The sequence below is a fragment of the Pelophylax lessonae genome, assembly GCF_965119305.1.
Source record: "Pelophylax lessonae genome assembly, chromosome: 11".
Lineage (NCBI taxonomy): Eukaryota > Metazoa > Chordata > Amphibia > Anura > Ranidae > Pelophylax > Pelophylax lessonae.
Genome location: NC_138778.1, coordinates 113,799,310 through 113,871,398, shown reverse-complemented (window position 1 = coordinate 113,871,398; position 72,089 = coordinate 113,799,310).

The following is a 72,089-nucleotide window of genomic DNA, read 5'->3' as shown; positions in this document are numbered from 1 at the left end:
ACAAGACGTCTGTAAAGCGTCCTGTCCTTGCCGGCGTGGTTGTGGTGGTAGGAGGAGGATTACTTTCACCTCTTCCCCTGTTGGATTCCCGTTGTGCTGTGACATCACCCTTATATGCTGTGTAAAGCATACTTTTTAACTTATTTTGTAGCTGCTGCATCCTTTGCGACTGCCGGTAATTGGGTAACATATCACAGACTTTCTGCTTATACCGGGGGTCTAGTAGCGTGGCCACCCAGTACAGGTCGTTCTCCTTCAGCTTTTTTATACGAGGGTCCCTCAACAGGCATGACAGCATGAAAGACCCCATTTGCACAAGGTTGGATGCCGAGCTACTCATGTCCAATTCCTCGTCCTCACTGATGTCATTGAAGGTGTGTTCTTCCCCCCAGCCACGTACAACACCACGGGTACCAGATAGGTGACAACGAGCACCCTGGGATGCCTGCTGTGGTTGGTGTTCCTCCTCCTCAAAGCCACATTCCTCCTCTGACTCCTCTTCCTCACACTCCTCTTCCAGTGTTGCCGCAGGTCCAGCAATCGATGGTAAGGCTGTTTCTGGTGGTGGTGATGGTGACCACAACTCTTCCTCTTCCTCTTCACGCTCATCTACGGCCTGATCCAGCACTCTTCGCAGGGCACGCTCCAGGAAAAAAACATATGGGATGATGTCGCTGATGGTGCCTTCGGTGCGACTCACTAGGTTTGTCACCTCCTCAAAAGGACGCATGAGCCTACAGGCATTGCGCATGAGCGTCCAGTAACGTGGCAAAAAAATACCCAGCTCCGCAGAGGCTGTCCTAGCACCCCGGTCATACAAATACTCGTTGACCGCTTTTTCTTGTTGGAGCAGGCGGTCGAACATTAGCAGTGTTGAATTCCAACGTGTCGGGCTGTTGCAAATCAAGCGCCTCACTGGCATGTTGTTTCGCCGCTGAATATCTGCAAAGTGTGCCATGGCCATGTAGGAACGCCTGAAATGGCCACACACCTTCCTGGCCTGCTTGAGGACGTCCTGTAAGCCTGGGTACTTCTGCACAAAACGTTGCACAATCAGATTCAACACATGGGCCATGCACGGCACATGTGTCAACTTGCCCAAATTCAATTCCGCCAACAAATTGCTGCCGTTGTCACACACCACTTTGCCGATCTCCAGTTGGTGCGGGGTCAGCCACTGATCCACCTGTGCGTTCAGGGCGGACAGTAGTGCTGGTCCGGTGTGACTCTCTGCTTTCAGGCAAGTCAACCCCAAGACAGCGTGACACTGTCGTATCCGGCATGTGGAATAGCCCCTGGGGAGCTGGGGGGGTGCAGTTGGTGTGGAGCAAGACGCAACAGCAGAAGAGGACTCAGCCGAGGAGGTTAGCAAAGAGGATGGAGTAGGAGGAGTAGAGGAGGTGGCAGCAGGCCTGCCTGCAAGTCGTGGCGGTGTCACCAACTCCTCTGCAGCAGAGCCACGCATTCCATGCTTGGCAGCCGCCAGCAGGTTTACCCAATGCGCAGTGTAAGTTATATACCTGCCCTGACCGTGCTTTGCAGACCAGCTATCAGTGGTCAGATGGACCCTTGCCCCAACACTGTGTGCCAGACGGGACATGATTTCCTTTTCCACAATAGAGTACAGATTGGGGATTGCCTTTTGTGAAAAATAATTTCGGCCGGGTACCTTCCACTGCGGTGTCCCAATAGCGACAAATTTTTTGAAGGCCTCAGACTCCACCAGCTTGTATGGTAAAAGCTGGCGGGCTAAGAGTTCCGACAAGCCAGCTGTCAGACGCCGGGCAAGGGGGTGACTCTGTGAGATTGGCTTCTTACGCTCAAACATTTCCTTGACAGACACCTGACTGTGGGCAGGTGAGCAGGAACTGCTGAAGGTGAGAGGCGGAGGGGCGGGTTGTTGATAGGGGGCATGGAGGACAGCAGTGGTTGACGTGGCTGAAGATGCTGGACCAGGAGGAGGATGGTGGCTTTCAGTTTGTGTGCTGCTTTTACTCATGTGTTGATCCCATAGGCGTTTGTGATGTGAGATCATGTGCCTTCGCAAAGCAGTTGTACCTAGGTGGGTGTTGGACTTCCCACGACTCAGTTTCTTTTGGCACAGGTTACAAATGGCATCGCTGATATCAGAGGCAGACACACAAAAAAAATGCCACACTGCTGAGCTTTGCAAGGACGGCACTCTGGTGGTGGCAACAGCTTGCGTTGATTGGCGCGCTGTCTGGCTGACCCCGGGTGCCGAATCTACATGCTGTCTGACTGCGCCACTAGCTCCTTGCGATGACCTCCTCCCCCTGCTTCCAACTCGTCTCCTCCTCCTCTCTGTCTCCCCATCTGAACTTTCCCCCTCTTCTTCTGCTCTTCGAGCAGGCACCCAGGTGACATCCACAGACACATCGTCATCATCAGCCGCTTCACTTGACAACTCAGCAAAGGCAGCAGCAGCAGGTACAACATCATCATCATCATCATCACAATGTACGTCCATGTGTATAATGTTGCCTGACTGAGACATATCCCCGTTATCTACATCCTCTGGCACTAATAGTTGCGCATCACTTATTTCTTCCAACTGATGTGAAAATAACTCCTCTGATGGATCAAGTGAAGCGGCTGTGGTGCTAGTGTTGGTGGTGGTGCCGGCGGGCTGGCGAGTGGTAAATTGAGAGGTGCCCGAAGCTGAGCTGGAGGAGGATGGTACATTAAGGTTCCGAGCGGAAGCTGTAGACGATTGGGTGTCCTGTGTAAGCCAGTCAACTATGGCCTCAGAATTTTTTGAGTTCAGGGTCTGTGGTGGCCTCTGAACACTGGGCATTATTCTAGGGCCTAAGGAAATCACAGCACCACGACCACGACGGCCCTTGCGGGGTGGCCTGCCTCTGCCTGTCATTTTTTTTAATGTGTTGTTACTGTTGTATTATGAGTGCAAGCTGCTGTGCCACCTTATATATCAGTGGTGGGTGGGCAGTGGCACAGTACACTCTCTGAGGACCTGACAGCAGTCACTGGCACCCAGGCAACTGCAATTTAAAATATATATATATATTTTTTTTTTACTTTGCAAGCTGCTGTGCCACCTTATATATCAGTGGTGGGTGGGCAGTGGCACAGTACACTCTCTGTGGACCTGACAGCAGTCACTGGCACCCAGGCAACTGCAATTTAAAAAATATATATATTTTTTTTACTTTGCAAGCTGCTGTGCCACCTTATATATCAGTGGTGGGTGGGCAGTGGCACAGTACACTCTCTGTGGACCTGACAGCAGTCACTGGCACCCAGGCAACTGCAATTTAAAAAATATATATTTTTTTTTACTTTGCAAGCTGCTGTGCCACCTTATATATCAGTGGTGGGTGGGCAGTGGCACAGTACACTCTCTGTGGACCTGACAGCAGTCACTGGCACCCAGGCAACTGCAATTTAAAAAAAATATATATATTTTTTTACTTTGCAAGCTGCTGTGCCACCTTATATATCAGTGGTGGGTGGGCACACAGTGGCACTGCAGTGGGCACAGTACACTCTGTGGACCTGACAGTCACTGGCAGCCCAGGCAACTGCAATAATAAAAAATATTTTTTTTTTTCAATTTATTGCAACAAGATGCTGTGCCACCGTATATATATCAGTGGTGGGCAGTGCACTGCAGTGGGTACAGTGCACTCTGTGGACCTGACACAGCACTCACTGCAATTATGACAGAGGAAAAAAAAAAATATTTTTTAAAATGCCAGGTACTGTGCCTGTGCCACCCGAAATGAGTGTGGTGTGCACACAGTACAGTCTGTGGTAGGTCTGTGGCCTCTCACACACAGCGGGCAGGCAACTGCAGTCACAGTGTACTATATATATATATATATATATATATATAGAAAAAACTCTATTACCTTACCAGCCCTTAAAAGGGCTTTTGGGGACGCTAAATATATATATGTATATATATAAATAAAAAAAAAAAACTCAATTACCAGCCCTTAAAAGGGCTTTTGGGGACACTAGATAGATAGATATATATATATATATATATATATATAAGAAGAAACAACTCAATTACCAGCCCTTAAAAGGGCTTTTGGGGACGCTAGGTATATATATATATATAAAAAAAATAAATTACACAAATACCAGCCCTTAGAAGGGCTTTTTGGGGTGCTGTCCTTACAGCAGTAGTGGACCAAGAACACTGCAAGACCAGGAACACTGACTAACTGTCACTAGCTTAACAGCAGCAGCAGCAGCAGCAGCAGCTCTCTCCCTACTCTCACTACACACACTGCTTCAGAATGATCTAAGATGGATGCTGCCCTTGCTTATTTATAGGAGGTGGGAGGGTGTGGGAGGGAGGTATGCCGATTGGCTGGAAATGTGTCTGCTGACTGTGAGGTTCAGGGTCAAAGTTTGCCTCAATGATGTATTATGGGGGGGCGGACCGAACATCGCATATGTTCGCCCGCAGCGGCGAACGCGAACATGCGAAGTTCGCCGGGAACTGTTCGCCGGCGAACAGTTCTATACATCTCTAATTATTAGTGCTGATCCGCCAACAGCAAAAACAACCCCGTCTGGAACAGGAGGAATATCGTCTGAGATGCACAAGGGAGTACAGCAATTGTGCCCATAATATTATTAGTGCTGGTGCGCCAATAACAAAAACACCCATGCCTGGAGCAGAAGGAATAGCGCCTGAGATGCACAAGGGGGTACAGCAATTGTGCCCCTAATATCATTAGTGCTGGTGCGCCAAAAAACAAAAACACCCACGTGTGGAGCAGAAGGAATATGTAAGATTCTGGTACCTCTGGTACCCTTAATAATTTATTTCCTTCCAAATATGCGTCCCACCTTTCTTACTAGGTGGTACGCATACACCTTTAAGACAGATGATGTCATCGCTGAGCGCCGCAGAGCGGCTATTTCAACCGCCGGCGTTCTCACTCACATCGTTCGTTCAACCTGCCTTGTGTATCCACATGCTTTCAAGCCTGTCTGGCTGTCGGAACCTCCAGCTAATTACTTCTACCTGGAGCAGCCCGGAACCTCGCTACTGATCCCTGTATCTCGCTACCCGATCTTTCCCTCTCTACTGGACCCCTCTACTACTAACATTTACTAGTGATAAGTACCCCACAGGGGAATCCTCCATAACCTTACTTACACTATCTATCATCTGCACTGTTGCATAGATTGCTAGCTCTTGAGTCTACTACCATCTACCATCTGCACTGTTACATAGATTGCTAGCTCTTGAGTCTACTACCATCTATCATCTGCACTGTTACATAGATTGCTTGCTCTTAAGTCTACTACCATCTATCATCTGCACTGCTACATAGATTGCTAGCTCTTGAGTCTATTACCATCTATCCTTGCACTGGGTTAGTCTATCCTGTAATTGTCATCTGCTGTCCTTACCACCTGTTACCATACTCGATTACTAACCTATCTGCACTCTACCTAATACCATCTAGTACTCTCCTGAACAAACCTATTAAGTGCTTACCATCTCTATCACTGTTCACACCTGTCCCTTCAGCACATCACCTTCATACTGTCATATACATTCTACCACTCCAGGAACATCTTATTGAGTGTGTATATATCTGTATGTTGAAGCTGACAGGCCCACAGTGATGAGTCTGGAGAGTTGGATCTGGTTATTCAACACATCTCTACATGACTACTGAGTGGAGATTTTGCAGCTGCATATCCAGCCTACTACAAAAACGCAGGAGCGTTACAGAATAGCGCCTGAGATGAAGAAGGGGGTACAGCAATTGTGCCCTTAATATTATTAGTGCTGGTGCGCCAACAACAAAAACACCCATGTCTGGAGCAGAAGGAATAGCGCCTGAGATGCACAAGGGGGTACAGCAATTGTGCCCTTAATATTGTTAGTGCTAGTGCGCCAACAACAAAAACACCCACATGTGGAGCAGAAGGAATAGCACCTGAGATGCACAAGGGTGGTAGCAATTGTGCCCTTAATATTATTGGTGCTGGTGCGCCAACAACAAAAACACCCACGTCTGGAGCAGAAGGAATAGCGTCTGAGATTCACAAGGGGATACAGCAATTGTGCGCTTAATATTATTAGTGCTGGTGCGCCAACAACAAAAACACCCACGTCTGGAGCAGAAGAAATAGTGCCTGAGATGCACAAGGGGGTGCAGCAATTGTGCCCTTAATATTATTAGTGCTGGTGCGGCAACAACAAAAACTCCCACCTCTGGAGGAGAAGGAATAGCACCCGAGATGCACAAGGGGGCAGCAAGTATGCCCTTAATACTATTAGTGCTGTTGCGCAAAACAAACAAACAAAAGAAAATCACTGCTGATGCAATAGGATGCACTAGCACCTGCGACAAAGAAGAGGGAGAACTAAAATGGCAGCAACAGAACCTGAGGCTGAAAAAAAAATAAAAAAAATTAAAATAAATAAATATATATATATATATATATATATATATATATATATATATATATATATATATATATATATATATATCAGTGAAATAAAGTGTATCAGTGGGATGACACAGATGTGTTGTATACAATATACTTCAGTGGCCCCACTACAATTACAGCACCGTACAAAACTGACTGCAGTACATTGTGTAACATATAAAATCAGCCCTACACTACACTGCACTGCTTGATACTGTATGTATCCTGAAATAACTGATAAATATATATACTGAATTATCTGATATATCCTGCATTAGCTGATAAAAAAAAAATATATATATATATATTACACTGGCTGATCTATTAATATATAAAATGCACAATCCACTAACTACCTGCCTAATCTCACTCCTTTCTCATCCTCTAACACACTACAACAGCTGCCGTGTAAGCAGCAGCCTTAAATAGTGTGGAGCGTGGACTTAGCCCCTGAACCATGATTGGCTAAAGGCATCCTGCCTTTGGCCAATCATGGCTCTGACAAAACATTGTGCTGTGATTAGCCAAAGCATACAGGTCAAGGTGCATGCTTTGGTCAATCACAATCATTGCATTATGGTGGGTGAATTTCCTGCGAACCCCACGTTTGTTCGTTGATCTGCGAACGAGCGAACGAACACCCGATGTTCGAGTCGAACCTCCATTTGACTCGAAGCTCATCTCTACACTAGACTCAACAATGCAGATGAGCTGATGGCCACTATCAAAGCAACCTGAGCTTCCATAACAGCTCAGCAGTGCCACAGGCTGATTGCCTCCATGCCACGCCGCATTGATGCAGTAATTCATGTAAAAGGACCCCTAACCAAGTATTGAGTGCATACTATATTATACATGGACAAGCTTTTCAGAAAGCTAACTGTATTGAAAATCCTTTTTTTTTATAGGCCTTATGTAATATTATATCACTCTGTGTGTGTGATGAATCTATATATTTTATGAGTTTAATTTTTTAAATTGAATTACTGAAATAAGTTAACTTTTTGATGATGTTCTAATTTTTGGAGATGCACCTGTATTTGACAGCTTCTTTTATCACTGTAAAAGGCCTCTGCTTTCATTGCTCAAAGGTTTCAACCTCTCTCCCCTGGACACCTCACTGATCATTTATCCATTGGCCAGGAGATTGCCCAGCCAAAAGCTATAGATGATCAATAGGGCGGGTATACAGTGATGTCATTACCCAACTATGGGCAATTCCCATATTTGGGAAATGACTTGCCACTGGCTGGGTGAGCGGGCCCAATGCGGAAACTGAGAGAGTAGTTCCCTATCAGTTCTGCTTCACTTCTGGATAACAGTGCACAGCAGTGGGATGATGTGAAATCCACAATTGGACGGAATAGCTGCTATGGATCCGCCCACTGCCTGTGCTGTCAATGAAAAGTGGAGCAGATCTTTTTTCAACCCAATCACAACTCATTGGCAGTAATTAGGTATTTTCATCCCAAAAGGCTTTCGTTCTATTAATGATTCACCATGACTTTGTTGAATGGGTGTAACATACCATATCAAGGTTTGATATTTTTATACCGACTATATTATTTCACTTACTCTCCTCTGGTACGTGCAAATTTACTCATGCGCTTACTCTTCTTTATTGTGTTAAAAACAAACGACGACTATGTTAGGTATCTATATTTTGCTTTGTTATGACCCTCTAATTTTATGTGCAATTTTACAGGTTTCAAAACAATAAAAAAAAAAAATGCTTAAAAAAGTAGAGCGGACCTAATGGGGAACTAGTCCCTCATTTCCCCATTAGGCTCCGCCCACTCCCACTATAACAATCCTCGGTCTGACGCTTGTTAGTATGACGGGCACTCCTTCCCCAGAACAGACATGAACAAATTCATGTACCTATCAATAAAACTTTCCGTGCTATACCCTGATGGAATTCTAAAGGGTGTCTACTGCTATGCTGTTTCTTTCATCAACTCTAATGCTGGTTTTAGGAACTTTTTACATAGATTCAAATATGAACTCAGTGCGAGCATTTATGTTTAGTGAAACTCTTGCCAGAAAAGACGCCAGTGGGTTGTTAAACTATACATGCATGTCTGGTCTCCCCCAGCTGTCTGCATCCAGTTATATATTTAGAAAATGGTATGCCAAGAAGAAGACGAGTGATGAAATACAAATAGCTCACCTACCACAAAGTGACTTATACATTTGTAAATAAAAAAAAAGCTGCTATTTTTTCAGGCAGCAGCGCAAAGAAAAAAAAATCAATTTAGAAAGCAGTAGGTAGAGAAAAAATGTATCATAATAAATACAATAAAATACAAATATCATGTGCAGCATATGTAATACTTACCCCTAGGAGCCGCTGATGTTTGGTTTCTCTGATTATAGGTGACCAAAACCTTTTTCGGCAATGCCACACAATCCGACATGCTAAGGCTAAATTAGGAGGATTTATTTGGGAAATACTCCAAACATTGTTACCTAAAAATCTCCAAAGGTGACACTTTAAAAATTTCTACAAGTTACCAGTTTAGAGTTACAGAGGAGGTCTAGAGCTAGAATTATTGCTCTTGCTCTAACGTTTACATATGTGGGCAAGACTTGCGTATGTGTTCACTTCTGCGCTTTTATTTTTTATTTTTACACTGTCCCTTTTTTTATCACTTTTATTCCTATTACAAATAATGTAAACATCCCTTTTAATAGACATAAGCAGGACAGGTCCTCTTTAATGTGAGATCTGGGGTCAAAAAGACCTCAGATCTCACACCTACTGTAGACTTAAAAAGCAAAAAAAAAAAGGCAAGAAAAGAAAAAATTTCATTTTTTTATCAGCAAAAAAAAAAAATGGGACCTTTAAGGCCATTGGGCGGAAGCGACGTCTGACGTCTGGTCCTCCAAGGCCATAGAGTCGAGTGGGGCCCATCTTGCCCTCATTCACCTTCCTGTACAGCACCTCAGAGTACTGAATAATTCCCCCCCCCCTACCGACAGCTCAGGTAAGCGGGGAAAATGACCAGGAAGCCAGGGAGCGGTGGGAGGCGGGTGGCAGCTCTCCCGCCGCCCATAAAAGGGATCCTGCGGTCAATCCGCCTCTGGGATAACTTTTATGTGAAAGAGGACCGCCAGCCAAGTAAGAAAGTACCGGGGTTATGGCAGCTATCTGCTGCCATAAAAACAATAAAAGCGGTAACTAACGTCAGAGTACCAACGTAAAACTGTGGTTAAAGGGTAACTCTACTTTCGTAGGAGAAAAAAATAGCATATAAAGAAAAAATAATACAGTGTACACAATTGTGACACATCATATCACAAAAGAATCACAAAAGAATGTTTTTAAAAAAAGACCTTTCCTTTGCAATTCAATATGGCTAATAAAATCAAGGGGGGAATCCTGCGCTAAATAACAAATAGAGATGACAAACTGATCGTATATAATGACATGAACAGGCTAGCAGCTAGAACACTGGACTTATAGAAATCCCACTCAAATATATATCAAAATAGTGCAGCGCTAGGAACATTGAAATAAATCATACATAAAAAGGCTAAAAACTGTAGTATGGTTAATCACTCAACCAAACCCAAGTGTGCATAGAAACATGAGTCCATTATATTAAAAAAGACAATCAACTTGCAAGGATGGTAGAGAGTCCAATGCAGAGTAGAAATCCCAAGGTGCGGAGAGCAGAGTTGGAAAGACACCCAAATGTGTGAATAAGGTGGCTGCTTACCGCAACTAGTGGGCCTCCAAATTAATGGATAAGCCACTTAGGCGTGAAGTGTTAGCCCTAATGGGATGGACTTTCTCCTCCACTTCAGTGGACCAGGATCAATTCCGTGTGTTCCTATACCCCGCTCAGTCACAAGGCAGATATGACTCCAATATGTATGGCAGTATGCAAGGAATGAAGGAAATCATAGCGTAATCCCGTAATACAATTAAATTGGTTTTATTAAAGTTCTACTTACATTATGGCAGACATGTATGTGCAGACAGTATACAATAGCGGCGTCCCGCTAGGATAAAACACGAGCCGGCGTCTTGGGGGCGTGACAGGCGCGATGTCCGGAACCTCCCGACCGGTTTCGTCAGAGTGACGTCGTCAGGGGCGTGGTTACCGGACATCGCGGTCACGCCTGGTAAATACCCCATATGCTCATCACTTCCGGATAATCCTCCAATTAAAGAAGAAGAAGGGCGGAAGTGACGCATCCGCTGTTTGGCCGTTGAGGGCGGAAATGATTAATATGTGAAAACGATCTAGATGTTCACAAGGGACAGGGTTGGAACACTCTGTCCTCTTTCGTTCTAACATTAATATAATAGAATATTAAATGAGCCACTATGTTAATTATACAAACAGCGGCCCAAAAACAAAAACAAGCAGTATAGAAAAAACGGCAATATAGAGAGAATAGCCACCAATTGTGCATAGCGCCATCTTGTGGCCAAAAATTATATTGCGGCCAAAAAAAAAAAAAAAAAAAAAAAAAAAAAAAAAAAAGATCCCTAATTGAAATAAAAAAGAGGAACGAGGGCCAAAAAGTGGATTGCAACACCTTTCCCTTTAACAGATGACCTCTTACTCATAGCCTTACATGTATCAAAATACTCATAACAATAAAAAGTTATTAAAAAACAGTGAAAAAGGCCATTAATTAAAAATACATTTAGCGGATAGTGATATATGGCTAAAAATACATATAAAACCAGAAAATATCAAAATAAAGCTTGAAAAATAGTGCAATTCCTAGAACTGCAAAAATTAAGATAAATGGGACTTGATGACATATCTATCCATTTCCCGCATCAACCTCATTAGCTGTTATTGATGAAACAGTTAATGTCCCATTCGACGTTAAGGCCGAAGGGGACATAGGATTTTAAAATGTAAATCCATCGTGTTTCAGCACGGGATAATTCCCTTTTGGCATTAGCTCCTCGCCAATTTGGAGCAAATTGATCAAATGCCACAAACAGCGTGTTGCGGGGGTCTTTATGTCGACAGGAGTCGAAATGTTTCGACACACTGTGGCCAGGAAAACCTTTGCGGATATTGGCCACATATCCGCAAAGGTTTTCCTGGCCACAGTGTGTCGAAACATTTCGACTCCTGTCGACATAAAGACCCCCGCAACACGCTGTTTGTGGCATTTGATCAATTTGCTCCAAATTGGCGAGGAGCTAATGCCAAAAGGGAATTATCCCGTGCTGAAACACGATGGATTTACATTTTAAAATCCTATGTCCCCTTCGGCCTTAACGTCGAATGGGACATTAACTGTTTCATCAATAACAGCTAATGAGGTTGATGCGGGAAATGGATAGATATGTCATCAAGTCCCATTTATCTTAATTTTTGCAGTTCTAGGAATTGCACTATTTTTCAAGCTTTATTTTGATATTTTCTGGTTTTATATGTATTTTTAGCCATATATCACTATCTGCTAAATGTATTTTTAATTAATGGCCTTTTTCACTGTTTTTTAATAACTTTTTATTGTTATGAGTATTTTGATACATGTAAGGCTATGAGTAAGAGGTCATCTGTTAAAGGGAAAGGTGTTGCAATCCACTTTTTGGCCCTCGTTCCTCTTTTTTATTTCAATTAGGGATCTTTTTTTTTTTTTTTTTTTTTTTTTTTTTTTTTTTTTTTTTGGCCGCAATATAATTTTTGGCCACAAGATGGCGCTATGCACAATTGGTGGCTATTCTCTCTATATTGCCGTTTTTTCTATACTGCTTGTTTTTGTTTTTGGGCCGCTGTTTGTATAATTAACATAGTGGCTCATTTAATATTCTATTATATTAATGTTAGAACGAAAGAGGACAGAGTGTTCCAACCCTGTCCCTTGTGAACATCTAGATCGTTTTCACATATTAATCATTTCCGCCCTCAACGGCCAAACAGCGGATGCGTCACTTCCGCCCTTCTTCTTCTTTAATTGGAGGATTATCCGGAAGTGATGAGCATATGGGGTATTTACCAGGCGTGACCGCGATGTCCGGTAACCACGCCCCTGACGACGTCACTCTGACGAAACCGGTCGGGAGGTTCCGGACATCGCGCCTGTCACGCCCCCAAGACGCCGGCTCGTGTTTTATCCTAGCGGGACGCCGCTATTGTATACTGTCTGCACATACATGTCTGCCATAATGTAAGTAGAACTTTAATAAAACCAATTTAATTGTATTACGGGATTACGCTATGATTTCCTTCATTCCTTGCATACTGCCATACATATTGGAGTCATATCTGCCTTGTGACTGAGCGGGGTATAGGAACACACGGAATTGATCCTGGTCCACTGAAGTGGAGGAGAAAGTCCATCCCATTAGGGCTAACACTTCACGCCTAAGTGGCTTATCCATTAATTTGGAGGCCCACTAGTTGCGGTAAGCAGCCACCTTATTCACACATTTGGGTGTCTTTCCAACTCTGCTCTCCGCACCTTGGGATTTCTACTCTGCATTGGACTCTCTACCATCCTTGCAAGTTGATTGTCTTTTTTAATATAATGGACTCATGTTTCTATGCACACTTGGGTTTGGTTGAGTGATTAACCATACTACAGTTTTTAGCCTTTTTATGTATGATTTATTTCAATGTTCCTAGCGCTGCACTATTTTGATATATAATTCAATATGGCTACCTGGAGCTGTTCTGTACACAGAATGTATACTGACCACACCCCAGAAACATCATTTCCTGTTTGTGTGATTGGCTCACCAATTTTCCCAGAAGTCTGCACTAAGATACAAGTCAGATTTCTGGCATCCCCTGCAACAAAAATGTAATTTTTGGTGAGATGCTCCAAATAGGAACACGCCTAAAGGATGCAGATCCAGCAGCTTTCCTCATTAGAGCCCTGCAGCTGCCACAGCTGAATGATAATTATGAAACCACTCCCATTAGACCCACTCAGCACAGAGGCACAGAGGAACAAACTGTGATTTCTTCAGATTAACAAAAGGTAGGAATCTGTAGGGCTTTTTTTCAGCGGGAGAACGCGGTTCTGGCACCATCAGTAATGAATGGTACTGTATTTAATGGCAAGAGGTGATGGGGTGTGCTGGAGGGTATATTGATACTGGCTGCTGGAGGATCTATTGTTCCTGGGGGGGATCTATTTTTGCATGGTTGTTTGCTGTTTCTGGGGAGGTCAATTGTTGCTGGTTTGCTGGGGGAGGGAACTTATGATGCTGGGGAGTCAATTGTTGCTGGATAGGACCTGCTATTGAGGAAGGGGGTCTATTGATGCTGGCTGCTGGGAGATCTGTGGTTGCAGGGGAGGGTCTATTGCTGGTGACTGGAGGGGATCTATTTTACTACAGTACTTTTCTTGCTATCATTACCAAATTCCGTACAAATTACTTAGCACCACAAAATTATACCTGGCTCTGTATTCTCTAGAGGGGCTGGCACCGAGAGGTGGGGAGGGGGGGTTGAATCAAGAAACAGTGCTCTGAGGTGGGTAGGGGCAGAGACTTGACCCAGAAAGGGGGAGTTCCTACATCTATTCTCTGAGAAAGCCCTGCTTATTGCGGAAGAGGTCCAGGATAGCTATCTCCAGCAGGGAGCCTAGCTAATAAAATGGATGAGTTGGAAATGTTAGTACATGAGGAGGACATTGACCTTGTGGGAATAACGGAGACTTGGTTCGACCCCTCATATGACTGGCTGGCCAATATCCAAGGGTATTCGGTGTACCGGAAGGACAGGGTAGGAAAAAGAGGGGGAGGGGTATGTCTCTATGTCAAGAACAATGTAAGGGTGATAGAGAGGAGTGATATAACGGAAGGAATGAGTATGGAGTTAGAATCGGTGTGGGTAGAACTCCATAGGGAAGAAGTAAAGGGAAAAGTAATTGTGGGGGTTTGCTATAGGCCACCCAACCAAAGGGAGGAGGTACAGCTGGATTTTATATCACTGTTGGGTAAAGCTGGGATCAGTCATCATATTGGGGGACTTCAATTATCCCGACATTGACTGGGAAGAGGGGACTACACACTCACAGAAGGCCCGTCTCTTCATGGAAACCTTACAGGACAACTACATGTCTCAGTTGGTGGATTCTCCTACTAGAGAAAATGCAGTGCTGGATCTATTGATCACTCATCACCCAGACCTAATCTCGGAGGTAGGAGTCCAGGACAACCTGGGCTCTAGCGATCACAGGATGATCACATTTAGTGTAAATAACAATATAACAAGGCAGGGGGGGAACATAAGAACCCTAAACATCAGAAGGGCAAACTTTCCCAAATTGTGCTCAATGATGGAAAGGGTAAACTAGGACCAAACCCTAGGAACACTGACCATGGAGGAAAAATGGGAATGCTTTAGGAACATATTAAACAAATGCATCTCGCAGTGCATTCCTATAGGAAATAAATTTAGAAGAGACAAAGCCAAACCTGGCTGGCTAAACCGTAATGTTAAAAAACTTATTAGAGGTAAAAAAATGGCTTCACCTATATAAATCAGAGGGCACAGTATCGGCTTTCGAGCAATACAAGGAGGCAAATAAGAAAAGTAAATACAAAATCAAAATGCCTAAAATCAACTTTGAGAGACAAATAGTGGAGGATAGTAAAAAGAACCCAACAAAAATTCTTTAAATATATCAACAGCAAAAAAACTAGGGCAGAGCATATTGCACACATAATTAACCATGAGGGGAAGATGGTTACAGAGGACAGTGAAAAAGCAACCGTGCTGAATGCTGTTTTCTCGTCAGTCTTTACGCAGGAAAAGGAGGGGTACACTGACCATGACTGTATGGTTAGTAGTAATACACAGGACTTGCCACTATGGCTAACAGAGGGTGAAATCAGGAAAAGGATGGATAAAATTAACACAAATAAATCACCAGGCCTGGATGGCGTACATCCGAGAGTACTCAAGGAACTTAGTAAGACTATATCTAGACCACTGTTCCTGATCTTTGCTGACAGTATTATGACAGGAAATGTACCGGGGTATTGGAGGAAAGCTAACGAGATACAGATATTCAAAAAAGGGCAGAGGCATGTCCCGGGTAATTATAGGCCTGTCTGTCTGACATCGATATTAGGTAAACTTCTGGAGGGGATGATAAGGGACTATATCGTAGAGTTTGCTAAAGACAACAACATTATCAGCAGTAATCAGCACGGGTTTACAAATGGGCGTTCTTGTCAAACCAATCTCCTAACATTCTACGAGGAGGTGAGCTGTGAGCTAGATAGGGGGAGACCAGTGGATGTGGTGTACCTGGATTTCGCTAAGGCATTTGATACAGTTCCCCACAAGCACTTATAAAATAAGGTCTGCAGGCATCGACCGCAAGGTTGCTCTTGGTTACAGAACTGGCTAAAAGGGCGTGCCCAAAGGGTGGTAATAAATAGCGCATACTCAGACTGGTCTGGGGTGGTAAGTGGGGTCCCCCAAGGCTCAGTCCTGGGACCAACCTTGTTCAATTTATTCATAAACAGCATTGAGGACGGGATCAGTAGTTCTATATCAGTTTTTGCAGATGACACAAAATTGGGCAGGGCAATAACTGCACAGCATGAAGCAGATATCCTACAGAATGACCTGAACAAAATAACAGAGTGGGCAACGACATGGCAAATGAGGTTTAATGTAGAGAAGTGTAAGGTTTTGCACTTGGGGACTGAAAACATAAAAGCACAATACACTTTAGGGGGGGAACCCTTGGTGGAATCAAAAATGGAGAAAGATCTGGGAGTCTTGGTAGAGGATAGACTAAGCAATCGCATGCAACGTCAAGCGGCAGCTGCCAAAGCAGGCAGAATATTGGCATGCATAAAGAAAGGGATATATTCCAGAGATAAAACTATAATCCTACCACTTTATAAAACTCTGGTCCGACCGCATCTGGAGTATTCTGTCCAGTTCTGGTCGCCAGTCCTCAGGAGGGATGTGTTGGAGCTGGAGAAAGTCCAGAGAAGGGCAACTAAACTAATTAGGGGATTGGAGGACCTTAATTATGAAGAGCGGCTGCAATCGCTCGATTTATCCTCCCTGGAGAAGAGACGCCTGAGAGGGGACATGATAGCAATTTATAAATACCTCAATGGTGATCACAGCATAGAAAATAATATTCAGTCGAAAGGATTGCATGAGGACTTGTGCATGAGAAGCGTTTTAACCTCAGGCAACGCAGGGGGTTCTTTACTGTTAGGGCTACACGATTGAGGAATTCTCTGCCACAAGAGGTGGTTTCTGCGGGAGGTGAGAGGCAGATAATGCCTTGGTGGTGGGAATATAGGTGCACCTAAGGAATCATCGCATAAATTTACATCAGCACTTTGGTCTTTTCTCTGTGTACCTACTGAGGAACTCTCCCTATATCTATCCCTGCATTTTACAGACTGGAGCTCTGTTTCATATACTAGAGGATTTGCACTTACTTGTGTAGCACTGCCCCCTAGAGAGCTTGCTGAGTGTGGATTCCCCTGGGTTACCCATAGCAACAGTCTGTAAAACTTATCACTTTAAGACATGGCTCAGACAATGAACAGTACAGGGAATTTGTTTTTTGTGTTTTATTTTAGAACTTGGATGGGAGAAGGGTTGAGTGGGATACTCCAACTTGAACTATGCACAATTTCTGAGGAAAACTGACTGTAGTGTGTGCGGCAAGGCCGCTGCTTCACCTTTCCACTGAAGTGAAGTAGAAGATATTTTCCTGAATTAGCAGATATGTTCCTGAATGAATTCCTCTTTTGGGTCCTAACCTGGCTCCCCCTTTCTCACTTCCAATGCATGCTAGCCCCTTGTCCACTGGAGTGGTCCCCTTCCTGGGCAGATCCCTGGCAAGCTTAACGGTACTCACGGACACTGCTTTTCCCTGGGTTTCTCTGCCTTCAGCTCCACTCGTCAGTATCCTGGACCTCCTGGTTCAGCATCACACACTTGGTCCATTAGGACAACTGCCTGTGACCACCTTCCTTGCTGACAGAAGGAGAGACAGACGTCACCCTCCTCCTGGGACCTGGCTTCCCACCCAAAGACGCCCTGTCACATGTGCCCTTGGCTTTTATAGCCAATCCCAGGATGCACCACTCTCTGTGCCAACCCACTGGGACAGCTACAAAAGCCTTTGTGTCACTGGCTGGGTTTCCTCCACTGTCCAACATGCTCTCCCATTGGATACAGTAGGGACACTCCCTCAGCCCAGATGAATCACACCCTGGACACATGCAACAGGCAAAACTAACAATCAGGCTCCCCTGATAAGCAGGCTGAGCAAACAATGCTTTTACCTAGCACCTACCTAGGAGGGTGCTACACTTGCTTATATTACATTATTTATCTCTGAATCGTATAGACTGGAATTTGTCTTCCTCATACCAGTGGACTCATATTTACCAGCCTAAATATTATCGTTGTTTAGACACATTTAACTTCTTCCCGCCCGCGCTATAGCCGAAAGACGGCTACAGCGCGGGCTCTAATTTCCGGGAGGCCGTCTTTATATGGCCTCCCAGTAACAGGCTCCCGCGAGCGCGCATCGGCGAAAATCTGTGTCCGCCGTGTCCCTTGGACAAGCCAATCACAGATCATGGTGAATGGCCAATTACAGCGGCCATTTACCACGTGATCAGACCGTTCAATGAGAGATGATCTCAAATGTAAACATATGAGATCATCTCTCATCGCCAGCTCTCCTTCCTCACACAGAGACTGCGTGTGAGGAAGAGCAGAGCCGATCAGCGGTTAGGGGACACAGAAAAATGTAATCAGGGCACTGATCACCAGTGCCCTGATTACACAAGAGGTAAATAAAATACAATAAGTGCCCACCATCAGTGCCCACAGTGCCCGCCATCAGTGCCCCCCATCAGCGCCCACAATCAGTGCCTATAGTGCTGCCAGTCAGTGCCCATCAGTGCCTGCTCATCTAGGCACTGATGGGCACTGACTAGCAGCACTATGGGCACTGAGGGTGGGCACTGATGGTGCTCATCAGTGCCACCCGTCAGTGTCCATCAGTGCCACCCATCAGTGCCCAGCAGTGCCGCATCTCAGTGCCCATCAGTGCCACCCGTCAGTGCCGCCTCTCAGTGCCCCAGCAGTGCCACCTCTCAGTGCCCAGCAGTGCCACCCATCAGTGCTCATCAGTGCTGCCTATCAGTGCTCATCAGTGCCGCCTATCAGTGCCACCTATCAGTGCTCATCAGTGCGGCATATTAGTACATCCTCATCAGTGCCACCTCATATGTGCCCATAAGTGCCACTTCATCAGTGCCCATAAGTGCCACCTCATCAGTGCCCATCAGTGCAGCCTATCAGTACCCATCAGTGCCGCCTCATCAGCGCACAACAGTGAAGGAGAAAAATGTATTTATTTTCAAAATTTACTCGCAGAAAATAAGAAAAACTTTTTTTTTTTCAAAATTTTCTGTCTTTTTTCTTTTTTGTAAGAAATAAAAAACCCAGAGGCGATTAAATACCACCAAAAGAAAGCTCTATTTGTGTGAAAAAAATGATAAAAATTTCATATGGGTATAGTGTAGCATGACCGCGCAATTGCCATTCAAAGCGTGAGAGCGCTGAAAGCTGAAAATTGGCCTGGGCAGGAAGGGGGTGAAAGTGCCCGGTAGGCAAGTGGTTAATATGGTCTATTCTGTGTAACTTTTTTATGATTGTGCTGCACTTTTTATTTATATTTTTAGCACTGATTACTGTGGTAATATAACATATACCTCCCAAAAGTGTAAAAAATGTCAGTTAGGTGTCCGATCTGTCCCCGCAATGTCGCAGTCCTGCTGTAAATAGCTGATCGCCGCTAATACTAGTAAAGTAAAAAATAAAAATTACATAAATCTTTCCCCTATTTTGTAGACGCGATAACTTTTGTGTGAACCAATCAATATACGCTTAATTTTTTTTTTTTACCAAAAATATGTAGCATAATATAATTTGGCCTAAAATGATGAAAAAATTTGATTTTTAATTTTTTTCTTATTAGGAATGTTATATAGCAGAAAGTAAAAAAAAAAAATATATATATATATATATATATATTTTTTTTTTTTTTTTTCAGAATTGTTGCTCTTTTTTTGTTTATAGCACAAAAAATAAAAATCGCACAGGTGATCAAATACCACCAAAAGAAAGCTTTATTTTTGGGGAAAAAGACATCAATTTTATTTGGGTACAGCGTCGCGCGCCCGTGTAATTGTCAGTTGAAGTAACGCAGTGCCGTGTGGCAAAAAAGGGCCTGGTCATTAAGGGGGAAAACCTTCAGGTCCAGAAGTAGGTAAAGAGTCATTGTAATCATTTGATGAAGATTTTTCTTCAGCCTGTGCTGGTTTTACTCAGCCAGCTTCCGCGTTTAAAGCGAAAGAAATGCACCGCTGTACAGCCACCGAACACTTTCAAAGTGCGGGCAGGGCGGTGTCCCCCCGCACCAGTGTCCCATCCTGTGTGGTTCCCGGGTTCTCCCTCTCTTACAGGGAAAGTGGAACCACATTCACGGCTTTAGGATGGAGAGCAGGAGGAGAAGGAGGCACAGCCATGCTTCAATCTGCTCTGTACTGAATGAAACAAGAAGTGACAATGATTTCATCCCTTAGGCCCCTTTCACACAGGGAGTCCCTCAGGCGGACTCTGTTTTTCTAAGCGGGGGGTCGAACCGCCGATCCCCCGCTGAGCAGGCGGATGGCAGCTGTGTCTCCGCGCTGTGTGTGGATACATAGCTGTCAGGTTCCCGCTGTTCTCTATGGGGGAATCAGATGGGAACGGATCGTCTGTCCGTTCTCATCTGATCCCTTCCCATCCGCTGGATGGATGGAAAATAGGGTTTCCATCCGTCCAGATTTGACGGATCGGATCGGATCGGATGTCAGCGGACATGTCTCCGCTGACATTCGATGACCCATAGAGATGCATGGGGCGTCCGTTCAGATCCGCCCAAAAAACTGACAGGTGGATATGAACGGTCCGCCTGTGTGAAAGGGGCCTTATGGTTTTAGATCTTCCATTCCCTGGCTGACACAGCCAGGGGAACATCTAACCGAGAAGATCTGTGCTCAGTTAGATGGTGTGAAGGGCAGGGGAGACATTGGTATCTATTAGATCACTAATGTCTCCAAATTGAATTCCTTTTTACCAGCCCAATGCCATCACTCAGGGGTTTATTAACCCCTTGTGATACCAATAAAGTATAAATAAATAAATAAAATAAAAGTTAAAAAAATAAAAATATAATGTATTAAAAAATGAACCATGACCCCTGTTGCTCTGCACACACTGACAAATGCAAATGCAGGCCCAGGGTGTGCACATGTATGTAAACCGTGATCACAACAAACATGTGGGGTATCACCGCCAACAGCAGAGTCGGATCAATAATTCTAGCACCAGAGCTCACAGTTATCTCTAAACTTATGAGCTTTAATGGCTTTTAAAGCATCTCCTATGGAGATTTTTGGGTACCGTTGTTTTTTGGGATATGACAGACGCATGTATTTTAAGACATGATTTGCTTGGTATCTATTACCTCAACGCAACATTCTCTTTTATACTTTACAAAACATTTGCATTATATTGTGTGTGTTTGCACTAAAATTAGTTTTATTACATTTTTTTCCAGAAAATTTGCGTTCTGTAAACAGTTGCTCAAATATCCTATGAATATAAAAAATTGCAACTACTATCTTTTTATTCCACAGGGTCTCCCCTTTCAGAAAGCATATATTGTCATGGGGATTTAGGTAATTTTTTGGCCAAAGTGAAGATTTTCACATGTGTGCAAAAAACATTGCTCTAATGTCAAATGTGAAAAGTGATTGTAAAGTTTGTTTTTTCAACAAAAATAACAAACATGTCCTACTTACTCACCCTGTGCAGTTGGTTTTGCACAGAGCAGCCTGGATCCTCCTCTTCTCGGGTCCCTCTTTGGTTACGCGGCTACGTCACTTCCGGCTGTTGGAGCGCAGTTGGAATGCGGAACGGCGTTCCGGAAACCTATTGTGATTACTCCAGCCGGCTGTCTTAATTATGAACCGTAAGTCGCTACATTTTTAATAAATGTCTATCTAAGCCTACTACACTATAAGCCTCTTCATCCTTTCTCTATATAGATTTGGGTTCTGGCTTATGCTTGACATCGAGTGGACTACTGTGGGATTTATAACTAATCGCTATATCTCAAAGTTCATCTGGTAAGTGGGCTGTGCATGTAGTGCTGGTCGAGGAGAGCACATACAAATTAACAGTGTCTTTGGATGATTTGCTAACCCATCATACTCAATTGTGGAAACTAGGCACAAAGGAACCCCTTTTTTTGGATATGGACACTATTATTCACATTGGATTTATTAATAACAAACTAAACACAGACTTTTCTCACAATTGATTTGATTTACTGGAACATTGTTTGAGTGCGGTCTCTCTTCTTCATTTAATTATTCCCTCTTTGGTTATACTGGCCCCTCCCTCCCTTTGAGTGCCCCCACAGCAAGCAGCTTGCTATGGGAGCACCCGAGCCGAGTCACAGCTCCATTTGTCCATTCGGACAAGAAGCTGCAGTTTTAGTCCCACCCCTCTCTCTCTCCTCATTAGCTAACTGACTTTGATTGACAGCAGCGGGAGCCAATGGCATCACTGCTGTGTCTTAGCCAATGTAAAGGGGAGTCCCAGACAACTAAGACAGTCGTGGATCATGAAGGGGCTCAGGTAAGCTTTAGGGGGGCTGAGGGGGTGGTGCTGTACATGGAAAGTTTTTTATCTTAATGCATAGAATGCATTAAGATAAAAAATCTTCTGACTTTGCAACCCCTTTAAGGGAGCTTGCACTAAGAAGTCCCCTCATTACTGGCCCTTCTAAGCCATATGACCTAAGTTCAAATGCCAGGAATTCCATTATTGGTAGTTCATTGCTATGGCTGAAAACCGAGCATATGTCTCCTGTTTCCGTGAATGGATTAGGTCAGCCTCAAACCCATGTATGACCCAAACCTCATCTCTACTAATTATCTCCACACTTTTTGTGAGGAAAAGAAAACCCATACACTACATGATATTACTACATGAGGCTACTGTGTAGCCGCCTGATCACTTTTACAGTGCAGGCTGTGTGGCTCCCACCTCCATGGTTTCCGGGCTTTCCTAGTCTTCCCAGGAGCCTGGGACCACATCAAATGGCTTCAGACTGTTTACTAAACTGGAAACACAGCCTTTCTAGCTTCATGATCTGTGCTTTATTCGGTACAGTGGAAGGCAGTGGAGACATTGGGGGTCTAGTAGACCCCTGATATCACCATAATTAGGGATCCTTCACCTGCCCAATGCTATCGCATAAGGGGATAGCAATAAAGAAAAAAAAAATCTAAAAAAGTAAAAAAAAAGAAAAATGTAATTATAATAAAATGCGGAAATGTATGCAGGGTTATTTTACACCTGCAAATGCAAACCTGAGCACAGGGTCCACACATTTTTGTAAACTGCAATTACACCACACATGCTTTATATTACAACATACTTCAAAGTGGGAGCAATAATTCTAGGTCCCTTGGTTTAGTCTAAACTGATGAGCTGTTAACCTCCCTGGCGGTAACAATTTTTTACAAATTTTTTGCATGGAAATTATAGGCCTACAATTCTTAGTAATTACTGACTTAAACCTGACCAAAACAAGACTCTAGTAGACATCCCAGATGTGATACATTTGAAACGCAAACGCATGAATTATAATCGAATCAATAATATAATTTTATATAATATATATATATATATATATATATATATATATATATATGTGTGTGTGTATATATATATATATATATATATATATATATATATATATGTGTGTATATATATATATGTGTATATATGTGTGTGTATATATATATATGTGTATGTATGTATGTATGTGTGTATATATATATATATATATATATATGTGTATATATATGTGTATATATATATATATATATATATATATATATATATATAGTACAGACCAAAAGTTTGGACCCACCTTCTCATTCAAAGTGTTTTCTTTATTTTCATGACTATGAAAATTGTAGATTCACACTGAAGGCATCAAAACTATGAATTAACACATGTGGAATTATATACATAACAAAAAAGTGTGAAACAACTGAAAATATGTCATATTCTAGGTTCTTTAAAGTAGCCACCTTTTGCTTTGATTACTGCTTTGCACACTCTTGGCATTCTCTTGATGGGCTTCAAGTGGTAGTCACCTGAAATGGTCTTCCAACAGTCTTGAAGGAGTTCCCAGAGATGCTTAGCACTTTTTGGCCCTTTTGCCTTCACTCTGCGGTCCAGCTCACCCCAAACCATCTCGATTGGGTTCAGGTCCGGTGACTGTGGAGGCCAGGTCATCTGGCGCAGCACCCCATCACTCTCCTTCTTGGTCAAATAGCCCTTACACAGCCTGGAGGTGTGTTTGGGGTCATTGTCCTGTTGAAAAATAAATGATGGTCCAACTAAACGCAAACCAGATGGAATAGCATGCCGCTGCAAGATGCTGTGGTAGCCATGCTGGTTCAGTGTGCCTTCAATTTTGAATAAATCCCCAACAGTGTCACCAGCAAAGCACCCCCACACCATCACACCTCCTCCTCCATGCTTCACGGTGCGAACCAGGCATGTAGAGTCCATCCGTTCACCTTTTCTGCGTCGCACAAAGACACGGTGGTTGGAACCAAAGATCTCAAATTTGGACTCATCAGACCAAAGCACAGATTTCCACTGGTCTAATGTCCATTCCTTGTGTTCTTTAGCCCAAACAAGTCTCTTCTGCCACTCGTTTTCCTGTAATTAGCTGCTTTTTTTCTTGCTATAATACAAATTATAATCAGGGCCGTCTTTATTCTTGATTGGACCCTGGGCAAAATTTTTTATTGGGCCCTCTTGAATCCACTTATCAACTATTTGGGGGCTCAAAGGGCAGCTGCTTTGGGCCCCACAACAATGACTAGACCCGGGGCAGCTGCCCCTTTTGCCCTGTGTTAAAGACAGCCCTGATTCTTAAGCCCCGTACACACGTAGCGATCGTCGGCCGAATGATCGGCCGTCTTTTGTTCAGGGCTGTCGTGTCTGTTGAAAACTGCAAAAGACTGCACACGAATTTTGCTGGCCAACAACAGCCGACTGCAGAAGTGATGTCATGTGATGGTTAACTTTCCTTGTCTTTTTTCTTTTCTGAGCATGCCCAGTCTTGCTCATCTGCTGTCTGTCGGCCGAAATCTGTACTGACTGGCGAACAATCGCCGTTCTGGTGACGGCCAACAAATATTTTAAAGTCTGCACGACAGATTCTGTTCGGCCAAAAATGCGCTGTCGGCTGTCAGAAGCATCATACTAACAAGCCTACAATCGGCCGATCGGTCGGCGGCCGAATCTTTACGGCCGACAATCGGTACGTGTGTACGGGGCTTAACAGTCTATTCAGTAGGACTATCAGCTGTGTATCCACCTGACTTCTGCACAACACAACTGATGGTCCCAACCCCATTTATAAGGCAGGAAATCACACTTATTAAACCTGACAGGGCACACCTGTGAAGTGAAAACCATTTCAGGTGACTACCTCTTGAAGTGTGACTACAATTTTCATAGTCATGAAAATAAAGAAAACTCTTTGAATGAGAAGGTGGGTCCAAACTTTTGGTCAGTGGCGGCCGGTGCATAGGGGGCGCCAGGGCGCCGCCCCCCATAAAAAAAGAAAAAAAAGATGACAAAACGAGCAATAAAGTTTGAAAAAAAAAAATTGCGTTCGCCGCCGCCGCCGCCGGCCGATGTGGAGGGGGTGGGGGGGTGGGGTTACCACCCAGAAGAGGCGCCGATTGGCTGCTTTCTGGGGGGCGTGGGGGCGTAACCTGGGCGCAAGGCAGATTGTTTGGAAACCCCCACTTCATGGATTCCTGGCTGTGATTGGTCCAGCCTCCAGCCTGGACCAATCACAGCATCCAGGACATCCGACGCTGACCCCACTGACGTCACTCGCAGCAGTGGACCGGACCCGGACGGACGATGGAGTCGGGTGGACACCAGACGGGAGTGACGGCGGCACCGGAGAGGAGACCAGACAACCAACATCTGATCCAGACGACTGGACCGGTCACCTCACCAGGCCGCAGCTCGAGGAGCGGAGGTCATCTGCTGGAAGAAGACATCACCACCGGTAAGTGAGTCCTTGTGGTCCTCCTGTCCTGTCAGTCCTCCATGACCATCCATCCATCCAGCCTTTCCACCGCCATCCCCCTCTGCTCTGCCTCATCCCATGACCATCCATCCATCCATCCATCCAGCCTTTCCACCGCCATCCCCCTCTGCTCTGCCTCATCCCATGACCATCCATCCATCCATCCAGCCTTCCCACCGCCATCCCCCTCTGCTCTGCCTCATCCCATCACCATCCATCCATCCATCCATCCATCCATCCAGCCTTTCCACCGCCATCCCCCTCTGCTCTGCCTCATCCCATGACCATCCAGCCTTTCCACCGCCATCCCCCTCTGCTCTGCCTCATCCCATGACCATCCATCCATCCAGCCATTCCACCGCCATCCCCCTCTGCTCTGCCTCATCCCATGACCATCCATCCATCCAGCCTTTCCACTGCCATCCCCCTCTGCTCTGCCTCATCCCATGACCATCCATCCATCCAGCCTTTCCACCGCCATCCCCCTCTGCTCTGCCTCATCCCATGACCATCCATCCATCCAGCCTTTCCACCGCCATCCCCCTCTGCTCTGCCTCATCCCATGACCATCCATCCATCCATCCATCCAGCCTTTCCACCGCCATCCCTCTCTGCTCTGCCTCATCCCATGACCATCCATCCATCCAGCCTTTCCACCGCCATCCCCCTCTGCTCTGCCTCATCCCATGACCATCCATCCATCCAGCCTTTCCACCGCCATCCCCCTCTGCTCTGCCTCATCCCATGACCATCCATCCATCCAGCCTTTCCACCGCCATCCCCCTCTGCTCTGCCTCATCCCATGACCATCCATCCATCCAGCCTTTCCACCGCCATCCCCCTCTGCTCTGCCTCATCCCATGACCATCCATCCATCCAGCCATTCCACCGCCATCCCCCTCTGCTCTGCCTCATCCCATGACCATCCATCCATCCAGCCTTTCCACCGCCATCCCCCTCTGCTCTGCCTCATCCCATGACCATCCATCCATCCAGCCTTTCCACCGCCGTCCCCCTCTGCTCTGCCTCATCCCATGACCATCCATCCAGCATTTCCACCGCCATCCCCCTCTGCTCTGCCTCATCCCATGACCATCCATCCATCCATCCAGCCTTTCCACCGCCATCCCCCTCTGCTCTGCCTCATCCCATGATCATCCATCCATCCAGCCTTTCCACCGCCATCCCCCTCTGCTCTGCCTCATCCCATGACCATCCATCCATCCAGCCTTTCCACCGCCGTCCCCCTCTGCTCTGCCTCATCCCATGACCATCCATCCATCCAGCCTTTCCACCGCCATCCCCCTCTGCTCTGCCTCATCCCATGACCATCCATCCATCCAGCCTTTCCACCGCCATCCCCCTCTGCTCTGCCTCATCCCATGACCATCCATCCAGCCTTTCCACCGCCATCCCCCTCTGCTCTGCCTCATCCCATGACCATCCATCCATCCAGCCTTTCCACCGCCATCCCCCTCTGCCCTGCCTCATCCCATGACCATCCATCCAGCCTTTCCACCGCCATCCCCCTCTGCTCTGCCTCATCCCATGACCATCCTTTCCACCGCCATCCCCCTCTGCTCTGCCTCATCCCATGACCATCCATCCATCCAGCCTTTCCACCGCCATCCCCCTCTGCTCTGCCTCATCCCATGACCATCCATCCATCCAGCCTTTCCACCGCCATCCCCCTCTGCTCTGCCTCATCCCATGATCATCCATCCATCCAGCCTTTCCACCGCCATCCCCCTCTGCTCTGCCTCATCCCATGACCATCCATCCATCCAGCCTTTCCACCGCCGTCCCCCTCTGCTCTGCCTCATCCCATGACCATCCATCCATCCAGCCTTTCCACCGCCATCCCCCTCTGCTCTGCCTCATCCCATGACCATCCATCCATCCAGCCTTTCCACCGCCATCCCCCTCTGCTCTGCCTCATCCCATGACCATCCATCCAGCCTTTCCACCGCCATCCCCCTCTGCTCTGCCTCATCCCATGACCATCCATCCATCCAGCCTTTCCACCGCCATCCCCCTCTGCCCTGCCTCATCCCATGACCATCAATCCAGCCTTTCCACCGCCATCCCCATCTGCTCTGCCTCATCCCATGACCATCCTTTCCACCGCCATCCCCCTCTGCTCTGCCTCATCCCATGACCATCCATCCATCCAGCCTTTCCACCGCCATTCCCCTCAGCTCTGCCTCATCCCATGATCATCCAACCATCCAGCCTTTCCACCGCCATCCCCCTCTGCTCTGCCTCATCCCATGACCATCCATCCATCCAGCCTTTCCACCGCCATCCCCCTCTGCTCTGCCTCATCCCATGACCATCCATCCATCCAGCCTTTCCACTGCCATCCCCCTCTGCTCTGCCTCATCCCATGACCATCCCTCCCACTGCCATCCCTCTCTGCCTCATGCCCTCATCCCTCCCACCGCCATCCCTCTGCCTGATCCCATCTCTCCCACCGCCATCCCTCTGCCTGATCCCATCTCTCTCACCTCCATCCCTCTGCCTGATCTCATCCCGCCCACCGCCTGATCCAATCTCTCCCACCTCCATCCCTCTGCCTGATCCCATCTCTCCCACCTCCATCCCTCTGCCTGATCCCATCTCTCCCACCTCCATCCCTCTGCCTGATCCCATCTCTCCCACCTCCATCCCTCTGCCTGATCCCATCTCTCCCACCACCATCCCTCTGCCTGATCCCATCTCTCCCACCACCATCCCTCTGCCTGATCCCATCTCTCCCACTGCCATACCTCTGCAGGGGGCGTGTACGCTGGTCACTACATTGAAAGGGGGCATGTATGCTGGTCACTACATTGAAAGGGGGCATGTACGCTGGTCACTACATTGAAAGGGGGCATGTATGCTGGTCACTACATTGAAAGGGGGCCTGTATGCTGGTCACTACATTGAAAGGGGGCCTGTATACTGGTCACTACATTGAAAGGGGGCATGTACGCTGGTCACTACATTTAAAGGGGGCCTGTATACTGGTCACTACATTGAAAGGGGGCATGTACGCTGGTCACTACATTGAAAGGGGGCATGTACGCTGGTCACTACATTGAAAGGGGGCATGTACGCTGGTCACTACATTGAAAGGGGGCATGTATGCTGGTCACTACATTGAAAGGGGGCATGTAAGCTGGTCACTACATTGAAAGGGGGCATGTATGCTGGTCACTACATTGAAAGGGGGCATGTACGCTGGTCACTACATTTAAAGGGGGCCTGTATACTGGTCACTACATTGAAAGGGGGCATGTACGCTGGTCACTACATTGAAAGGGGGCATGTACGCTGGTCACTACATTGAAAGGGGGCCTGTATACTGGTCACTACATTGAAAGGGGGCATGTACGCTGGTCACTACATTTAAAGGGGGCCTGTATACTCGTCACTACATTGAAAGGGGGCATGTACGCTGGTCACTACATTGAAAGGGGGCATGTACGCTGGTCACTACATTGAAAGGGGGCCTGTATACTGGTCACTACATTGAAAGGGGGCATGTACGCTGGTCACTACATTGAAAGGGGGCCTGTATACTGGTCACTACATTGAAAGGGGGCATGTACGCTGGTCACTACATTGAAAGGGGGCATGTACTGTGTGGTCTGTGCTAGGGGGTCTGTACTGTGGGGTTTGTGCTAGGGGGGTCTGTACTGTGGGGTTTGTGCTAGGGAGTCTGTACGGTGGGGTTTGTGCTAGGAAGTCTGTACTGTGGGGTTTGTGCTAGGGAGTCTGTACTGTGGGGTTTGTGCTAGGGAGTCTGTACTGTGGGGTTTGTGCTAGGGAGTCTGTACTGTGGGGTTTGTGCTAGGGGGTCTGTACTGTGGGGTTTGTACAAGGGGCCTGTACTGTGGGGTTTGTGCCACTCTCAGTCAGTGTATCCCATAATAGGGCCCCTGCTCCCTTTTATGGGATATACTAGTACTGATGGAGCCCTTAATATGTGATATATTGGGAGAATTGGTTCACGCAAGCAAAATACAGGGGACAAAATGGGTGGGGTCTATAAGGGGTGTGGCTTCTGAGAAATAGGAGGGGCCAAAATAGAAGGGCGGGGTCTTGCGCCCCCCCATCTTAAAACTTCACCAGCCGCCACTGCTTTTGGTCTGTACTATATATATATATATATATATATATATATATAAATATAAATATAAATATAAGAGAAAAAGTCCACAGGGCATTCTGCTGCACAGATATTCTTTCTTTATTAGAAAAACATCCAAAAGTACATACCAGTACAATATCAGAGTATTTCGATAGTAACGTTTAGGACTCCAAAGTTAACGTCCTTCCTCATACAGAAATACATCTAAATCTCTATACAAATACAAAGGCTTATATATGCTCAAACATCAATTAAGGATCCACAAGTCATCAATCATGAGTTAATTCACACAGGTGTCTCCAATTGATCATCAGGAGGACTGAGATAAGGTTACAAAGCACGGATTCTTCCCTATGTATAATTAGTCATATCCAGTATATTCTGTCCTAATAGTAAAGGAATGGAAAAATATTTATCAATAAAAAAGACTCCACAAAAACATGTATTTCAATCAATGAAATAACACAATTAATTGTATATTGCAGTATTGGATATAGCTGTCACTGTTGAAGGTGTAAGACACATATATCAGACCAAAAGGTCCATTTATAAAGATACTATTTATAAAAATAAATACAAGTCGAGTTCAGAATTTAACCTCTTCGGTTGTAAAGTGTCTAAAAAATGGATCCACTGGACTTCACGTTTCCTAAGTTGTAGTTCACGATTTCCTCCCCTTCTATTTCTAGGTATGTTATCAATAACCATAAATCTCAATTGGGACACTGAGTGTCCTTTTTCCAAAAAATTTCTCGCTAGTGGTAACTGAATTAGTTTGTCCTTTATTGAGTATTTATGTCGGGCAATGCGGTCTTTAACTTTTTGGGTGCTTTCACCAACATAATATAAGCCACAAGGGCATTTGATGATATATATAACATATGAGGACTGGCATGTATAATGATCCTTGATTTTTATATCATATCCCTTGTGTGGATGTGTAAAGTTTTTTCCTTTTATCATTGAATTGCATTGAATGCAACTCAGGCATGGATAAGAGCCTGTATTTTTTGGTCCTAAAAATGTTACAATAGGACTAGGATCAACATACTGGTCAGTCTTCACTAACCTGTCACGTAAGGTTCTGCCTTTTCTGTATGATGATAGTGGGGGTGCATGAAATTCCGGAATATTGGGATAATTTTCTCCCAATATAGACCAGTGTTTCTTAACAATTTTTTGTATTTCGGTGGAGAATGGGTGAAATTTTTCTTTGAAAACTTCATGAGTTTGCAAATGTCATTACTTGTTTCTGTTCTTTATTAATTATCTCAGAAGGATATCCCCTTTCTGTCAGTTTCTCACCCATCTCTTTCAATCTGATTGCACAAGTCTGTGGGTTAGTTACTATTCTTTTAACTCGTGTAAATTGGCTTCTAGGGATAGATTTGAAAACACCAACTGGATGAAAACTATTGTAATGCAGAAGTTGATTTTTATCTGTTGGCTTAGGCTCCATGTACACGGGACGTTAGAAAAAAACGTCCTGCAAAGCTATTTCTGACGCCGGGAAAAAGCAGCTGTTAAATGTGCTTTCAGTAGCTTTTTCCATTTGCGTTATTGCACTTTTGGCCACGTTGCTTTTAGCAGCGTTTTTCTGCCTCCATTCAAAATCAATGGTTCCCTATGGGAGCCTATTGATTTGAATGGAAGTCGAACCGCAAGTCGGATCCGACTTGGGGCGCGACCTGCACTGTGAGAATCTTGAGGGGGAACTCCACGCCAAAAATAGGAAAAAACTGCGTGGGGGTCCCCCCCAGGTTCCAAACCAGGCCCTTCGGGTCCGATATGGAATTTTAGGGTAGCCCCATGCCGAAAAAACGGCGTGGGGTCCCCCCCAAAATCCATACCAGACCCTTATCCGAGCATGCAGCCCGGCAGGCCAGGAAGGGGGAGGGGACAAGCGTATGTCACAGATGACGTCATCTGTGACATGAGGGGGCAGGGCCTTCCGATGACGTCATCGGGGGCCACGCCCCTAATGGCTATATAATAAGCTGCAGAGACCGGAGACCGGCATAATCACCGGAGACGTCGTCGTCGGAGGACCGGAGGAAGAAGAAGAGCCGACAGCAAAAGAGCAGAAGACCGGAGAGGAGAAGAAAAGAAGAGAGGACAGCAGAAGAGCGGACAGCAAAAGAGCAGAAGACCCCGGAGAGGAGAACACAAGAAGAGCGGACAGCAAAAGAGCAGAAGACCCCCGAGAGGAGAACACAAGAAGAGCCGCATGAAGATTTTTAATAAACTTTCCAAAACGTCTCCTGTTGTTATTTCCATACACTGCCTTTTATGTGGTGAATGAGTAGGGGTACAGTGTACCCCATACCCATTCACATAGGGAGGGGGTCCGGGATCTGGGGGGCCCCCTTGTTAAAGGGGGCTTCCAGATTCCGATGAGCCCCCTGCCCGCAGACCCCCACAACCACCGGCCAGGGTTGTGGGGATGAGGCCCTTGTCCTCATCAACATGGGGGCAAGGTGCTTTGAGGTGGGGGGTGCAGAGCTCCCCCTGCCCCAAAGCACCAACACCCCCCCATGTTGAGGGCATGTGGCCTGGTGTGGTCCAGGGGGGGGTGGGGCCGCTCGCTCGTCCCCTCCCCTTTCCTGGCCTGCCGGGCTCCATGCTCGGATAAGGGTCAGGTATTGATTTTGGGGGGGACCCCACGCCGTTTTTTCGGCGTGGGGCTACCCTCAAATTCCATACCGGACCCGAAGGGCCTGGTTTGGAACCTGGGGGGGGGACCCCCACGCAGTTTTTTTCCCCATTTTGGCGTGGAGTTCCCCCTCAAGATTCTCACAGTGCAGGTCGCGCCGCAAGTCGGATCCGACTTGCGGTGCGACTTCCATTCAAATCAATAGGCTCCCATAGGGAACCATTGATTTTGAATGGAAGAAAAAAAACTTATAACGTGGCTGAACGTAGGTTCATCACGTTCAGTCACGTTCGGCTGCGTTTCTGCATTTGAAACACCGGGAAACACACGTTCGAACGCAAATAATTGCGTTCTAAAAAAAGTCCCTGAACGCAACTGCCTGCAAATAAATGTAAACGACCATGTGTACATGGACAGATAAGATAACATGGAGCTGCGTTCAGGGGCTTCTGAAAAAAACCCCAACTGCTCCTAAACGGCCATTTCCAGCGTCCCGTGTACATGGATATGTATAAATCACTAATAATATGTGTGTCATCCAAGGTTAACATTGTATCCAAAAATGGAATATTTTCAGAGCTGTATGTCATACTAAATTCGAATCCAGGTATCAAATGGTTAATATAGTCATTGAACAGCGATAAGGAACCAATGTCGCCACCCCACACTGCAAATACATTATCCACAAATCTGAACCAGCACTTACAGTGCTTCCTAAATTGTATATTATTATAAATGAAGGAAGTTTTCCATATATACATATATATATATATATATATATATATATATATATATATATATATAAATGTTATGTGTTTGTGTTTTGTGCAACATTTGAATTTCCCTCCCAGTTCCGCTCCCATGCACCATTGTTGCTGCAGGGAACGGAACCAGGAAGTCATCAGACCGACGGACGAGCGGCGGGGATCTCAGCTGGCGATCACAGCAATGGGAGATCATCACTGGTTCGCCAGGAGAAGGTAAGAGACACCGCTGCACGCTCTGCACATCTACCCCGAGCGTGACTCAGGGATACCGATCCTAGCATAAAAAATCCACCCCGAGTCACGCTCGGGGATACCGCTAAGGGAGTTAAGGCATTTAAAGTACTGCCTATTAATAATTTTGGGTGCGATAATTTTTTGCATTTTGCAGGTGCATATAGTTTGGAGGCTTTTGATACATTTTGTATTTATATACTCAATGCTACCTCATCTTTTATGCACAACAAAATTGGGGATCAAATTGTTTGTGTACAATAAAATTTACTTATGTGTATTGTTTCCTCAAAATATAAATTTCATAAACAGTTTGTAACTATTGAGGCAAATAAAAAATTGCTATAATTTATTCTACAAGGCCTTTAATTTTATAGCCAAAAAATTCTGCATTTAACATACATGCAAAAAATTAAAAAAATTGCTCTAGAGGTGAACTACGCAAACTCCAGTTTGAATGCCTTCCCTGTTTTGCGGAACTAAACACTTAAAGGAAAAGTAGGGCCAAAGCGACACTCCAGTGAGCGAACTGGCAGAGCAGTGACTGAGGCAGGCCATACACAGTGTAAATTTCTTTCCTGCAACCACGGAGAGAAGCTCCAGAACTTTTTTAGGAGTGAAGCATGGTGCGTTACTGCAGTTTTTGGTGTGTTTTGCCAAACTTGGGGAGCCTGTAACATGTAATAATGCACAGGATTTGTGATAGAAGGGTTTTTCTGGCTGGGTGACAACGCTATATCATGCACATCATCCCTGGAGCAATGTATATGAGAAAACAGGTCTATGATGGGATTATAGCAGTGCCATAAAGTAGAAAACAAACAATTTTGAATGTAAAAATTCACATATTTTATTTAGTACATGGTTAAATGTAACTGTCCATGGTTGGAATGGCGAGGGCTAACTATATACCACTGCTTTACCCCAAAGGTTCATCTATCCTTGCTGTTGACAGCCTCTAAATTATCTAGGCGCCCTCACGCTAATTTATTGCCAATTATACACATCCTGGTCTGTTTACGCCTCCTGTAACCACACAGTGCCTCCTTACCCACTAGGTGTGGATGGTCCAGCAGGCTCTCAGTGGGGGTCTCTTGGTCTGTTGACTAGTAGTGGTCCCCAAATCCCCTAAAGAAGCCAACATCGGTGAAACATGTCGGGACTAGACAATACACTTCAACCATCCATTCAATATACAACTGCGACTATCTAACTAGCATGTGTAAACAATTTAAAAAAGTTATTTTTAACCATGTACTAAAGACATTTTGGGGATCTTTATATTCAAAATTGATTGTTTTCTACTTTATGGCACCACTATAATCCCATAATAGACCTGTTTTCATGTAATAATGCACATTTGCAGCGTTTCTGAAACACATGGGAAAGCGTGCATTTTCTGTGCAGTTTGTTATGCATTTGGAAACCCAGATGTAAACGGAGCCTCATTGTTCTTGTGTAAATGCACCAATTTCACTTCCAGGCCCCACTCACACCTAGAGTAGCGGGAGCGCAGGTTTTTTGGCACATTTTTTCTGTGACACACATAGATGAGCCCCTCAACATCAATGGGCTGCGCTACACATGGCAAAGCAGCTCATGGGACACTTTGGCGTGGTGTGAGTTGCACATTTTTTACTACGTTTGTCACCTGTTTTTTTGCTTCTGTATTTGTTGTGCTGTTAACAATTAATGACGCTGAAAGCATAACTAAGTAAGTTTAGGTGTATAAAGGTGGCCATGCACTATACAATCTTATTGTACAATCTCCTTCAGATTTACCAAAACGATATAATAATAGTACACACCATCTATCCAATCACTCTGTATCCAATCAGGCAGGCTCTTGGAATACATCAGGGGTGTCCCATGGGCTGCATGTGGCCCCAGGGAGTTTAGCTTGCAGCCTGAGCCCGTCTGAAGGGACCCTGGGGAAGCCAGGCAAATGCACATGTGGAGAGATGCTGGGGGTACTGTGAAAACATAGTTGATGGATGAAGGTGTGCTAATCAGGTCAGCTGGTAAACTTCTTTCTGTGTCTTACTGGTTTCTTCATCCCAAATCTACATGCCAGCAAGTGATGGAGCTTTCTAAGAAATACAGCAAAGGCTGAGGTAAGTCCTTGTTCTCAAAATCAAAGAAAACTTGTACATTTCTGAAACCGAGGTACAGTAATGGTATATTGGTATATAGGGGAGCTAGATTTTAGAAGAAAAAAAAAAGGTGAACTTAGCCTTTAAGAAAGGCAATGCACAAAATACAGTATGTAATGTAGGAGTCACATATTTTAAAATATGAGTGTGCCAACCTTTGCATGTGCAGCACTGTCCCCGTAGGGCTTGCTGTATGATGACTTTTTGGGTCTATCCCTGATTACCTGCAGACAGTCACTAGGAGACTTTTCACACATCCATCCTTAATAACGTTCATAAACTCAGACTATGAAAAACTCTCACTACATGCTATATAACAGAGTGTACATACAAAGCCATTAAAGCATTCATTTTGTGTATAGTGAAATTTATCTGGTTGATCCTGCCTTCAGCTGCTCACTGTAACGCTCATGCGTTTTTTGTTAGTGAATGGATTTGCAGCTGCAGAATTATTACACTCAGTAGTCATGTAGAGAATGTGTTGAACAACATATCCAACTCTCAGGACTTCATCACTGTGTACAGCCTGTTATGCAAATATACATACACTCAATATGATGTTCCTGGAGTGATAGAATGTATATGATAGAATAGAGGTGAGAGACAGGCAATAGAATGGTGAGCACTTAGTAGTAGTATTCAGGAGAGTGGTAGGTGATGATAGTATGCAGATAGGTTTTAGCAATCATGTATAGTAACAGGTGGTAGGGGACAGCAGATGAAGTATGCAAGAGAGAGTAACCTAGTGCAATGATAGGTGATGGTAGTCCCAAGAGCTAGCAATCCATGCAGATGATAGAAATAGCTTAGATAGTAATAGTCCCTTTAGTATGCAGTAGAAGATAGTGAAAGTTAGGTTGAGAAAGGAATCCCCTGCAGGGTACTTATCACTAGATGGGTTAGTAGTAGCAAGGTCCAAGAGTAATGGAGTAATCCGGTAGCGAGATACTGGATCGGTAGCGAGGTTCCGGTCTTGTTCAGGCAAGGGGAATAGCTTGAAGCTCCGGCAGCATTGGACAAGACAAGGCAACATGCGGTTTGAACGAGCAATGAGTGAGAGAAAGCCGGCGATTGAAATAGCCGCTCATAGCGGCGCCCGGCGATGACGTCATTGCCCTTAAAGGTGTATGCATTCCATTTGGATAGCAAGATGGGACGCAATATTAAGAGAGAAATGTGGAAATAAGGGTACCAGAGGTACCAGAACATTACAGTACCCCCCCCCCCTTAAGGCCAGCTCCGGAAGGCCTCTAGAACTGGTTTTTCTGGGTATTTCGAGTAGAAATTGTGAATCAGTCTAGGGGCATGTATATCGGAGGTATCCAGCCAGGTGTCGTCTTGGGGCCAATAGTTCTTCCATCGTACTAGATATTGGAGTCTTCTTCTATGGATACGAGAATCCAGAATCTCCTTTATCTCAAATTCTTCTCCGCCTTCAACTTGTACAGGAGGTGGAGGTGAGATGGTAGGCCTTATTCCTTGGTTAGGAACATGGGGCTTTAGTAGAGACACATGGAAGATGGGATGTATCTTGAGGTCTGTTGGTAATGTGAGTTGTACTGCAGCTTTTCCAATAAGCTTCTTTATTGGGAAATGTCCCAGGAATAAAGGTCCAAGTTTTTTACTAGGGATCTTTAATCTCAAATTTTTTGTAGAAAGCCAAACAAGATCCCCAATGGCATATTGGGGAGAGGGTTTTCTACGAAGGTCGTAGTACCTCTTTTGTTGGCTATGGGCATGTGAGATGGTGGTGTTGAGTAAACCCAGGGAATCCTTTATTTGGGTAAGATAATCAGAGGCCACTGGATTACTTGATGGCAAGATACGTGGTGGAAGAAGTGTGGGATGAAACCCATAGTTTAAGTAGAATGGACTTTGTTTAGTAGTGCTGTGGGTCGCGTTGTTATAGGCGAATTCCGCCAGCGGGAGGAGGTCCACCCAATCGTCCTGTAGATATGAAGTATAGCAACGTAGATATTGCTCAATGCACTGGTTGACTCTTTCTGTCTGTCCGTTGGTCTGAGGGTGGTAAGGAGAAGTAAGTTTTCGCTCTATTCGTAGAATCTGACATAGAGCTTGCCAAAACTTTGAGATAAACTGTGAACCACGGTCAGACAGAAGTGTTTTTGGAATACCATGTAACTTAAAGACATGTTTCACAAGTAATTCCGCTGTTTGCTTGGATGAAGGTAGTCTTCGGATAGGAATGAAATGTGCCATCTTGGTCAGATGGTCCACTGACACTAAAATGGTGTTGAATCCTTTGGAAGGTGGTAGTTCTACTATAAAGTCTAAGGACACCACTTCCCATGGAACCTGGGGTATTGGTAAACTACAAAGTAGACCCGATGGTTTTGTAGTGTCAATTTTGGACCTTGCACAGATGTCACAAGATGAAACGAACTTTTGTACGGTCGTCTTCATGTCAGGCCACCAAAATTGCCTAGTAAGTAAATTGAATGTTTTAGTCAATTAGGGGAATGGAGGACATCGGCTATGAGGAAAGACTACAAGCACTGAACCTATTCTCTCTGGAGAAGAGACGATTGAGGGGGGATATGATATCAATGTACAAATACTGTACTGGCGACCCTAGCATAAGGAACAAACTATTCAGAGAAAGGGAATACAATAAGACACGTGGCCACTCACTAAAACTTGAGGAAAGGCGGTTTAACCTTAAAGTGCGTAAGGGGTTCTTCACTGTAAGAGCGGTAAGGATGTGGAATTCTCTTCCACAAGCAGTCGTATCAGCGGGGAGCATAGATAGTTTCAAAAAACTATTAGATGTACACCTTAAAGACCACAACATACAGGGGTACACAATGTACGGTTAAAAGCAAACACACACGCATCATGGGTTGAACTGGATGGACTTGTGTCTTTTTTCAACCTCACTAACTATGTAACTATGTAACTAATACCCATATGTCCTGCCATAGGTACATCATGCGACAATTCCAAGATCTTGGTTCGCATAGTAGGGGGTATGTATAGTTTATCGTTGTAATAGAGGAAGCCTTCTGCATCAGCATTTAGTTGGGGTGGAGGTGAATCCAGTCCTATGCTGTGCAAAATCTCTTCCTTCAGGGAACGGACAACACCGACAATACGTTCATAGGGTATTGTAGGAACTGAGGGAACCTCGGCGTAGCTATCTTTGATTAATCGTGAAAGCGCATCCGCTTTTTTATTTTTGTCTGCAGGTGTATAGGTCACTAGAAAATTAAATCTCAAAAAGAATAATGACCATCGTACCTGCCGGTGGGAAAGAGTTCTATTAGTCTGAAGGTATTGAAGGTTTTTGTGATCTGTGTATATAAGGATTGGCAATCGAGTACCCTCAAGTAGGTGTCGCCAATTCTCTAATGCCAGTTTTATGGCTAGTAACTCTTTTTCACCCACTGGGTAATTCACCTCGGGGCTGCTTAGTGACTTTGAGAAGAAAGCAACTGGGTGAAGTGGTGAAGTGTTTGTTGGTCGTTGTGAGAGAACTGCTCCTACTGCCATATTTGACGCATCTACCTCCAAAATATATTGAAGGGATGGGTCTGGATGGCGTAGTATGGGAGCAGAAGTAAAGCTTGATTTCAACAAGCAGAAAGCTCCATTTGCTTCTTCTGACCATTTGAATTGTTTTTTTGTACTTGTGAGTTGTGTGAGAGGTCTCACAATAGCAGAGAAGTTCTTGATGAACTTTCTATAGTAGTTAGAGAATCCGAGGAATCTTTGTAATGCTTTGCGAGTTGTTGGCACAGGCCAATCTAGAATACAGGATATTTTGCTCATGTCCATTTTGATTCCATTTTTGGATATAATGTATCCTAGGAATAGTACTTCCTCTTTATGAAATAAACATTTTTTTAATTTAACATATAAATTATGTGCAAGTAGTCTTGACAACACGAGTCTTACATGTTTTATGTGTTCAGATAAGGAATGAGAATAAATAAGTATATCGTCCAGATATACTACAACACAAACATCAAGCAAGTCTCTGAATATGTCATTTATAAATCGTTGGAAGGCTGCGGGAGCATTACACAACCCAAATGGCATCACGATGTACTCAAACAGTCCGTATCTGGTTCTGAATGCTGTCTTCCATTCATCCCCGTCACGGATTCGAATTAAGTTGTATGCCCCTTTTAGGTCCAATTTCGAAAAGTAGGAAGCTCCGCGCACCTGTTCTATAAGTTCAGGAATAAGAGGTAAAGGATAACGATCCTTTATTGTAATGGTATTTAATTGTCTGAAATCAATAATAGGCCTGAGACTTGAATCTTTATTGCGGACAAAGAAGAGTCCTGCAGCAGTGGAGGAAGTAGTAGGTCTGATGAATCCTTTCGCCAAATTTTCATCCAAGTATTCCTTGAGATGAGAGAGTTCATCCTGTGAAAGAGGATAAACGTGACTGAAAGGCAATTTGCTATTAGGGAGTAGATCGATACAACAATCATAGTCCCTATGGGGAGGCAACACTTGAGCGTTTTTCTCAAGGAAGACTTCCGACAAATCCTGATAACATATTGGTATAATCTCATCCGACACCACAGACAGGATCCTTCCATGTGATGAGAGATTACACGTGGTTTCGCAGTAGTGAGAAGAGAAGGTTAGAGTTCTTGTTTTCCAATCGATGATTGGTTGATGTATGTGTAACCAGGTAAGTCCCAAAATAATGGGAAAATGTGGTGAGGTTAGTAAATCAAAAGTGGTGGTCTCCACATGAGACCCGTCAGCAGTGACAAGGAGTGCCTGTGTCTGATTAGTGATGGGACCAGAGGATAACGGAATACCGTTAATGAAACTAACAGAGACAGGTTTAAGTTTTGAAATAATAGGTATTTTATTTAAGGTAACAAAACAAGTATCAATGTAGTTCCCACAAGATCCTGTGTCGACCATAGCCTTGGTGGTGATCCTAGTTTGGTCCCACTGTAATGTCAAATGAATAAAAAGATAAGGATTAGAAAATGAAGTTGTTAGTCCCCCTAGCAAGACATTTGAACACTCACCCTCTTTTTTGCGGACAAGGGGACAGCCGTTTATCAAATGATCCGGGGATGCGCAGTACATGCAGAGATGTTTGGTTTTCCTCCTGGCACGTTCGGAAAAGGTCAAAGGTGTGCTTATCATTCCTACCTCCATAGGAGTAGGGTCAACAGGCGACATTCGAGAAGGACTGGACAATGGCAATCCCATCTTCTCAGCCTTTCTTTCTCGCAGTCGTCTGTCAATATTAATACTGGTCTGTATCAGGCCATCCAAGGTGTCAGGTAAATCCGCTCGGGCGAGCTCGTCTTTAACGGCTTCTGATAGGCCGAGTCTGAACTGCGTTCGCAAGGATGTGTCATTTTTTTTTCTTTTAATTTTTCCCCCTTTTTGTGTTTTGGGGAGAACTCTGTAGTTCGGTTGACTACTGTCGCAAGTTTGGGGTGTAAACTGTCTAGCTAGTTGTTGGGGTTATGCTGGTCAGTCGGGAGTTTGCTATTGGGCATGTTTCTGTGCCCTGTTGTTGTTGTTTTTTTTCTTTTGTCTTTTTCATTTTTTTGTTTTTCAGACTGCTCGGTGCTACCACACTTCTTGGATCTCAATGGTTTCTCTCTCCATCTGGGTCCCCCCGGAGCCATTATTTTGCTCGCTTGCTTGGGTAATGTTTTTATACTGTATGTGCTATCCTGCTACACCAGTTGTACTTTTGAAATATCATGGGTTCTATGGTTAAAGTTATATCTTGGAATGTACGGGGGTTGAATGACAGAGTCAAACGGTCACTGATGTTCAAATATTTGACGGCCCATAAACCCTCGATCCTGTTCCTGCAGGAGACGCACCTTACGGGTGCCAAAGTACTCTCGCTAAAACGTGCCTGGGTTAAACAGGGGTTCCATGCCACCTACTCCTCCTACTCTAGGGGGGTTTCCATTCTGCTCCATAAGGCTCTACCATGTGCTGTGGAGCAGGTCATTACTGATCCTGGGGGCCGTTACATTATCCTGATAGTGCAAATGTACGCTACGCGCTGGGCCCTTGTCAATATTTATGCTCCTCCACCTTTTGACTCTGGTATTCTTTATGCTGTGTTTGCTAAGCTAGCCCCTCTCCAGGTGCCTCTTCTCCTGGTGGGCGGGGATTTCAAGCCATCTTAGACGGGGATCTGGATGCGTCCAACTCTTCGAGGGGGGGCGCATCCGGACCTGGTCGCCTGGGCGGACACCTTTGGTCTCCAAGAACTGTGGCATTGGCGCAATCCCCGGGAGAGGGCTTTCTCTCATGTGTCCCCCGCGCATAAGTCTGGGGCTCGTATGGATTTCATGTTTGGCTCCTCCGGGGTCCTCCCCTGGGTCAGGGCGGCCTCCTACCTCCCGGCCGGCCTCTCGGACCACTCTCCCTTGGAGATCTGTGTGGCCCTGGGGGGCGGTCGCGAGCCGGGATGCTGGCGGCTGGCAGCTCACTGGGTGCATGAGCCTAAGATACAGGAGCGGATCTCTACTAAATTGTCTGAATATTGGACCATTAACGATCAGTCTGCCTCGGCTGACGTGGTGTGGGAGGCCTGCAAAGCTGTTGCCCGTGGAGAATATGTCTCCTCTATTAAGGCGGTACGGGTGGAGGCGGCTTCCCGCACGGCTCAGCTGGGGCAGGAGGAAATGGTGGCTGCGGCTCAATTCGCCTCACAGCCCAGTGACGCATCCTATGCTACGCTGGCATCTATCAGGAGGGAGTTGCGGTTGCACTACACCTCTCTGGTGCAATTGGACCATGCACAGTTCCGGGCACGGCTGTTTGAAGCGGGGGACAAGAATGGCAAGCTACTGGCGAATCTGGTGGCCGATGCGCGTTCCCAGACGGTGATTCCCGAGATCGTGACGCGGGAGGGGCACCTGGTCACTGACCAGGGGGACATTTTGTCCAAGTTCCACTCCTTCTATAGTGCTCTTTATGACGATCCGGCCTCGGCCCTCGGGGATCCCTGTCTGGAAATGCTGGAGGACTTGGACCTCCTGGTGTTGTCTGAGGCGGCTCGAGCAGAGTTAGATCAGCCGCTTCAGTTACAGGAAATCGTGGCTGCCATTCACTCTCTCCCCGGCGGTAAGTCGCCGGGCCCGGACGGCCTGCCTGGGTATGGGTACAGGGTTCATTCTGAGGTCTTGGCCCCCAGGTTGCATCAACTGTACCTCCAGTGTCTCGAAGCTGATCACCTCCCTGACAGTATGTACCAGGCGCATATTGTGCTTCTGCCTAAGCCGGGCAAGGACTTGCAGTGTTGCTCGTCCTATCGGCCCATTTCCTTGTTGAACTATGACCTGAAAGTACTCACCAAGGCACTTGCTACTAGGTTGATGACAGTCCTGCCAACGCTGATACATACTGATCAGACGGGCTTTATGCCGGGTAAATCCACGGATATCAATCTCAGGAGGGTCCTTACACATCTTCAGCTGCCGCCTCCGGCTGGCGCTACGAGGATATTGGTGTCGTTCGACATTGAAAAGGCCTTTGACACGGTTCGCTGGCGCTATCTTATGCAAGTCCTGGAGTCCTTTGGTTTTTGCCCAGCCTTTTGTCGTTGGATAGGCCTGCTGTACAGCGCCCCCACGGCTTGTATTAAGCTCGGTGGGAAGCTCTCGCCCCCATTCGGTATCAAGCGGGGGAACGAGACAGGGTTGCCCGCTGTCCCCGGCCCTCTTTGCCCTGGCCATGGAGCCACTGGCTGTGGCCCTGCGACGGGCATCGGGGGTGCGGGGGATCAGCGTGGGCCCTATAGTGGAAAAATTGGCTCTTTATGCGGATGACCTCATTCTCTTCCTTGCGGATCCTGGCCCCTCCCTTGCGGAGGCTTTACGTATTATGGCCTCCTTCGCTGATGTTTCTGGCCTGCGCACTAACTGGGATAAGTCCCTGGTACTGCCGATTGATGAAGGGGCTGTGGCCTTATGGGACCCGGCGTCCCCGCTTCGTTTGACCCGTGTGGTTAAATATTTGGGTATTCATATTTCTCCGGACACCAGGGACTTTCTCAAACTTAATGTGCAGCCCAAGATACTCTGGTGTAAGCAACGGTTGTGGGCGTGGTCCCAGTTGCCCCTGTCCCTGATTGGCAGGATCAACTTGTTGAAAATGAAGGTTCTTCCGGTCCTCCTTTATACTCTTCGGCATTCCCCTGTCTGGATTCCAAAGTCTTATTTTGCCCAATTGGACTCTGTAATCTCCACCTTTCTGTGGTCTTCTCGACCTCCTCGATTTAACAAACGGATCCTCCGCCGGCCCAGGACTCAAGGGGGGCTTGCCTGCCCTGACTTTTACTCCTACTTTTTGGCTGCCGTGCTCACCCATGCTCATAACTGGCTTTTGTCAGACGACACCAACTCCTCGGTCATCCTTGAGGCGGCCCATGTGGGTTCCTACGAGTCCCTTCGTAATGCCCTGTATCGGGGCCTGAGGGCTTCCTATCCCCCTCTGACTCCGGCTATGCGAGTGGCGGAGTGGTGGTGCGGGTGTGGACCCAACTGGTGGTTGCGCCGGAGAGGAAGCTGGCCCGCTGGTCTCCGGACACTCCGCTCTGGTTCAACCCCCACTTGGGGGAATTTCTCTCCATCCCGGATCCGGCCCTGTGGGCCGCTAGGGGCGTCAAGTCCCTGGCGGACATCAGTGTTGGCGGGGCTCTGGCCACATTTGATGACCTGAAGGCTAAGTGTCAATTGCCTAACTCCTTCTTTTTCAGGTTCCTCCAACTCCATCATGCCTACCGTGCGCAGTTTCCCGCGCCTGTGGCTGGTCTGGAGCGCAGCGACTTTGAGTCCCAGTTATGGGACCCTGGTATGCGTCAGCCGCTCTCCACCATCTACAAGGCCTTGTTACCTTCGGTCCATGCTGGACTGACGGGACTGCGGGCGGCGTGGAGCGCGGGGGAGGAGGGTCTGGACGATGAGGATTGGGAGGACATCTGGGATAGCTCGTTCCAGCCGCTCATAGTGACCAGGGACGTGCTGATCCAATTTAAAATTTTACATAGGGTTTATTACACTCCTCACAAGCTGCACCGTATCTATCCTAGTGTCTCGGCCTCCTGCTGGAGATGCACATGCACTTCTGCAGATTTTTCTCACATTTTCTGGGACTGCCCGCAGATTGCTTCTTATTGGCTGGAGGTGACCCGTTTTGTGTCCAGTCTGACTTCCTTCTCGGTTCCGATGACAGTGGGGGTCTGTCTTCTTGGCCTGGTCGACCAGTTGGCAGCGGCCAGGGCAACGAGGACCCTTATCGGAATATTGCTGTTTTATGCCAGGAAGGCTATAGTCCTCAAGTGGAAGTCTCCTCATTCTCCGACCCTAGGCTTCTGGAAAGGGTTGGTTAATGCGGTGGTTCCGCTGTACAAGGCGACTTATATCTCCAGGAATTGCCCTAAAAAATATGAAAAGGTCTGGCGAGCCTGGGTGGATTCCAAGTCCACAGTTGACGAGCGAGACTCCGAGTCTGACACGGCTTAAACTCTGGTGGGACCTTGGGGAGAGAGAACAGAGACTAGGTGTTCCTGTCTAAGTATTGGTTTGTTTTGCTGATGTTGATTCCTGATTAAGGGTGCTGAGCAGTGTGGTTGCGGGTGTTTTGGGTGGGTTTTTTTCAGGGGTTGTGTTGATGTTTGTTGGCCGGGGTATGCCCCCTTTTGGCCCTGTCTTTCTATGTGTTTAAACTCAATAAACAGAATTTTCAAAAAAAAAAAAAAAAATAAAGAAAGAAAAACAGAAGACAGTTTTTGACAAGTCCTTTAATAAAAATATAACTTAAAAAAAGGAAAACAATGTCCCCTGATGGAGGACCCGAGGATGAAAAAAGAAGCTCTGCCCAAAATGAAGGCTGACCACCTAATGCCTACTCATCCAGGTGACAGTTCTTAAATGGGTAAGGGGCATGGCCTGACATCACAAGGGGGCGGGTCACCCGCTGACATCATCGGGTAACTTCGCTTCTTAGCTTTTTAAGAAATGTCAGGTAGAGGAGCAGCCGAGCAGGCATTCAGCGTGGAGTTTTCAAAGAGGCCAGAGTTTTTTTCTTTTTTTCGGGTCCGGCGATGGCAGTGAGCGGCGTGATTGATGATGGATCTACATTGGGGGACATTGTTTTGTATTTTTTATAAAGGAATTGTCAAATACTTGTGTACTGTCACTTTTTTGGTGAAAGGATAGGGTACCCCATACTTATTCACATTGGGGGGCCAGGATCTGGGGGCCCACTTATTAAACGGTGCTTCCAGATAATCCCTCTGCCCGCAGGCCCCCATAACCACAGCTTAGGGTTGTAGGGAAGAGGCCCTTGTCCCCATCAACATGAGGACAGGGTGCTTTAGGATGTCGGGGCTCGGCACCCCCCTATGTTGACAGGATGAGGCTTGGTATGGTTCAGGAGTGCCCCCCCTCCCCTTTCCTGGCCTGCCTGGTATGGATTTTGGGGGGTAACCCCACACTGTTTTTTTTTTTTATTATTTTGGCGTGGGGTTCCCCTTAGAATGCATACTAGATCTGAAGGGCCTGGTATGGATTGAGGGGGGCCCACGCTGTTTTTTTTTTCTGAATTTTCTATTGCCGACATTGTTTTGTTTACATTTCAGCTGTCAGTGGGGAAGCCTACTGACAGCTAATGAGTTATCGGTTCTTAAGAATGCCGCGGCAGGCTTCCTGGCCTGCTAGTTAACAAAGAGCTATTCTTCACACAGAATTCAAATTAGTCGATAATTTTTGGAGCAATCAGAATTAAATTGTTCCAAAAATTTGAAATTCGTTAGAAAATGAATAAACAAAATTAAGTTTAACGAAAACAAAAAAAAACTAAACAAATTCCAAAACCAAAATAAATGAATTCCGAAAGGAAATTAGTTACATAACAAATCTATCTGAAACGACTGGGTTCCCCACTACTGCTCAGACAGGCACACCACAGCTTCTCTGATTAGGGGTAACAAGTTAGATGGGGATATGAATGATGGGATGTCCAACTCGATAGTGACAAAACCAGGGACAACTTCCTCTATATATATATATATATATATATATATATATATATATATATATATATATATATATATATATATTGTGACAGGAAGTCAGGAAAATCTGTGGATGTTGTCACAGACAGGAGATACACTTCTGCTTGGGTTAGACAATTCACCAATTATTATAGGGTGTCGGCTGAAAAGGTAGGTAGCTAGGACGGCTTAAGGAAGTTGAAAGGCCTTCAGCTGTTCGGAATGAGGAAGTTAAAGCCTCTATAATTTGTCCAAAGGAAGTCTAAGGATTGCTGCCTCCTGACGCTGTGTGAGCTGGGGAGAGGAGAACAGTCAGATGTGTGCCCCCTGAAGCTGTGTGAGCATGGGGAAGACCTCCTGGAGCGATGTGCGCTGAGGAGGGTAAAAAGTGTGAAGACTACTCAAGGTGAGGTCTGGACTATTTCTATGTGAAAATAAATAAATGAACTGTTTGCTATGTGAAGAGACAAGCAAAGGAATGGTTGCTATGTGAAGAGACAAACAAAGGAATGTGTTCTATGTGAAGAGAAAAGCAAAGGGACATGTTCAATGTGAAGAGGAAAAGGGACATGTTCAATGGACATTTGTTGTGTGAAGAGAAAGTAAATGGACTATTGAGTGTCTGCTGTAGGGTCAGCAAAGTTTGCCCAACAGTAGGTTGGAGACAGACTTCCGTAGGTAGGTTCCTGTATGTGAGAAGGTAGCCGCCCACAGTGGCAAGGATTTATTTTGTGTTTTATTTTATTTTGGATGTTTTTGACGCTTGCACTTGTGTGAAGAAAATTGCATGAATAGACCAAACTGTTGTTTGCAACCACTTCTCGGCTGTCTCCCTGTGTAACGAATCCCCCCAAAGGGTCATCCACGCCCGCCACCGAGCTAATCTCTCACAATATATATATATATATATATATATATATATACAGCTCCAATTGATTCCTCTGTACAACTCCAACTGATTCCTCTTTAGTAACAGTCTCTGTTAGCTCAGCAACAGCCCCTTACAGGCTAGGAACACTCAGTCTCTTTGCAAAATAGCACAATGTGTTGTGAACTGCATTGTGGAGTACCTCCAACTCCCTTGTAGACACTAGTCCCAGCTTTACCAACTGCTGGAAATGCCAGCCCACCTGGCTGCCTCCCTCCATACTAGTCTACCCGACTGACTCTCTGGAGATCTCCCATGTCAAGGTTAGGGAAGATTTAAGCACACCACTATCTTCCAGAGAGACCTGGTACATGTGGAAGTTTCTCCCCTTGTATGTTCCTGCACCGTGCTGTAGGACTCACACTGTCCTTCTTCCTGCCACTGCCTCTCAGCAGGGCCGGTGCAAGACTATTTTGCACCCTAGGCGAGACCAGCTACTTGCGCCCCCCCTGCCCCCAAAAAAAAATAAAAAAATCAACTCAATAATTCTAGCGCTAAAACTCCTGCCTAACACTAAACTGATGACCTGTAGGGGCTTTGCGTATGTGCGCCCATGAAACTACGAAAAACTTCAGTTCCGTATATTTTTTCTTAGGCAATGCTTTAAAAGCCCCATACAGATCATCAGTTTAGCGTCAGGCAGGAGTTCTGATGCTTGAAATATTTCTCTCACTCCGGTGTGCGCTGTGATACAAACCATGTATAGGCCAATCATAGGCGCTAAAGCACATGCATTTTTGTGTGTGTACAGCATACAGGTGTGGGCGGGCAACACTGGCACTGGGGTGTACAGTATTCAGGTAGGGGGGGCAGGGGTGTGCAGTATGCAGGTGGGGGTATGCAGTAAACAGGTAGGAGGGCGGGAGGTGTGCAGTATACAGGTGGGGGCAGGGGGGGTATGCAGTATACAGGTGGGGGTATGCAGTATACAGGTAGGAGGGCGGGGGGGTGCAGTATACAGGTGGGGGCGGGGGGTGTACAGTATACAGGTAGGGGGGCGTACAATATACAAGTGGGGGCAGGGGGGTTTACAGTATACAGGTGGGGTGGAAGTGTATAGTATACAGGTGGGGGGGGCAGAGGGGGGTGTGCAGTATACAGGTAGGGGGCGGGGGTGTGCAGTATACAGGTGGGGCGTGGCTGTACAGTATACAGGTAGGGGGGCGGGGGGTGTAGAGTATACAGGTGGGGTGGAGGTGTATAGTATACAGGTGGGGGGGCAGAGGGGGGTGTGCAGTATACAGGTAGGGAGGTGGGGTGTGTGGAGTATACAGGTGGGGGTGGGGGGATGGGCAGAATACAGGTGGAGGCAGGGGGATGTGCAGTACACAGGTGGGGGGATGTGCAGTATACAGTTGGGGGGATGTGCAGTATACAGGTGGGGGGGATGTGCAGTATACAGGTGGGGGGGATGTGCAGTATACAGGTGGGGGGATGTGCAGTATACAGGTGGGGGGGATGAGTAGTATACAGGTGGGGGGGATGAGTAGTATACAGGTGGGGGATGTGCAGTATACAGGTGGGGGGGATGTGCAGTATACAGGTGGGGGAATGTGCAGTATACAGGTGGGGGAATGTGCAGTATACAGGTGGGGGGGATGTGCAGTATACAGGTGGGGGGAATGTGCAGTATACAGGTGGGGGAATGTGCAGTATACAGGTGGGGGGGATGTGCAGTATACAGGTGGGGGGATGTGCAGTATACAGGTGGGGGGAGATGTGCAGTATACAGGTGGGGGATGTGAAGTATACAGGTGGAGGGATGTGCAGTATACAGGTGGGGGGGTGAGTAGTATACAGGTGGGGGGATGAGTAGTATACAGGTGGGGGGGATGAGTAGTATACAGGTGGGGGGGATGTGCAGTATACAGGTGGGGGGATGTGCAGTATACAGGTGGGGGGATGTGCAGTATACAGGTGGGGGGATGTGCAGTATACAGGTGGGGGAATGTGCAGTATACAGGTGGGGGGATGTGCAGTATACAGGTGGGGGTGTGTGCAGTATACAGGTGGGGGGGATGTGCAGTATACAGGTGGGGGGATGTGCAGTATACAGGTGGGGGGATGTGCAGTAAACAGGTGGGGGGGGGGTGTGCAGTATACAGGTGGGGGGGTGTGCAATATACAGGTGGGGGGGATGTGCAGTATACAGGTGGGGGTGTGTGCAGTAAACAGGTGGGGGGTGTGCAGTATACAGGTGGGGGGGTGTGCAGTATACAGGTGGGGGGATGTGCAGTATACAGGTGGGGGAATGTGCAGTATACAGGTGGGGGGATGTGTAGTATACAGGTGGGGGAATGTGCAGTATACAGGTGGGGGAATGTGCAGTATACAGGTGGGGGGGATGTGCAGTATACAGGTGGGGGGATGTGCAGTATACAGGTGGGGGGGGTGTGCAGTATACAGGTGGGGGGATGTGCAGTATACAGGTGGGGGGATGTGCAGTATACAGGTGGGGGAATGTGCAGTATACAGGTGGGGGGGATGTGCAGTATACAGGTGGGGGGATGTGCAGTATACAGGTGGGGGGGATGTGCACAGGTGGGCGGGGGGTGTGCAGTATACAGGTGGGGGCAGTATGCAGCTGGTAGGGAGATCGGTGTCCCCCTGGCAGTAGGTCCTCTCACACACCAGGCAGTCAGGCTGTGTGGAGAGGTGACTCACCGTTAGGCAGGGGACTATCAGTGTGATGTGTACTGAGCCCCATCCTGGCTCCTCACATCACTGGACACTGACTCCACTCTCCTCTATTACCGATCATAGACTCCTCCCTCTTCCTGACTCTGGACCGTCCAACCCCGCCTCCTCCACAACGTCATTCAACTCCGCCCTTCAGAGTTCCTCATTCGTCCTGCATCTGGGCAGAACAAGAAACAATGGAGGGGGGGTGACGTATGTGAAGGAGGGGGACAGCCGAATGTAAGGAGAGGCAGGGCGCGCCATCGCAATTAAGGTGGGCTCTGTATCGATCTTATTTTGCTTAAAGGTAGCGCCGACCTGCAGATGGCCCCTCCTGCCTCCCCCACCGCCGGGCAATACCACACCCCCCACTGCACCCGTCCTAGTCCTCCGGGCCGCTGTCACATCACTTGACGTAGTGAAGAAATCCAAGTTCTGGGAGGTGCCGCCGCCACTGCTGCTGCTCACCTCCCATCCAAAGCTCAGCCCTCAGGCTTAGCTTCCCCTCGCTGTTCTCTTTCTCTGCTGCCGCCACCCGCTCGCAGCGTGGAGACAGATGCCTACTCCACGAGAACACCGCTGCTTGCTTCCACCACCCCGAACCAAGACTCTCCAATGCCCGTGGCTGCGCCCTAGGCAGCAGTGCGCCCTAGGCGGCTGCCTAGTCCGCCTAGTGGTAGCGCCGGCCCTGCCTCTCAGGGAAGACTCTTTCCAAGTGATTCCTGTTGTCAGGATCTTCCCAGGATAGCATCTGAGCCCTGGTCTAAGGCAGAGCATCCCCCACAGACTAGGAGGTTTGCCTCTTTTTCCACCTGACTCTCCTCCCAGCATGACTCATTTCTATTTAAGGGCTCACTTAGTTCTCTTGTGGAAATTTTATTAGGACTAGTGTGGACATTTTTTTAAGGATGTGTGTTATTTAGCTTGTCATTATGGTTTCTGTTGTCGGTTTGCTTGCAATATACTCATTAGAGCTTGTACAGGCTTATGTCATGTGACTGTACATTTGGAACTGATTGGCTGATGTTGTATCGCCGTCACTTCCTGCTGTTATGCCTGTGTTGTCCAATAAATAAACGGAGCTCAATGCTTTAGGCAGGACATTCTATCGAGCATCCCATGTGATAACAGCCTATGTGTCTGTATTACTGGGTACTGCTGAGCACGCTCCATTACCTCATACAAAAGAGCTAAGAACTGTGCTTTTTAGCGCAATGGGATTAATTGCGCTTGGGGTATATTAATATCCAAGTGCAACAGAGTTATTTGCGCATCAAGCGTACATTAAGATCCAATACAGTTCCCTGCCAGGCCCATTTCCTGGGGATTGGCTAAGTGGCCTTTAATATGCAAAACAGCCCTCTAGTTTCAAGAATGTTCTCCAATTTTCCAGAATCGGGAGTCATCAGAGAGCTGTCTGTATGAGTCATGCTGCCCTGAACTCTAATAACAAAAAATATTTTTTTTTACGCATAGTGCGTGGAAGAAAAAGGAGGTTAAATGGTTGGTTTGCAATATAGGCAGAGAGACAATTTTAATAATTTTCATGAATTTAATAGTATAATATTAGCATGTAAAATTACACTGACATGCAGGTATTAGATAAGGATTACAATATAGCGACATGAAACACAGAAGACAAGACTGACAAACATGAAACATTTTAACTGGAACCGGCCGGTGTGTTTATTAATCGTTTGTCAGGGGCAGGGGAATTCCTCAGCTTTTGCTAAATCAAGTCTAATAATGGGGAGGTACTTACCTGACAAAGTCCCTTCGAAAGCTCGAATTTTAAAAGAATGGAAGTCCCGACACTCCTATGAGTATATATTGGCTTTTGAAAACAATGTAACAATATTGGCTTATGCAATAGACATTTTGGATGATGTGTGTTTGAACACAAAAGTAGAAATGCTATCCCGAAGATGAATTCATCTGGTGCTTTATTGAGCTATGACAGTATTGTAAACGATCTCACTTGATGCTGCATAAATGTTGCAACTTTGTTGCTTTATAGAAGGAATTCTAATTGTAGAAAGCAGCTGTGAGATAATGGGATACTGGTGCTCGTGTGAATTGCATTTATCTAAAGCCAAATGTTTAATATTGTTAGGAGATTTGATGGAAGATTTCTCAGTAACATAGAAACATAGAAACATAGAATGTGTCGGCAGATAAGAAAGATTTGGCCCATCTAGTCTGCCCAATATATCTGAATCCTATAAATAGTCCCTGGCCCTATCTTATATGAAGGATAGCCTTATGCCTATCCCATGCATGCTTAAACTCCTTCACTGTATTTGCAGCTACCACTTCTGCAGGAAGGTTATTCCATGCATCCACTACTCTCTCAGTAAAGTAATACTTCCTCATATTACTTTTAAACCTTTGCCCCTCTAATTTAAAACTGTGTCCTCTTGTGGTAGTTTTTCTTCTTTTAAATATGCTCTCCTCCTTTACCGAGTTGATTCCCTTTATATATTTAAAAGTTTCTATCATATCCCCTCTGTCTCTTCTTTCTTCCAAGCTATACATGTTAAGGTCCTTTAACCTTTCCTGGTAAGCTTTTTCCTGCAATCCATGTACTAGTTTAGTAGCTCTTCTCTGAACTCTCTCTAGAGTATCTATATCCTTCTGGAGATGTGGCCTCCAGTACTGCGCACAATACTCCAAGTGAGGTCTCACCAGTGTTCTGTACAGCGGCATAAGCACTTCTCTCTTTCTACTGCTTATACCTCTCCCTATACATCCAAGCATTCTGCTGGCATTTCGTGCTGCTCTATTACATTGTCTTCCCACCTTTAAGTCTTCTGAAATAATTACTCCTAAATCCCTTTCCTCAGATACTGAGGTCAGGACTGTGTCAAATATTCTATATTCTGCCCTGGCTGTTGTTAACTGCAAGGCTGTTGTTAATAACGCCAATATCCGCTCTGTGATGGGAATATCCTAAGCAAAGGATATTATGTCCATTGCTGGTATAATGTTTCTATTCATTGTTATCCGAGGAAAATGGTGTGCTGGGGGGGACTTATTGCAGTTTTAAGAGCTGCATGAAAGTGTCTTGATGTGCAATACGATGATATAATAGTTGCAATTCCTGATTATGGACATCATAAATGAATGCGTTTAAATCAATGCTCTTTTACCTTATTGCCTTCAATGCAGTTTCTTCACCCCTATATCCTTTTTCCCAATGCGGGCTGTAGATTCCTTGGTGCAGTGCGGTGTGCGTTAAGCCTCGCAGTACCCTTCTACGGGGTCAGTCCAAAAAGGTCTCCGTTTGTTAGTAAGGGTTGCCGGGGTTTCTCTTTTTAGTGTGCCATCCTTAGGGAATAATACACGAGACACCGCCGTTGGTGACGTCAACGCGTTTCGCTGGAAAGTTACGTAGCTTCGTCTGGACGTTGTATGACCTACAGCTGATCCCTAAAGTATATGTCTCTTCAGCTGTATGGGCATTAGATATAATTAAATGAAAGGGAAGCTTCTGATGTGTTTGTAGTTGCATGTCAGTCGGTGGTGATTTGGCAGGGAAGGGGTGCTGTTTACCTCCATATTGGAGTAATTGGGAGTTGATCTTTGTTTTTTTGAAACATCTGTTAATTAGATTGCATTGAACATGGCTGAATGCATACATTTAAGACTTAGATTTAATAGTGCTGTGGACAGACTGACAGACATAGGACAAAGGAACAAAATTATTCTATTTTACTTTATTTTATTTTATTTGGTAGGTAAATGAGCATACTTCATAGTATTTAGAACTGCTCTTAAACGTAAAATTTAAAGTAGGCAAACCAGACCTGAGGTATCTGACAGTCAATTAAATAAGCTGAACTGAATTAAACCAAAGTTTTGCTGCAAAAGGGAAAAGGTGTGAGTTTATTGTTCCAAGAATACTTGGAAATTCATTTCGGTGTTCAAACCATGAGGTGTTAAACTATTTAGGTTGTAAATCCACCATTTCTCTTTTTGCAGCAATATGCGATTAAAATCGCCTCTTCTTGCGGACAGCTTTAACTCGTATATCCCTTTAACTTTTATTCCTTCTATATTGCCTAAATGATATTGTGCAAAGTGAATAATTTTGAGAAAGCCAGACTTGGATGCCGATAGACCAAGCGAACCTACACCACATCCCTGTTACATATACAATAAAAAAGAGGATGGGGTGTCACCAAAAGCCAAGGACTCTATATAAGCCCCAATGAGTCCATGCAATGTTTAGGGACAGCCCCCAAGTGTGGGATTTTGAAGGTGAGGTTTGCTTGGTATATTAGTAGATAAACAGTAGTAGTGGCCACGACTAATGTGGCGCTGCTGCATGTACCGCTATTGACACCACCATAGCTGATACATAACAAATTTCTGTGGTCCGGCACTGCCCGGTCCGGTTCCTGTCAATTAGGGAGGTCGTGTTTGGCTGGACTTTTGTCCAGGAGTAGCACTCCACTGTTGGATATACAGCAATTGCCTTTAAGGACAGATACATATATCATGCCCCGGATACAACAATTGAACCTGTTTTGAGGTCACCAGCTCTTTAATGTCCCAGAAGAAGCCTGTTGGCGAAACATGTCGGACATATGTGACCCCATCTGTACAAGAAATGGTTCTCTTGCTGATATATTGTATATCTTATGCATTGCTATTTCATATCACTTTTTGTGATTTGATTTTATGATGGAATTGTAACAATAAACTTTTGTATTTTATTCATCCATTGTCTGTTACTACTGTTTATCTACTAATATACCAAGCAAACCTCACCTTCAAAATCCCACACTTGGGGGCTGTCCCTAAACATTGCATGGACTCATTGGGGCTTATATAGAGTCCTTGGCTTTTGGTGACACCCCATCCTCTTTTTTTATTGTATATTGTGCAAAGTGTTTTTTTCCTTGATTTCTCTCATATGTTCACCCATGCAAAATTTTAACTGGCGCTTTGTCTTACCTATGTAATTCTTTTTACAGGGGCATGTTATCATATAAATGACTTTAGTGGTGGAACAGTTAATTAGATTAAGGATCTTGAACTCTTTTTCTCCTGTTGAGTCATGAAATTTATCTGATCTGTCTACATAGGGACATAGTTGGCATCGGCCACATGGAAACATGCCTTTACTCCTAGGTATTTTAGATAGCCATGTTCCTTCTGAATCTTTATTGAACTCAAATTTCTAGCACGGTGTGCTACCATATTAGGACGTGAGCCTACGATATCTTTCAAATTTAGTTTGTTACTTAGAATACCCCAGTGTCTCTGCAATATTTGACGGACTGATTCCCATTGTGTTCCATATTGGGTAATAATACGAGTTGTATCCTTTGTGTCGTTAGTGTTTTTTTTCTTTTCGACTAGTAGGTCTTCTCTTTTACATGTGCCTATTTTTTGTTTAGCTTTCCTCAATTGCCTATGGGAGTACTCTCTCTGAAGCTTTTATACAGTTACAGTTTCATTTCATTCTCAGGAATTGTCCTATTGGTATGCTGTTTTTTAACCATTGTGGATGGTGGCTATCTGCTCTTAAGAGTGTGTTTGCCGCAGTGTCCTTACGGTACGTATTTGTCACGAGTCGGTTGTTCTCAATGCTTACAGCGCGGAGAATAGCTGTCATCCTCTTGCTCAGCGGGGGATCGGCGGATCGATCCCCCGCTGAGATAAACGGAGTCTGTCCGACGGACGGATAGTGTGAAAGAGCCCTTAAGCATGAGTCAAGATATCAATTTCCCTATACTCACAGTGTCTTTTTTTTTTTTTATAAAAGGCTCACCTAACCAATATGGAAAGAAGGAAGTCTTTTACATTTTTAAGACAAAGAATAAGTACAGTTACATACCTCCCAACTTTGAACTTGAGAATGATGGACATTTCAGCGGTATAGGGACCAGCAGCACGCTATGCACGCCACAGCAAAAACGTGGGTGTGGCTAAACATGATAGTGGAAGGGGCTTAGGGGCCGTGGTTAAACAAAACCTGGGCTTCCATGTACCTAAAAATATTCTTTGATTGCTTTGCCACAAGCTGGGATCTCAGGGATACTGTACACATAAACCTCAACACAATCGATTAGAAAACGACATCCAATACACCTGGTTTTAAAAAATAGACAGAGAGCTTATAGAGGATTATGATGGGCCTGAGGAACCCAGGATGGAGCCAAAAAATAAGTACTGCAATATGTGGAGCACATGGTAGCAAATAATAACAGTGGTCGTGGCTTAACAGTGGTCGTGGCTTAAAGAGGGATGATTAAATAGAAGCTGAGCCTAGTTGCTGTATACAGTGCAGCCTTGCCTGAACCAATGATCTTTAGAAGCAAATGTCAAAAATATGCAAAACACTTAGGGCACATTCACACTAGTGGTTGTAGGAGTGGTAAAACCGTGGCTCAACCACAAGGTTTTTAGTTTCAACCAAGTGTTCACCCTTTAGCTGCAGAGGCAGCAGCCGGGGAAGTACATATGCTGCAGCTGCGATGCTTTGGTTAATGGCTGCAGGAGGAGTTATACCCCCTGATGCATTAGCGGGCACTACTGCCCACCGACCATGACCCATTCAAGTTAATGGGGAAACTCTGCAAAGCACTGCTTCTTCAAATCGTATCACACTAAACCACATAATAATGCAGTAACATGTGGTTTGGTGGCTGCAAACATGCTGCCATTAAAAATTAATGGCACCTCCATGCGTCTCACAAGGGCAGCATGGTTGCATGCAGTGTGGGAAATGTACAGGGAATGCCCCTTTCCTGCATTGTGTTCCAGTGTGAACCACCCCTTAGGGAGAGAGATTTGAGAGAGGGAAGGATCACTATGGTACATATAGTAGAAGAAAGGAAGGAGGGATCACTATGGTACATGTAAGGCAGCAAGGATCACTATGGAGAAAGAAAGAAAGAAAGAAAGAAAGAAAGAAAGAAAGAAAGAAAGAAAGAAAGAAAGAAAGAAAGAAAGAAAGAAAGAAAGAAAGAAAGAAAGAAAGAAAGAAAGAAAGAAAGAAAGAAAGAAAGAAAGAAAGAAAGAAAGAAAGAAAGAAAGAAAGAAAGAAAGGAATGATCAAAGGTACATGGAAGGCAGAAATTATCACTGTGGTACATGGAAGAAATAAGGAAGGATCACTATGGTACATGGAAGGCAGGAAGAAAGGCTCACTATGGTACATGGAAGGCAGGAAGGATCACTATGGTATATGGTAGAAAGAAAGGACGGAGGGTTTGCTATGGTATATGAAAGAAAGGAAGGAGGTATAACTATGGTACATGGAAGGCAGTAATGATCACTATAGTACATGGAAGAAAGAAAGGAAGGATCATTATGGTACATGGAAGGGAGGAAGGATCACTATTGTACATGGAAGGCAGGAAGGATCACTATGGTACATGGAAGGTAAGAAGGCTCACTATGGTATATGGATAGCGGGAAAGATCACTACGGCACATGGAAGGCAGGAAGGATCACTATGGCACATGGAAGGCAGGAAGGATCACTATGGCACATGGAAGGCAGGGAGGATGGATCGCTATGGCACATAGAAGGCAGGAACACTATGGCACATGGAAGACAGGAAGGATTGATCACTACTGCACATGGAAGACAGGAAAGATTGATCACTACTGCACATGGAAGACAGGAAGGATGGATCCCTATGGCACATGGAAGGCAGGAAGGATCACTATGGCACATGGAAGGCAGGGAGGGTGGATCACAATGGCACATAGAAGGCATGAACACTATGGCACATGGAAGACAGGAAGGATGGATCACTACTGCACATGGAAGACAGTTAAGATGGATTACTACTGCACATGGAAGACAGGAAGGATGGATCACTATGGCACATGGAAGACAGGAAATATGGATCACTACTGCACATGGAAGACAGAAAAGATAGATCACTACTGCACATGGAATAGAGGAAGGATAGATCACTACTTCACATGGAAGGCAGGAAGGATATATCACTACTGCAAATGGAAGCCAGGAAGGATGGACCATTACTGCACATGGAAGACAGGAAGAATGGATCACTGTGGTACAAGGAAGGCAGGAAGATTTGATGAATCACTATGGTACATGGGAGGCAGGAAGGATCACTATGGTATATGGAAGAAAGAAAGGAGGGATCACTAAGGTATATGGAAAAAAGGAAGGAGGTATCACTATTATACATGGAAGAAAGGAAGGAAGAATTACTATGGTACATGGAAGGAAGGAGGGATAACTATGGTAAATGGAAGGGAGGAAGAATCATTTTGGTACATGGAAGGCAGGAAGAATCACTATGGCACATGGAAGGCAAGAAGGCTCACTATGGTATATGGATAGCAAGAAAGACCACTATTGCACATGGAAGGCAGGAAGGATCACTATGGCACAGGGAAGGCAGGAAGGATGGATCACTATTACACATGGAAGATAGTAAGGATGGACCACTATGGCACATGGAAGACAGGAGGGATGGATCACTACTGCACATGAGTACAGGAGGGATGGATCACTACTGCACATGGAAGACAGGAAGGATGGATCACTAACGCACTTGGAAGTCAGAAAGGATGGATCCCTACTGCACATGAGGGCAGGAAGGATGGATCACAATGGCATATTGAAGGCAGGGAGGATGGATAACTACGGCACATGGAAGGCAGGAAGGATGGATAACTATGGCACATTGAAGACAGGAAGAATGGATCACTACTGAACATGGAAGACAGGAAGGATGGTTTACTACTGCACAAGTTTACTACTGAACATGGAATACAGGAAATGTGTGTGGTGGCAACCAGGTGAGAAGTACAAAGAAAACTGTGTATTGCCTACAGTCAAGCATGGTGGTGGGAGTGTCATGGCCTGGGGGCTGCATGAGTGCTGCCGGCACTGGGGAGCTACAGTTCATTGAGGGACCATGAATGCCAACATGTACTGTGACATACTGAAACAGAGCATGATCCCCTCCCTTTGGAGATTGGGCCGCAGGGCAGTATTCCAACATAATAACAACCCCAAACACACCTCCAAGACGACCACTGCCTTGCTAAAGAAGCTGAGGGTAAAGGTGATGGACTGGCCAAGCATGTCTCCAGACCTAAACCCTATTGAGCATTTGTGGGGCATCCTCAAACAAAAAGTGGAGGAGTGAAAGGTCTCCAACATCCAGCAGCTCTGTGATGTTGTCATGGAGGAGTGGAAGAGGACTCCAGTGGCAACCTGTGAAGCTCTGGTGAACTCCATGCCCAAGAGGGTTAAGTGTTGGAAAAAAATGGTGGCCACACAAAATATTGACACTTTGGGCCCAATTTGGACATTGTCACTTAGGGGTGTACTCACTTTTGATGCCAACGGTTTAGACAATAATGGCTGTGTGTTGAGTTATTTTGAGGGGACAGCAAATTTACACTGTTATACAAGCTGTACACTCACTACTTTACATTGTAGCAAAGTGTCATTTCTTCAGTGTTGTCACATGAAAAGATATAATACATTTTTACAAAAATGTGAGGGGTGTACTTACTTTTGTGAGATACTGTGTGTATGTATATGTATATATATATATATATATATATATATATAAAATACAGTGTGTGTATATATGTATCCCTTGCGATCACGTCCTGTAAAACAATCAACTGTGCAAATAAAGAATAACAAATCAAAGTTCAAGTGTCATTAGCACTAGTGAACAAAAGTATCTACTCTTTACCAAATCCCAATTGCAGCTACAAATTAGTTGTCATAAGCAATCAGAATCTTCCTTATTTTTCACACACCTCACCATCTGTGTGCCCACCACTAGAGCCCCCTTATGGCAGAGACCCCAATGTTACCACAAGTGTCAGAAGAGCTTTCCATACAAGTATAAATGCCTGTTCCAGGTTCTTATAGGTATCTCCTCCGCTACAATAATAGTGTAGACTGCTAGAAACAATGTTTATTTTAAAATCAACAGATATCCACTCACATTTACATAGGTAGAAATCGCATGACAAAGCACCAGGTGTTCCAGTAAGAATAAAGAATAAGTACAGTTATTGTAAATACTAATAAAGCAACTGACAGTGAAGCAGAAAATGAACAGGAGTTCAGTTAAGAATCTTTACAGCAGCAGCTTCCTATTTTTGGAGCCTGTAAATGGAATCCCTGCAGTGGGACAAGAAAGCAGAGTTACATTACATCCAAGTAAATATAATCTATAGCTGGATACACATGAGGGGAGATTTACTTAACCATTTGCTGACCGCCGCCCGACTATATACGGCGGCGGTCAGCCCCTCCCAGGCAAAGTGACGTACAGGTACGTCACTAGCCTGGGAGCCAATAGGGGGCGAGCGCGCGCCGCCGGAGGTGTGCTCCTGCCCCCGCTCGTTCCCTAAGAAGCCCGCGCGTGTGACCGGCGGACCCGATGTCCGCCGGTCACTCCCGATCGTCGGGTGGAGAGGGAGAAAGGCAGGCGGCTAATGTAAACAAAGCCGCCTGTCATTCTCCCCTCTGTAAAAGCACAGATCATACGGTCCTGCCATGTAGGACCGTTGATCTCTGCTGTTACACACACAGCCACATCCAATCACAGTTAGAAGCACGCCCCTAGGGACACACTTAACCCCTCCCTCTCCAATAAAGTTAACCCCTTCCCTCCCAGTGTCATTTTTACAGTAACAGTGCATATGTATAGCACTGATTACTGTAGTAATGTCGCTGGTACCCCCAAAAGTGTCAAAAATGTCAGTCAAGGGTCCGATCTGTCCGCCGCAATGTCGCGGTCCCGCAAAAGAAAAAAAAATCGCAGATCGCCACCATTACTCGTTAAAAAAAAAAAACAATAAAAATGACAAAAATCTTTCCCTTAGTTAGTAAACGCAATAACTTTTGCGCAAACCAATCAAAATACGCTTTTTGCAATTTTTTTTTTTTACCAAACATATATAGCAGAAGACAAATTGGCCTAAAATGTTAAAAAATTTTGATTTTTACATTTTTTTGGGGGGGAAATTTCATATAAAAAAATGTGAAATATATTGTTATTTTTTCAAAATTGTCGCTCTTTTTTTGTTTATAGCGCATGATCAAAAAATCGCACAGGTGATCAAAAACCACCAAAAGAAAGCTCTGTTTGTGGGAAAAAAAGGACGTCAATTTCATTTGGGTACAACATCGCACGACCGCGCAATTGTCCATTAAATTCACGCAGTGCCAAATCGCAAAATAGGCCCTGGTCAAAATCTTCCGGGGCGTTAAACTGGTGCACACAGAATCTGGTGCCGCTGTGTCAATCAACCAAATAATCTGTAACTTCAGCTTGTTTGAATAAGATTTACCAATAAAACCTAGAAGCTGACCGGTTGCTGCAGGAATCTCCCCCACTGTGCTATTGTATTCTGACAGCAGAGACATCACCCCCTCCAGCTGCAGCAGCTGATTGAATGCTGGTTTCCCACCAGGACCGTTCAACAAAAGCCGGTCCAATGATTTATCCAGCAAATAAATCAGCCTCTAATATAGTAACAGGCAAAAGGCATGAATGAAACCGCAATAATAATAATAATAATAATAATAATAACGGAAACCTTATTAGTGCTTCTGGCAACATTTAATACACAAAATACAGCTGTAAAGAAAACACATAATATTATTATAACAATTAAAGAAACAAATACCCCCCCCCCCCCCTGGCAGTGTTTCTAAGACTTTTTACAGTCAAGCCATCCTTTAAAATAATCCACAGTCTCTAGGCACCCCATTCTAAAATGTAAAAACCTATTCTAATAGTTTAACCACATCCATACCGGCGCATAGTAATATGACGCCGGCAGGATGGCTTTACCGTTCCGGGCGGACGTCATATGATGTCCGCCCGTTCTAGCTGCTACTGCGCGCCCCCGGGGGCGCGCAGCGCAGCGATCAGGGATGAGGCTCGTCCCTCGGACATAGCCCATAACTGATCAAGGTAAACAGCCAATAGAAATTGGCTGTTTACCATGTGATCGGCTGTGTCAATCACAGCCAATCACATGAGCGGCTCCAGCACGTGCCGCTCGTTCTCTCTGCAATGCGCGCCCCCGGGGGCGCGCAGAGCAGCGATCGGGGACGAGGCTCGTCCCTCGGACAGAGTCGATCCCCGATCCAGGTAAAGAGCCAATGAAATTGGCTCTTTACCACGTGACTGGCTGTGTCCAATCACAGCCGGTCACAAATGTCAACAGAGAACACGGTAACTAGCTGTCACCGTGTTCTCCTCCTCACACACTGATCCTGTGTGAGGAAGAGAGTGTGGTAACAGCTAGTTACCAATTACAGTGCACGCTAAACACACTGATTGCCCCCCCCCCCAATAAAGAGCACCTGTCACTAGCCCATCAAAGTACCCGAGTACCTGTCACCAGCCCATCAGGTACTCTGATGACAGGTACTCGGGTACTCTGATGGGCTGGTGACAGGTATTCGGGTACTCTGATGACGGGTTCTCGGGTACTCTGGTGACAGGTACTCGGGTACTCTGATGACAGGTACTCGGGTACTCTGATGACAGGTATGCAGGTACTCTGATGACGGGTACGCAGGTACTCTGATGACGGGTACGCAGGTACTCTGATGACGGGTACTCGGGTACTCTGATGACGGGTACTCGGGTATTCTGATGACGGGTACTCTGATGACAGGTACTCGGGTACTCTGATGACAGGTACTCGGGTATTCTGATGATGGGTACTCGGGTACTCTGATGACAGGTACTCGGGTACTCTAATGACAGGTACTCGGGTACTTTGAGTACCTGTCAACGGAGTACCCATCATCAGAGTACCCGAGTACCTGTCACCTACCCATCAGAGTACCCGAGTACCTGTCACCTACCCAACAGAGTACCCGAGTACCTGTCACCTACCCAGCAGAGTACCCGAGTACCTTCCACCTGCTCATCAGAGTACCTGACGCCTGAAGTACCCGAGTACTTGCCGCCTGCTCATCAGTACCCATCACTACTCATCAGTACCCATCACTACTCATCAGTACTCATCAGTACCTATCACGTATCAGTGCTGATCATCAGTACCCATCAGTACAGTATCACCTATCAGTATCAGTACTACTCATCAGTACTTATCACCTGCCTGTCACCTGCCCATCAGAGTACCAGAGTACCTGTCACCTGCCTATCGGAGTACTCGAGTACCTGCCACCTGCTCATCAGTACCAGAGTACCTGTCACCTGCCTGTCACCTGCCCAGCAAAGTACCCGAGTACCTGTCACCCTTCTTACAGCCACCATGTCCAAGTCCAAAAAGGTTTATATATGTCCTCCGTTTAAACCTAAATACCGGTGTTATGGCAGCAGATAGCTGCCATAACCCTGGTATTTTTTTAAACAGTGGACGTTTGGCTTTCTGATAAGGGTGGTCCCAGCGGCGGATTCGCCGTGGGATCACCCTTCCGGGATGGCGGAAGAGGCGCCCCCCCCCCCTCCAGCCGCGTTCCGGTACTTTTCCCCGATTACCGGACCCGCCGGCAGCGGGGAAAACGATCCGGTCCCGGATCCTCACAGACAGGATGTCGAGTGAGGGCAAGCTTGCCCTCACTTGATGTCACGGGTCTGTGGTAGTGAGCCCTTATAGATCCCCAGCTAAGGATTCCCCGGGGCGCGGAGTCTAAGCCCCAGCCTGCTTCTTCACCCTTGCCCCTGATGGTGGGGATGGACTTGCAGCAGACTGGAACCAGGTCGCGCCCCCCAGGTAGGCCCAGCTGAGAATGTGGAGACCGCTGGCGTGTGCAGGGTAAACAGGAGACTATAAGGAGATCCAAGAGACAAGCCGAGGTCAGGACAGGCAGCAGACAAACGTAGACGGAGAAACAAAGCCGGGTCGGTACACAGGAGATCAGATACAATAGCCAAGGGATACACGGATGGGAGCTCAGAGAACAGGGTTGTTGCTCAAGCAAGGAACAGTGCACTGAGCCTGTGTATATATAGGGAAGCAAACAGGGAGGTGACCCAGGAAGTAATTGACAGAAACAGGATATAACCCACAGTGGAGCAGGCGACGCCCATAGAAGCCCAAACACCACATGTGAAGGGAGCCAAGACAGAAGCATTGCTGCAAGGAGGTAAGAATATACAGGCTAACTTGTGACAGTACCCCCCCTCTTACGGGGCCTCCCCACTCGTTTGGGCCCAGCCTTGAGAGGAAACTTCTGATGAAAAAGTTTCACCAGAGGGGCGTGTCCGGCAGCCGAGCGAGGAGGACGCAGGCACTGAGGGCTCCGTGACAGAGCCATCCATCCACCTCCATCCAGCTCATTAAAGTCCCCCATCGGGCTCCATATCCACTGGGGTGGCTCCCCGTATGCATCTGCACCTGCCCAGCCGCTTCTTGACACCCGGGGGGCCCGCCGCCTACCTCTGCAGCATTGAGGCCTACCTGCCGGCTGAAGCCGCGGTCTTTCCTGCCGGAGGCCGCGATCCACGAGTCGGAGCCCCGGCGCATCCACGATCCATCCTGCCTAGGGCTATCCCCTCCGGGTCTCCTGCAGCCCCATCCGCAGCCCGTGGACCATAGGCAGGGAAGGCAGGCCGGATTGCCGATCGGCGGGACCCGCGGCCTAACCGCAAACCGGATCCCCGGACTTGCGCAGGCCGCATCTGTGGGGGGGTGTCCCATCAGGCCCTCGGCCATCCTGAATTCCTCTTTTGTGACCTCCGCAGCACCCCCCCACCGCCACCACTGTGCAGGGAGGACATTTGCCAGCACTCCCAGACAGGGCCCACAGCAGCCGGCTGCCATCTTTACTGGGCCCCAACGCCTTCCATTGCTTCGGGGCTCTCTCTGTGGACTCACTGCACCTAGTACAGCCTCTACCCCCAAACCAGTCAGCATAGACTTCCTCCTCCCCGCTGCCGCACTTAATTCCCAGTCCATTGCTAATGGGCCCTATACTGGATGAACTATCACCTGCCCAGCAACGCTGACTAGTTCCGCTATCACTATCCTTTGAGGGGGCGCATGTGAGGGACTCAGTAAGATTGCCATGTCTGCCTGAGCTCCGCTCTGACGCGTGACACCCCACCGCCTGCATCGGTGACCAGCCGCCTCGCACCTAACTTGAAAACCCCTCTCAGCCTACCTCAAACACCCTCCACCCCACCATGGTGTCAGGGGGCGCCAAATCTAAGCTCAAAAGCCGTAACATCCGCGATGTCCTGGTGAGGGCCTCCACCAAAATGGCATCACCGTTAGCCTCCAGCTCGGGCTCCGGCACCTCCAGGACTCCCAGGTTTGCCCTACCCCACCCTGACGAAGGTGAGTCTGATACGGACTTTCCGCTTACACAGGGGGTCGGTACCTATGGTCCCCCACAGTCTGAACTCCTCCAACACTTTGAGCACATTCTCCAGAACCTCAGAACAGATCACAGATAAGCTCACTAGGGAGATCAGGGAGCTAGGCCAACGTACCTCGGATCTGGAAATTAAAGCCGACGAACTTGAAGTTTGCATCTCTAATCACTCTGAAGACTTGGAAGCCCTACGAGAAGAAAATCAGGCCCTGCAGGCCCAATTGGAGGATCAGGAAAATAGGGCCAGACGCTCTAACATCAGGATCCGGGGGATACCGGAAACCGTCGTGGATCTGCAGTCCACCATCACGGCACTCTTTCAGGAGCTCTCACCCTCTATCCCCATTGAACGCCTGGAAATGGATCGTGTTCACCGAGCCCTGGCCCCACGCAAACCCGAGGGTCCACCCAGGGACATTATAGCAAAACTACACTTCTATAGAACCAAGGAGCAGCTCATGCAGGCCGCCAGACGCAAGGGCGTCCTTCAATTTCAAGGCTATGACTACCAACTTTTCACGGATCTCTGCAAAGCCACGATCTCTAAACGCAGAGAATTTAAACCCCTGCTGCAGACCCTCCAGCAGAATCACATCGTATATTCTTGGGGTTTTCCGTTTTCGGTGCGAGTTACCCATCAAGATCGCAAGCATACCTGCAAAACTACTGCTGAGCTACGGTGTCTTCTTCAGGAGCTGCACCTGCTTCCACCTTCACCACCATCCACTCCTGCACCCCCTCCGCAGCGCAGACGCTCTGCATCGCGCTCTCCGCAGAAACCTGCCACCTCCACTTCAACTATCCCTAAGAGGAGCCGACTTCTTTCCCCGATACCAACTTCTGCTGACTCTATGGACTGAAAGTCCCACACTGTGCTACCTCTTGGATCCCCTACTCTACCTGCCATGTTCGAGTTTTGCGGGCACTAGCCCCACCTGAGGCTCCTCCTCCTGCTTGCCGAACTTACTTGACTTGTTTTGAGTTAGGCCCTTTTTTACTGCTACCTGCTTGCTATTGAAAGTATCCCCTGGTCACCACCACACATCTTGTCTACTAGCAATATTTAATGGCGGTTGTGTCACCTGTCGGTTGCCACTGCTGCCTCCTTTTCACCTCCGGAACCCTCCCTTTTGGAGACTTCCAGAGGTGGCTCGTCTCCCTCAGTGCGGTCAGTTAATCTCTGCACTGACGGAAAGGTTTTGTGTTTTTTTTTTTTTTTTTTTTGTCTTCCCTCCCCCTGACCTCACTCCTCTCCCTGTCTACTCCAAAGTCTTGTTTGTCCCCTTCCCTCCTGGTGCTTCTCCGCGATCCTCTTTCCTCTGTCTTTCCCTTCCCCTCCCTTTGCTCGCCGGGGGGTTCCGACTCCCTTATCCACGTTTTCTGAGTGTGGCTATTCTCTCCCTACTGACCCATGGCCGCCCTGAACATTTTGACCCTTAATGTACAGGGTCTTAATTCCCCACAGAAGCGCCGCAAGGCCTTCCGTTCGCTAGCCTCGCTGGATGTGCATGTTGCCTGTTTGCAGGAAACTCACTTTTCTGCCTCACATACCCCTAACTACCTAACTGCTTCTTTTCCTCAGTTTTTTACAGCCTCTGCCACTGTCAAGAAGAGGGGGGTATTGATAGCGTTTCATCGGACTGCTCCATTCACGCTTCATACATCTATTGCGGACCCTGAGGGTAGGTACCTTATACTTGTTGGCACTTTACTGGACACAGACGTGACCCTGGCATCGTACTATGCACCCAACTCCAAACCAAACTCCTTTCTTTCTCATTTTCTTCAAATTGTTGACCATCATAAGAAAGGTACGACTATTCTTTGTGGGGACTCTAACCAGGTCCTCTATCCTTTTTTGGACCGATCTCCTCTGGCACCCTCTCACTCCCCGCATCGACTCACCTTTCAGCATCTACTCCAAACTCATTCCTTAGTCGATACTTGGCGTGAACACAACCCATCCAGGAGACAATACACTTTTTATTCTAATCCTCACAAAACCTCGCGTATAGACCATATCCTCACTTCCGTGGCGACTTCTCCCTCTCTCTTGGCATCTTCTATTTTACCAATTCCCTGGTCTGACCACCAGGCAGTCGTTTCTTCTTTCGATTCCCTCATCCCTAAACAACATACTTTCTCCTGGTCTTTGAACAATACTCTTCTTACTCAACCTGCCCATCGACTTGAAGTAGCAGCTGCACTAAAAGACTATATCACTCACAATGACACCACTGACGTTACTCCACTCACGATTTGGGAAGCCCACAAATCTGTACTCAGAGGCACCCTCATCAGCTTAGCTTCCCGACGTAAGAAGGAACACCGCCGAACCTATCAAGTCCTAGACTCCGCTTTTACCCAGGCCCATGACTGCTTCCAAGCTCACCCCACCCCTGAAAATAAGAAAATTCTTGACAAGGCCACTCTGGAACTAGACCTCTTCCTGACTGATTCAGCCGAAAAACAGATCCGACGCTCCCAACATAAGTTTTATACTAAAGCGAATAAACCTGACACCTTCCTTGCCCTTTCTCTTCGCAATGCCACTGTCACCCGAAAACCGATCCGATTGAAAACTTCCCCCACAACCCACACTAGCAACCCCGTCAAAATTCTTGAAACCTTTCGCCAACAACTCACCAAACTATACTCCCAGTCTCAGCCCCCAACTGACTCCCAAGTCTCCGAGTTTTTCTCTGACATTACCCTGCCCACTCTATCTGATTCTCAACGCGAAGCCCTGGAACAGCCTATCACAGATCTGGAAATTAGTAATGCGATCAAAGGCCTTAGGCTTAACAAACGGCCTGGCCCTGATGGTTTCACCGCATCCTACTACAAACATTTTTCTGACCTCCTAACCCCCATGCTCTCTAAGGCTTACAACTCTATACTTAAAGGCCACTCCTTTGGCCTGGATTCCCTCAAAGCAGCCATCTCCATGATACCTAAACCACAAGCTGATGACTCCTCCTGGTCCAATTACCGCCCAATCTCTCTTCTTAACATTGACATAAAAGTGATGACCAAGATACTGTCTACACGCCTTAACCCGATCATAGGATCGCTGATCCATAAAGACCAAACAGGCTTCATCCCTTGCCGGCAAGCTGGAGACAATGTGCGCAGGGCCATACATCTTACCTATCTTGCCCGTCGTCGTAACATCCCTGCATGCTTTGTCTCCCTAGATATCAGAAAGGCATTTGACACTCTGTCTTGGTCTTACTTACAAACTGTACTGCACAGATGGGGTTTTGGTCCTCACTTTCTTTCCTGGATCTCCTCGCTATATTCTTCCCCGTCAGCGTTTGTCCGTTATGCTGGTTTTCAATCTTCTACTTTCCCTATCAAATCCGGTACCAGACAAGGCTGCCCCCTATCCCCTCTCCTCTTTGCACTTGCAATTGAACCACTAGCCCTCAAAATCCGCGCCAATCCTGATATCAAAGGCCTTGAACTGGGTGGTCATCACCACAAACTATGTCTGTTCGCAGACGATATCCTCTTGTTCCTCACGTCCCCTCTCACCTCTGCCCCTAATCTTCTTCGCACCCTGACACAGTTCGCGAAAATCTCGGGCCTAGTTGTTAACCCCACTAAATCAAAAGCGCTCAATGTCTCCTTACCCCCCCCCTCTCCTCTCCCACCTACAAACGGTACTCCCCTTTTCCTGGGCGACCGGCTACCTGCCCTATCTAGGAATTAAGTTGACAGCAGACCCCCGGGAGCTTTTTACAGCCAACTATCCACCCATGCTACTTCACCTTACGAAATTGATGAACTCCTGGTCTTCCCTGCCTCTTGCCTGGCTGGGACGCATCACCGTTACCAAAATGGCTATCCTGCCTAAAATCTTGTATCTCTTTCGAGTGCTACCTATTGGTGTCCCCTCTTACTACCTCCGTCAAATCCAACGACGAACTTTCTCCTATGTCTGGGGTAAGACCAGACCTAGAGTTTCACGCCGAATCCTCCATCTTCACAAACTACAAGGCGGTTTGGGTCTCCCACAATACGCCAAGTACTATCAGGCGGCCCAATTAGCTCAGCTGACTAAATGGCATGCTGCTCATGAAATCCCCCTATGGGTGTCCCTCGAAGCGGTCGAATGCGATCCCCTCTCTGTTGCTAATTTATTATGGCTGACACCGTCGGACCGTCGGTCTGTTTCGAATCCTATCCTATGTCATTCCCTGCGTCTTTGGGATACCCTTAAATTTAAGTATCAGCTCCAATCCCCCCATAACCCCCTGCTTTCATTTCTACACAACCCATCCTTCCCCCCAGCCTGGGAAGCCCCATCGGCATTCCGTAATTGGGTGACCGCTGGCCTTCTCAGAGCACATTCCATGATCACGTTCAACTCCTTTAAGCCTTTTCCAATGCTTTGTGAATCTCACAATATACCGAACTCGGAAATCTTTCGCTACCTACAAATTAAGCACTTCCTGGCCAAATGTATCCACACTGACTCTTCCTTACCCAACAAGACTTCTTTTGAACACACTTGCCTCCATGACCCACATGCCCGGGGCCTCATATCCTCGTTATACACCAGACTCACTGACTCCCCCGACCGTACTCCTCCCGCGTATACTACTAAGTGGGAACAGGATCTTGGGTCCGCCATAGATGTTGAAGATTGGTCCAAAATCTGGCAATCAACGAAGACGGCCTCACAAAATATTGTAGCCTCGGAAACAAACTACAAAGTGCTGATGCGGTGGTATTTAGTACCCGCACGCATTGCAAAATTTTCACCCTCCTACTCCGCAACATGCTTTCGAGGTTGCCTGGAGCCAGGCACACACTTGCACATTTGGTGGACTTGCCCATTGGTGCAAAAGTTTTGGCAGGCCATCTTCCATATTCTCTCCACCCTGATGGACGTTCCGATCTCGTCTGACCCTCTACTGGCTCTCTTGAATGTAAAACCGGATAATGTGTCCAAATTTCGCCACAAGCTGTTCCTACAGGTCACAACAGCGGCTAAACAAACCATTGCCAAAGCGTGGAAATCCCCACACCTGCCGTTGACTGAAGTGAAACACCGAATCACCAACGCTATGATCCACGCCAAAATCGATGCTGTTTTGACGGATACAGTCGAGAAATATGATAGAATCTGGCAACCTTGGGTTGACAATTTTCTTCCCCCCAATTTTGATAGCTCCCTACTGCTGCCCTGAACCAAACCTGGGGACCCAAAACCCCCACTCCTTATATACTGGCCCCCCCCGGCGATCCTTTTTTCTTCCCCCTCATTCTACCCCTTCCCCTTTTCTCCTTGTCCCCTCTTGTTACCCCCTTCTCCCTGTCCCCCCCACGCCCTGCTTCCTTCCTTCTGCATACATATGTTGTAGCTCCTACAACGTCTGAGTTTGTTCTACCTTGTCATTTTAACTACAGTTTACAGGTTACCCGTTCGACTTGTTCCCTCATTCTGGCTTACTGTAGCCTATGTTTTCCCTGTTTGGTAGATACCCGTGAGGATCCTCTCATCCCCCTGCCTTTTCCCACACGATACGGTAGACTTGGGTACTGTTCCCTTTTAGTTTAACAATTGGTTGGTTTTGCCTCCCCACCTAGGCACAGTGTGATCCCTATATGGGGTGCCGGTGGGTTGGTAATGCCAATCACTACTCTCTCGTGACAACCCATTTACCACCCCTTGTCTACTAACCCTCACGATTTGCTGTAGTTACGGTTATTGGTCATGCTCTGTTACCGAGCTTTGATTACATTACCTTGCATTATTCTGTATGTCAAACGTTGTTACTCACTTGCATTATTTAATAAAATACTTGAAACAGAAAAAGTTTCACCAAACGAGGTGCAGAAACATCAGTGGAAGGAATCCAACATCTCTCCTCAGGACCATATCCTTTCCAGTCCACTAGATACAAGAGCCTCCCCCTGGAGAATTTGGAATCCAAGATTTGCTTGATTTCGTACTGATCCGAAGTACTGGCTATTGGAGAAGGACGACGAATAGGACGAGAAAACCTATTGATGATGTATGGTCTCAGGAGAGAAACATGGAAAACATTGGGGATTTTTAGATGTGACGGGAGACGGAGCTTAAAAGCGACAGGGTTAACCTGGCAGAGGACTGTAAAGGGACCAATGAAACGGGGAGCAAACTTCATAGAGGGTACCCTGAGACGGATATTCTTGGTAGAGAGCCAAACCTTATCACCAGGGAGAATTTTGGGGCTCGCACGGCGATGACGATCTGCAGCTACCTTGTACCTGGAAGCCGCCAGATGTAAATTCTTGGAAACATCTGCCCAGATAGAATTGAGAGACCGTTGCACCTCTGCGGCTGCCGGCACTTCAGCAGAGATCGGAACAGGAAATGGTACTGAAGGATGGCGGCCAAATACCGTGAAGAAGGGAGACTCACCAGTGCTGGCATTAGCATGGTTATTGAGGGCAAATTCTGCCCAGGGTAAAAGGTCTACCCAATCATCCTGATGGGCAGAAATGAAGGCACGAAGAGACCGTTCCACATTCTGGTTAACCCTTTCCGTTTGACCATTT